We start from the raw sequence: 72,089 nt of genomic DNA on the forward strand, positions 1-72,089 counted from the left end.
AAACCAAATTCATTCTTGGTTTTTTTATTTATAATGATTACGTTAGTTAATTTACATAATATACATGTTTTAAATTATACAAGAAATATTTTTAAAAAAAATTGCATACCAAACACCAGAAAACATTCTTAAGCTCATTTTTAAGGTCGTTACCAAACACTGGAAAATGAGACAGTTTTCTAAAAAATGCTCTTTGGAAAATGAACCATTTTCTAGAAAACGTTAATGCTAAAATAAACAGAGCGGTAGTTTGGTCATGGAAATTGATGAGCTGGACTTTTTGTGTTGCAGAGTCTCAAGTGTCGAGGCAGTCTCCAAATGTTAAAAAGTGCGTGGGCAGCATTGTCTCCTAGCATCAAAAACATCATCAATGAAGCAGGCTTTGGCACTTTCTTCAAAACTTTGTTAAATCATGAGACACATGAATACAAAGATCTCCAGTTACTTCTTGCCTTGGTAGAGCGCTTCTAGGACACTATATGTACCTTCCACTTTCCAGGCATTGGGGAGGTAATGTTGACACCTTATGACTGGGGTGGCATGGCTTATTCTACTCTGATGCATTTCATGACCTAACTCTCTAAGCGGAGTCTTTCAAGCTTGGGTGGGGCTCCATTTGTATGGCAAGTGAGGTTTGGGATTTTGGCTATGTGTGGGCTTTGGAAAATTATTTTGGCTATGTGTAATGGTGTTGTGGCAATTTTCAGGTGTGGATGTATGAATGCTTTGGGGTTGGTCTTGAAATCCGAAAGGAAGTTGCTGGCATTTTCCCTAGATTTCTCTGTTGGTTGCCCAAGTATCATTCGTCAGTGACCTCCAGGCGTTTTTTGAAAATTTGGCATTTGGTAATTGTTAATTTGACTGTTGATGATGTAAGTCCTTCTTCTTCCCCTCTTTCTTTTTTGTGCGGGATCTTTGGTGCTTGATTATGGTTTGGTCTTTTCTCATTCTGGGTTCCTTTGTAATTTTTTAGATGTCTTTAGATCTTTGGGCTGGTTGTGAGGTGTATGCAGAGTGTGAACGAGCTTTGGGGTTGAATGGTTGTCAGGCATTGTTTGAATGTGGGCATGGAAGGTATTGGTATCTTGGTGATCGGGTGTTACCCCAAGTTCATCATGTGTATCCTCCTACAACAATTCTAGTTCCTCCTTGTCCCTCTGTCCGGTTAGCTGACTTTCTGATTGATGAAGAGTTTGCTTAGGCCCGTGCAAGCTTCGTTGTTCCAGGAATAGCAAGAACTTATTCTGAATTTATTCAAACTTGTATGCAAGGTTGATTGGTTGGCCGAATGGTACTTCTCTTCCTTTCTAAAGTCAAATCTTCATCTTGCAAATTCTTTTTCCACATTTTTGCTTGGTGACAAAACTTGCATGTTGGATTTTCAGCCTCCACCTTCTGAAGGAGAGGAAGAGGGAGATAAAGAGGAAGAAATTCCTTCTCCTCAACATGCTGGTAGTTCCTCTAGTTATTTCATGGAGACTTATCCTCATTTTCCGGCATGTCAATACGATGTGATGAATCCTGATGGAACGTATAGTTCTATGCCTTTGACTAGGCCAGAGCATACTCCAAATGTTCCTTGACCCAATCTAGTGTGTTCTTGAATTTTTAGTTCTTTGTCTTTATTTCCTCTTAGCTTATTGAATGGCTCTTAATTTGGCCAATTTGTGCTTCAGGTTGATGTGGATCTTGTGGAGGAAAGTATGCGGATGATTGGAGGCTTGCAATCGTTGGCCCGCACTCAATCCTCCCAATATGTGCTCAATGATTCAAGTTGGGTATGCCATGTTGCTTTCTGAATATCTCTTGCTCGAACTATGCTTGATGGTGGAATTAACGCCTAATTTTGATAACTTTTTAGGCACATAGAATGGAAGCTACTGATGCTACCAAAAGAACTTTAGAGGAAATGACCAGGAGCCTTAAATTGAAAATCGTCAATACGATCTTCACTTCTTCTCAAGTCAAGAAGCAAATACTAAAGGTGGCTCATCTAGAGGTGGATCAAGGAGATCCTTGTGTGGGCAGACTCGGAGTCCCAATGATGTATGACTTGTATTTTTATTTTTCCTGCAAAAAAAAGGAAGTGTTCCTTAGAAAATCTTGTATTAATTTCCATGTTTAGTGCTTTGTCCTCGGAGTTGCCTTGGATCATGTAGAAACTTTAACTAAGATAAGTTTAGAATTCACCTGATGAGGTCTTGTAGTATCAATTTAAACTTATCTTGATTAGCCCTATTGGAATCTGCACTTGCTTGAATGAGGCAGAGCCAAATGCCCATAGTTTAAAATGAATGCATGATTTTTGGAAATCTTGGTGATGAAAATTTCCTTTTTATTTAGAAAAATGATGATGGTATGTTTTATTTATTTAAGAAAAATGATGATGGTGCTTTTTTTTTTTTTTTTTTGAAGATAAATGAGCCATGGGTGAATGCCCTTAGTTTAAAAAGGAATGCATGAATTTCGGATATCTCAATGATGATTTTTTGAAAAAAATGATGATGATTTTTTTGATTCTTTGAAAATGAATGAAACATGGGCGGACACCCCTTGTTTGGAACATAAATCCATGAGTCTTTAAAAAACTTGATTTGATCAATTTTTAAAAGCAATGATGCAAGTGATGATTTTTAAAAACAAGTGAGTTAGACACGTCAAAGTGCCCTAATTTGACTAAAAAAATATCTTTTTGAGTGTCAAACGATCTAAAAAAAAGTCCGAGAACACGAATTTTCATGGGTGTACGATGGAGGGGCTGAGTGCCACTTGGCATGTAAGGAGTGCCATTCGACACTTTTGGAGTGTCGTTCGACACTTTTAGAGTGCCGAATGGCACTGGGCCACATTATGACATTCATGCCATGGTGGGCCGACTCCTTACTCTTTTCCAACACAAGTATCGCGTTTTCAGGGTTTTTGAAAAATATTTACTTCATTTGTGATCATGAAACACTCTCTTAGTCAGCTACAAACTCTCTAAATCCTATTTCAAACATGATTAGGAATTGATGTAGCCTATATAAATGAATTCTCCTACGACAATTCTCTACATAAAGTGATAGGCCAAAAATGTATTGACCCCTTGTGATGGATTAATTGATTAATTAGCCAAGTTTAATTAATTAATTAAATTAACATGCAAACGCGTGGTAGCACAAACAAATCACCAATAAACTAAATGCAAAAGAAAATAAATTTGACATGGTGATTTGTTTACGAATGGGGAAAACCTCCAAGGCAAAAATCCCACCAGGTGATTTTAAGGTCACCACTCTCGAGAATCCACTATTATTAAAACAAACGGTTAAAAGTAAAGGAATCCCAGTACATTATACCAACCTACAGTTGAACCCTTACCCCAATACCAAATTGGACTTGTTTTGTAGTGATAATCTCTCCTTTTGATGCACGACTCCCAGTACGTGACTAACCAATTGCGCGGATCCCAGTACGTGACTTCAATCACCAACTTGAGGAAGATGTTGGCTACAAAGTTTTTCTTCTCTTCGACAGATGAAGATCTTGAAGTTGCCTTGTCACAAAACCCTACGGTGTACAAACACAGCAGCTTCTTCAAGAACTAGGGCAAAACTAGGTTTCTGGTCACACCTGTGGAATTATGCTCTTGTGCAATTGTGCTTTCAGCTGTGTAACCAGATATGGCCCTTAAAATAGTCCTTATATATGTTTAGGGTTGTGAGAAAAGAAGACCCAAACACATAATCATGGATTGGAGTAAAAAAAGATCTGAAATTTTGGTTTTCATAAACCTCGATAGATGGCTATCTGTCGAGCTGCTGTCGAGCCACGGGCTTCAACAGCTCTATAGGTCTCGATAGATGCTAGTTGTTGAGCTAGATGTCAAGCTTTAATGAACAGCACTTTCTCAGCTTGAATCTTGGACAAACTTGCATGGCTTCAATACTTGGACTTGAGCTCTCGTTCCTTGAAGTATTAAATACATCCTAGATCTATCCAATTACAAGTAAAGTGCGTTTTGTCAAAGGATTAGCCAATTACATAAAATGTTGACATATGTTTCTAACAAGCAATCACATATGTCCTAACATAAAGGTTAGCAAAACACAATAATCACAAGCAAAAGTCATCCATGGCTAGCAATCAAAATTTCTCTCATTCAACAATTCATGATATCAATAGATGGGTTCATAGCTTTGATTTCAGCACCAAGACCAATTTTACAACCTTCAAACTAGAGGGAATTAAGGCTTTGAGGAATGTCAAAATCAAGTGGGACTTCCTTTGTGCTGTCGTGAAATACTGGGATCCCGAAGATTATGTGTTTTGGTTTAACACTACTGAACTTTGTCCGACAATTGAAGAGTTTTCCGCTATCCTAGGCTATGATCCAAGTGGAAAATCTATAGTGGTTACTTGTGATCCCAAGCATAGGGAATCTTCTAATGCTCTCAGTCTTCTTACTTCCATTATTGATAGTATGATTGAAGGACATATGGTGAATATTCGTGCAATTATCTCTCGACTGATTGACAAACGCACCTATGGAGTGACTGACTATATGCAGAAAACTTCGGTTTGGCCTTATGTATCGTGGGAAAACATTTGATTTGCTTTGGGAGACGCGTTTTAGTGGATGCTCGAGCCATAAGTGTTGTGAATCAAATTAAGGATGGTGACAATCATGTTTCTCTGATCTTGGCAAAAACTCTTCTAGGACTGGATGTTGTATTTCATTATGAGAAACTCAGAACTTCTTAGGGAGTCCTTTGACTTTGTAGATATGGCTGATGGAGCAACTAGACACGATTGCCAAGCCTACAACTGGTAATTATGGTCCTTGCAGTTTTCTTAGTAGGGTTGTAATCAAAACTGATTGCCAAACTGAGAGTGATTGGGTGAAGTTCTTGGACAAGAAATCCAGTACCTCAATTCCTCTACTGTGGTCTCCAGGATCAGATCACATCTTTCTTATTGGGTTGCGGAGGGCAACTTTCTACAAGGGGGATAGACTCTTAAGGCAATTCAAATATGAGCAAGGAATGCCTGGTGGAAATAGAAGAAAACCTTTCTCTTCTGTGGACACAAATTCTACTTCTTTAAAGAACATTCTATTGGGTTTAGAGATGGCTGATCGAGTGGACCAATCTTCTATCAATGTTCACTTTCACAGGATGACTATAGAATACTCTAGCTAGTTGATAGAGAAGATTGTTGACAAGGAAGCTGAGAGGGTTATTATGAGAGAGCAGATTCCTAAAGACAATCGGTAATGACTTGATGAAGACAACTATGAATTCAAAAGAAGGGACATGGATGATGAAGCACCTAACACGGAAGAAATTAATGATCAATAAAAAAAAGAAAAGACTAAAGACAAAGTGACCTTCTTATTTTTATTTTTATTTTTATTTTGGCTTTGAACATGTTTATTTAGAAGTTGATGTAGAAACTCTTATGTTTAGGAATTATTTAGGGTTTGCAGGTTAGGGGTTCTATTTATGGTGTAGGCTTTGGGGTTTGATTTTTTATGATTTGGCTTAGGGTTTCGGTTCTTGTGGATTTCTTTTTTCTTTTATGGTCAAGGTATGGGTTTCTACATTTTGTGTAATGACATGGTTTAATGGAATTGTTGAATTTTTGGTTAAATTTGGTTAATGGACAAATGGTGGGTTTTAGGAAATTGTGATCGGACCAATGCATGGTTGCCTATGTACCCCCTTGGTAGAAGGATTAGGTCATCATGTAGTTCATTGATTTTTTTATTTGCCTTAATTTTTGCCTAGGCCGCCCTTTCAGGTTTTCAAACTAGCAGGTTCTCTCACTTTTTTTTTTTTTACTCTCCTTTGCATAGCTCCCCCTTTCGGGTTTTCAACCTACCCTTTTTTTGTGTTGCTCTAATTTTTGCCTAGACCGCCCTTTCGAGTTTTCAGCCTAGCGAGCTTCTTTTTTTTTGTTTTTTTTTTTAAGCCTAGGAAGGGAAATAATATAATTTACAATCACTTCAGACGTGATTCTTTTAGACTACCACCACAGACGTGGTATTTCTTCAGTTGATCCATGTTGGTTGGCTCAGTGAAAGAGTTTGCATCTAAGTCCATCAACCTTACTGCTCCCCCAAAGTATATTTGCTTGACAATGTATGGGCCTGCCCAATTTTGCTTGAACTTCCTGTTTGCATCTTGAACCGGGGCTCAGATTTCTTTCAACACTAGATCTCCCAACTTCAAATCTCCGATTCTTACTTTCTTATCAATAGCTTTCCTGAGTCTCCTTTGGTATCCCTAAATGTGATATAGGGTTTTGAGTCTTTTCTCATCCAACATGCATAACTGGTCATATTTGCTTTGCAACCAATCTGTCTTAGGGATTTTACTTTCCAATACTATCCTTAGTGAACAGACACCCATTTCAATGGGAAGGACCGCTTCCATCCCATACACCAATGAATAATGAGTGGCTCCTTTGGAAGATCGAATTGATGTTCTTTACCCCCAAAGTGCATAGGGCAACTGCAGGTGCCAGTCTTTGTAGTTCTTTACACTTTTCTTCAAAATTTGCCCTATGTTTTTATTAGTAGCCTCAACTGCCCCATTGGTTTGAAGACGGTAAGGTGAAGTCTTGTGGTGCTGAATGTTGAATAGTCGTAGTAGCTTTTCTGTTTCTCCCTTGAAGTGCAACCCATTGTCTAAGATAATCTCATATGGTACCCCATATCTACAGATGATGTTGGTCTGGATGAATTGAGCAGCTTTCTTTAAATTTAGAACTTTGTATGAGGCAACTTCTATCCATTTGGTGAAGTAATCAACGGCTATAAGTATGAATTCATGGCCATTGGATGCAGTTGGGTGAATCTTTCCAATAATGTCTATTCCCCAAGTAGAAAAGGGCCAAGGTGATGTCATGGTATGTAATAGCATGGGTGGCATGTGCTTCAGGTCTTCATGGACTTGGTATTGATGACATTTTCGAACATAAGCCTCACAGTCGGCTTCCATAGTGGTCCAATAATAGCCTTGCCTCATTACCTTCCTTGATAGCATGTGTGCATTCATAAGTGGCCCATAACTTGATTCATGAACCTCTTCAATTATTTACTGTGCTTCCTTGGCGATTACACAAAGGAGATGAATTCCATCATATGATCTTCTGTAAAGCCTTTCACCTTAAACAATGTAATTAGTAGATAACCTCCGGATGGTCAGCTGATTATTCTTGTTTGCAGATGGTGGGTATGTCCCATCCTTGAGGTACTGTAGGATGTCTGAATACCATTCACCTTCCCCATCCTTTCCCTCGTCTTCTTCTATTGTCATGCAGTAGGCTGGTTTTTCTTTCTATTCCAACACTATCGGTCTGGCTTCATCTTCTTTTGGCACATTCATCATGGATGCCATGGTTGCTAAAGCATTTGCAATTTGATTATGCATCCTTGGCACATACTGATATTGGATCTTGCTAAATTTTGATGCCCATTTCTGAAGACATTTATGATAAGGCATAAGCCTTTCTTCTTTAATCTTCCATTTATTCTGAACCTAAGAGATTATTAGAGTTGAGTCTCCATATACCTCCAACTCCTTCACTCCTAGGCCTAAGGTTGCTTGTAGACCCATAATGTAAGCTTCATATTCTATGGCATTGTTGGTGGCAGGAAAGTTAAGACTACCAGAAAATGGAATGCCTGTCCCTTTTAGTGAAATTAAGAGAACTCCAGATCCACTTTCGTTTTGATTTGTTGCTCTGTCAAAATACATCTTCCACGATTCTACCTAATCCCTATGATATCTTCATTCGGAAAATCTCCTTGGATCTCTTTAGTTTCTTTTGGTGAACAATGGGCTAAATGATCAGCAATTGCTCTCCCTTTCACAGATTTCTGAGTCACATATTTTATATCAAATTCTGACAAAAGTAAGATCCATTTAGCAATCTTGCCATCTTGCACGGGTTTTTCCATTAAGTACTTCAAAGGATCCATTCTCGCAATCAATAAAACCTTGTAAGCAAGCATATAATGCCTGAGTTTACTGGTTGCCCATACAAGTGCTACACATGTCTTCTCTAAGGGTGAATACTTTTCTTCATAAAGCAATATCTTCTTGCTGATGTAGTATATTGCATTCTCCTTCCTAGCTTCCTCTAGGTGCAAGTAGAGCCCTCATTGCTGTATTTGTAGAGGTGAGATACAACAACAATGGCTTTTCGAGTACTGGTGGGACAAGTATTGGCGGTTTCATCAGATAATTCTTGATCTTCTTAAAGGCTACTTGACATTGTTCATTCCACACTATAGGGACTTCCTTCTTAAGCAGTCTGAAGATTGGTTCACATGTCATGGTGAGTTAAACTATGAACCTGCTGATGTACTGTATCCTCCCTAAAAACCCTTGGATCTCCTTCTCAGTTCTTGGAGGTTTCATCTCTACAATTGCCTTGATTTTGTCAGGATCAACTTCTATTCCTCTTTGGCTTACCATAAACCCTAACAATTTTTTGGACGTGACTCTGAAAGTGCATTTATTGGGATTCAATCATAACTTGTGAAATCAGATTCTTTCAAAGAACTTCCTCAAAGCTGGTATGTGCCCTTCACTGTCCATGGACTTCACTATCATGTCATCAACATAAACTTCTACTTCTTTGTGGATCAAATCATGCAACAAAGTAGTGGCTGCACGTTGGTAAGTAGCGGCTGCACGTTGGTAAGTAGCACCAGCATTTATAAGGCCAAATAGCATGACCTTGTAGCAATATGTCCCCCATGGTGTAATGAAGGAGGTTTTCTCCATATCTTCTAGAGCCATCTTGATCTGGTTGTATCCTGAAAATCTGTCCACAAATGATAGCAAAGCATGACCTGCTGTGTTGTCAACCAAGATGTCAATGTGAGGCAAAGGAAAATCATCTTTTGGGTTGGCCTTATTCAAATCTCGAAAATATACACACATTCTAACCTTCCCATCCTTCTTTGGTACTGGAACCACATTAGCTAACCACTCTGGATAGTTAACCACTCTTAGGAATCCAGCATTGTACTGTTTCTCCACTTCTTCCTTGATCTTGAGAGTCCACTCTGGCTTCATTCTTCTCAACTTCTGCTTGACTAGCTTCATGGTTGGATATGTTGGAATGCAGTGTTGTATTATATCTGTATCAATCCCAGACATGTCTTTATATGACTTGGCAAATACCTCTTTGAACTTTGTCAATAGTGCCACTAAGACATCTTTCTCTGAAGTGGTTAGGGTATTGCCCACTTGGATTATTTTGGGCTCATCCTCAATTCCCAGGTCAATGAATTTGGTTTCTTCTGTTATAGGTTCTAGGTATCCATGTTTTATTTCCTTATTATTAAGAGCTTCTTTACCAATTTCAAAAATAAAAACATTCAAAGTTAGCAAATAATCATAATCAGAAATCATATCAAAAGGGAAAAAGTTTTCAACAGACTCTATAGACTCAACTGGAAAACTATCACAAACAGACTTAACAGGAACAAAAATATAAGCAGAACTAGACTCAATAGAAACTGAAACAATGTTCTTGGCAGGGGTGACTGGCTCGGCAGTCTTGATCCTCATCATAGAGTCCTCCACGGGGTGGGTGGCTCCCTCCCATGCCCAGTTCATCAACTCGGTCGTGGCTTCCACAATGGCAGGTGGCTCCTAGTAAGCTCCTTCTTCCCTCAACATCAGTACTGCGAGATCTATATCCACATAATCAGTGGCTTCATCATCAATCTCCATGTTTGTAGGCTTGTCAGTCACAAAATACGGGGGTTTGAAGTGTCTCCCCCCTTGTGATGTGGACAATTTTTATTGGGTCATTTGGATTAGGAACTTGGGGTTCGAAGTGTCTCCCCCCATTCGTGGGTATTGGGTTGTTTGATTAGGGTTTGAAGTCCCCCCCCCCCCCACTTGTGGGTGTTGGGCAGTTTGATTGGGGTTTGAAATGTCTCCCCCCGTTTGTGGGTGTCGGGTAGTTTGGTTAGGGTTTGAAGTGTCTCCCCCTGTTCATGGTCATTGGGTTGTTTGATTGGGGTTTGAAGTGTCTCCCCCTATTTGTGGGTGTTGGGTGATTTGGTTGGGGTTTGAAGTATCTTGTAGGTCGGATATGGGATTGTGATGTTACAGTAGCGGAGTTTCTTTTATGCCCATAAGCTTTAGTACCTTGATTGGGGTGACGGGCTTGGAATTGGAGCTACTAGCTTGAGTGTCGGGCTTAGGTTCTCTTTGTAGCATTCCTTCAGATCTTGACCAAATTCTCCCCTAATGACAGGCTTGGTCAGGTTAATCAAAGCTAAGACCCTATCCACATCCATCAATCAACCAAAACAAACACACACAACATGCAATGCAATTTTAACCGGGACCGACCTAAGGATTGGCTCTAAGTCATTATGTTGTAGGGTGGGTTTGTTGTTTCATTGTTTTCCATAGCTAGGGCGTTACACCTCCCAACTTGTAATGTAATGAACATTGCGTTGGTTCGAATGACATGGTTTGTCCTTTACAGTCAACATGAAATGATTTAGTGACTTTAGGCTATGAGTTGGTAAGTTCGCCACTGGGTACCCGAATCTAATGAAGACTGGTGATCCATGGTTACTAGCACCACAAAATTGTTGAAAAGGGGTGTGTACATTGTTGTTTGGATGACACACACTATGCCAATTAGGGAAAGATTTTAACAAGCAATACAAACAACAAATACCATACACCAAAATATCACACAACATCCCATCAAACATAAATAATTAAACAAGCTATATCATGCAAGACCATGCAAAACAAGGGTACACATTTGGTCACTTAAGTCTAATACGAAGCTTAGCCCTCGACATCCCTAACGGAGTCGCCATTGTGAGAGACCGCAAAATTAGGCGCTCTAAAAAAGAGAGAGAGTTTTGGAGTGCTTTTTAGGGCACCTTTCTTTTTGGATAAGTGGTGTGGAGTCACCACTTATTTTTTATACAAAAAAAAAAAGAAAAAAAATATAAAATACATGACTGAATAGTATCCTTCTCATTTATTGAATAAAAATACATGTTTGAAAATTGAAAATTACATGGCTTTGGGTCTTAGTTACAAACTACCAAATAATTACATGGCTTTTTGTCCTAGTTACATTCTACCGAAGATAAAAAAAATAAAGACAAGGCATGAACAAATTGATGCATGTAATGCGAGAACAAATTGATGCATGTAATGTAAGAACAAATTGTTGCATGTAATGAAATCATGATTTTTGGGGTACATGGATGGTCATTCCAGTCATCTTCCTTGATTAAATCATGGGTATAAAATTGAGTGTCTACAAGCCCTCTTCCAATAGAAGCGGCTTGGGATATATCAGTGAAAGTAGCTCAAGCGCTAATGTGTCTAAAGAGATGAAATTTGTTAAAGCCAAGGAACCAATGGTACCAACTCCACCTCTTGAGATTGTGAAGGTTGAGAAGAAACAAAATGTAATTAGGAAGCCAAATGTGATTGCTCAAAAGGTGTTGAAAAAGCCACCAAATCCATTTGTGGCCAAACCCAAGCCTAAAGGGAAGTCTCTTCCGAAGGCACAAAGAGGTCCTCAAACTCAACATTTTTGCTACCATTGTGAAATTCGAGGACATACTAGGCCAAATTGCCACAAACTTCAAGCCTTGAAGAATGTTGGTCCTCATAGGCAAAGAAGGCAAGGAAAGGGCAATTGGAACCCCAAGCAATCGAAAGGGTGAGAAGTGGATCCCGGTGTTGGTGGGGTGATGAAGATGATAGACACCATCACTTCATGTTTGGAAAACTTCACCCTTAGGTTTGAGAATCGCAACTCAAGTACCCAATCCTCTAAGGATATCACCCCAAACACACGTGCCACGTGGGTGAAGAAGGGTCTTCATGCATGAGTATTAGAACATGTCCATGCATCAATTCTTTCAATATGTTGTGACATTGTTGGTTGTGTGCTTATGTGTTTCATTCTAGCATGTTTTTACTATTACTGTTGTTTTAAAGCTTTGAATGTTTGTTTTTCTTTTTTATCAATCTTTTCTTGCTTTGCTTCAAATATTCAAAAACACATAAAAAGTAGAAAATCTAAAATGTTTGATTGGCATTTTTGTGTATTGTCACACGCATGTTTTGCCTTGTACCTTTGTACAAATGGCTTTGTGCATTTATAAGCTTAGCTTACTCTTTATGTACTCATATCATTGTGGGAAAAATCTTGACATCTATGTGACTGTTGTAAATAGATTTTCAACCTTTTCATGAATGATAAGTCAATAGTTTTGTTGATCTTGAAACATGCATAGACTTGAGCCTATATATCTTCCCATTTTTTTAAATGTTTTTTTGCTCTATAGCTCAACAAATGTCAAATTTCGAAAAGAGATAATGAGCTGCAAAAGCCGTCGCACATACTAGTATTTGACTAGGAGAAAGGGAAAGCGACTTGTATTGAAATGTATGGTGCCTAAAGAGCCAAAGGCTTGTCCATCAATTTGAAATATTAAAAATTTCAGGCATCAATCTCAAAATGAGATGTAATGAATTGGAAGAAGTCAAATGAAAAGCTTCAAAGTTATGTAATCAAGTTTGTGTGGGAAGTCATATATGTTCATTTCTATAACTGAGATTTGTCACTTTACTTAGTGTTAATTGTGTATGTCTTGGTTGAATTGATCATTGAACCTTCATATTACACTAAGGACTATCTCATATTTTGTTTCCATACATATCACACATGTATATGCTCAATGAATGCTTTATTCATTTGTGTGATTGTACTTGATTAAATGTGTTGTACATACTCAATCATATGTTGATCAAACACAAAAATATTTTTGAGTATTTTAGTTGTTTTTGGAAAGTGTTTTTTTTTTTGAAAAATTTTAGAAAATCCAAAATTTTTACAACTTTGTTTTTGGCAACTCACTCGCGGGTCATGCCAGTTGCGAGGCCCTAGTTGCAAGCTTACTCAAAAGCTTTCACGACTCCCTGGCGAGTGAGTCCCCCAATTGCGAAAAACACTTAGAATATTTTTCAAAATTTTTGGGTTTTGGTCTCTTTCGCGACTCATTTTCACAACTATGTCACAAGTGGAAGCTCCACTTGCGAGCTTACACAGAAACTTTCATGACTCACTCGCGGGTAGGTCTCCCAGTTGCGAAAAAGGCTTAGACAAAATTTTCAAAATTTTGTTCAAGGGATTTTGGCGACTTGTTTTCGCGACTTGCTCGCGGGTCATATGAGTCACGAAAATTGTGTGTTTTGCACAAATAGGTTTAAATCTTAGATAGTTTTAAAAAACTTTTCAATTTCCCTCGCATCACGTGCATAACACTTTGTCTTCTCTGCCTCTCCCTCTCCCAAAATTGTCATTTTCACTCACAAAACCACCATTTTCTTCTTCAATCCTTCATCAATCTTCAAGAAAAGGTAGGGGTTTTCTCTTTTTTTCATCATATTTCAAGTTTCTAGCCCTAATTTTCTTGGATTTTGTGTATATGTTGAGATGATGAGATATGGTTGTTGAATATGGTTTTGTTGATGTTTTGTTGAGTATGATATATGGGTTTTGTTGGTTTTGTTAGTATAATGCCTTTTATACATGTCTTTTTTTTTTTTTTTTTTTTTTTTGTGTTTGTGCATTGTACTATGTTTTTGTGTTGTGTTGTGCATACCATGCTCATGATAAAATGTCTCTTAGATGTTTTTGTGTGTTTATTTGGACTCCATTGAGTACAAAGTTTGTGGGGATAATCATGTTTCTTTAATTTTGAAACATCAAAAGATTATGTGTTTTTACACTTTGTCCTATTTTGCACACTTTTGCATATGATGCACACACACACACACACCCTTTGACATGTTGAGTGAATAATGCTAATGATTCTATCATGATGTGATGTTTAGCATCTTCACATGTCTTTTTTCTTTTGAATTGCTCTTTAAATTTTAGTTTTTAGGGTTTTAATTAAAAAATTATGTTTTGGTACTAACTTGTTGCTAATCAAGTGTGTTGCCATTTGTTTTTCATCTTGCTCTTTGTGATTACATTATCTTTGCTTGAAGATGTCTCCCTTCAAAAAGTTAGTTGTTAAAGGAGGTAGTAGCAAGGGAAAAGAACTGGTAATTGATCTCAGTAGCTTCTCACCTAAGTCGAAGAAGACTCGATCTTTGATTGGAGTTTATGAAGACACTTGTTTCAGATCATATGCCGCATATCAAGTATATCTGAATCACTTCAAGGATGCCCCCATGTTGATTGAAAGGGTCGTTGAGCAAGCGTCTCTTCTTGACACAAATAGTCCAAGATGGTTCGCCTCTAAAGATTGGAATTACCTTTTGTCCAATCATGAAGATCCTTATGAAGAGTTGGTGAAGGAATTTTATGCAAATGCCATCTTCGATGGGGATGAGCTAAGATGTTGGGTAAGGGGAAAGGACTTCACGGTGACACCTTCCTATCTAGCTATCATTCTGAACATCAATCGACTAGTGTTTGTCACGCCACTGGTGTATGATGATTTGGATTTGGAACTTGACATGCTTCGGGATGCTCTTGGAAAAAACTTGGAGGTCTCTCCTAATGGGAAGTCAATCAATGTGTCATCATTATCACCTGAATTGAGGTTGCTCACTACTATAATGTTTCATAATCTCTATCCTCTCTCAAGCATCGGGTACATGAATCTTGGATGAGCTTTATTTCTTCATGACTTAATCACTGATGAAGAAATCGATATTTGTTCACATATCTTCCACATTTTGTGCAAGAATGCTGAGAAAACGGCCTTAAGGAACTGCCTTCCTTTTTGTTGCCTCATTTCGAAGATTTTGAAACTCAAAGGAGTACACACATTGGGAGATGAGTACCCTCATCCTATGCAAAGTCTGATCAACATTCGTACTCTCAATACTATCGTAGGCCATAGCCGAAAGAATGTCAAGCAAGAGAGTAATGCTCATCATGGTAGTTCAAGCTCTAGCTCACACCCCTACAATGAGAATTTGGACAACTCAATAGTATCCGTGAAAGAAATCAGCACCAAGTTTTCTGGCCTTGCATCTATCATTAACATACTTGATTTGACACAAAGTTCACATCTCTCCAAACTTAATTAGATCAAATCCAAAGGAAGCTAGAAGAGAAAGGTGACTAGCTATTCCATGACAAAAAAGGGGAGATGGTTCATGTTAGGGGGAGAGCAAGGATAGGGGGAGAAAGAGCTAAATCAAAGGGGAAGCAATGCAAGAACAAGAGAAGCAACCTACAACAAGCCTTTACATTTTCTAGTCTATTTACTTTTTGATGCTACTTCTAGTTTATGTTCTTACTTTATGGCCTATGTTGTGTACTTGACAATATTTTATTTTGTACCTTTGCTTACGTAGCTTAGTACTTTTAGTTAATGTTATGCATTTTCTTTAGTATTCCACTCTTGTGCCCTTATTGGATCTTGTGTCCTTAATGCAATTGCCTTAGTGTTCTTGCATCGGTTGGGTGTTGGACATACAAATGATACTTTGCATTGAGCTTATTAACTTGCATGTCCGGATGTTCATTCATCGTGTCAATGTTCATTGTGATCACTATTGATAGTGATTGTTCTTGTTTGGTCAAGCCATGTTTAATTGTCATATTCATACTTGCTTGATCGCATTGTGCTTGCTTTATATGCATTTCAAGATTTCTGCTTACAATGAACTTCTTGTGATATTGTTTTTGGGAAAACTTGTCCTTATAGTTCAAGAGCTTCACAGAATCTAGAATTAGGTGTGAGTGAGTTTTGACAACTGTTCCCAACTCACATTGTAAGTCTAGAGTCTATTTTAGGGTTTTATCATGGAATAGCCTAAGGGGGAGATTATAAGGTTGAATTTATTCAACCATTTGTTGGCTTTATTTCGTGCCAAATTTTCTTGTAATTCAGCAATTAAATACACTGTATTTAGGTGTTAATCATGTAAGGTTGTGTGTGAGAGAGTGTAAAGAATTCAAGTGTGTGTGCAATCAAGAAGTTTCTCGTGACTGGATCTCGCGAGTGGCTCGTGAATGGTGACTCGCTAGAAATGCCACACATGTGAAGCATGTAGGAAGCTGAAGGGTCATGACAGCTGGAGCACTACAGGACAAAAAGTACAGTCTGGCTAGTTAGTTATTTTGCGACTGACCTTCCAAATATAGGGCTCAGATACATCTTAACTGATTATATAAAGCTAAGAAGAACTTAGAGGAAGGGAGGAACTTTTGGAGACTTGAAAATCATTTGTAATTGCTATCTCGGACTAAACCCGAGTGTAAGGTTGAATTTATTGAACCATTTGTTGGCTTTATTCCGTGCCAAATTTGCTTGTAATTCAACAATTAGATACCCTGTATTTAGGTGGGAATCATGTAAGGGTTGTGTGTGAGAGAGTGTAAGGAATTCAAGTGTGTGTGCAATTAAGAGGTTTCTTGCGACTAGATCTCGTGAGTGGCTCGTGAGTGGTGACTCGCCAGAAATGCCACACATGTGAAGCATGCAGGAAGCTGAAGGGTCATGATAGCTGGAGCACTACAGGAAAAAAAATACAGTCTGGCTAGTTAGTTATTTTGCAACTGGAACTCGCTACTAGTCCCAGTCGCGAGTCAAGTCGTCAGAACTCCCTGTTATGCAAAAAAATGACTTTTCACATTCCTTCCCATACCCTTCTATAAATACCCTTATACCCACAAAATGTAGAGAGCTTCTAGAGAGAATTTTGAGAGAAACTCTAGAGAAAAATAAGATTGACTCATCCATAATCTTAGACATTTGATTCTCCAAATTCCTCTACTCTCACCCTCTCCATTGACATACCCTTGAGAGGTTCATTAGGCAAATCCTTATCTCACCATACCCATATTTGTGAGGGGGTTATTTGGTTCTTGGGAAGCAGTTCAGAGAGGACCAATTCATTTGATTGATGCAATGGGCTTATTGTGGGATCTAGAAAGCTAAAGAAGACACAGTTAGGCTTAACCTTGTTGGAGCAAGAAGCTTCGAGGGCTTATGTGCATTGGGTAGATTAGGCTTGGAGGGTCTATTGTTATTCGTGTATCCTAACTTTATTTTTTAGTGGATCATTTCACCGCTTGGAGGGCGGTAGAGAGATTTTTTGCCGAGTTCTTCTATTTCCTCTTCGATAACACGTGCCGGTGTTATCTTTGTGTTTGCATCTCTCTAACCCTTACTCTTGCCTTTTAATTGCTGTTGTCTTGTGATTAATTATGGTTTAAAGTTGTTTATTTATTGGGATATTGCTTGTACTTATCATTTTGCACATCTATTGTTTGAGTATAAGCTTGTATTGGTTATTTTGAAAAGGGGGGGGGGGATCTAAACATTCACTAGTGTTTTACACACCAAGTGAACTTTCATCGAGGAACTCAATATATGCTTTTCAAGGTTGTTTCTTATCTGAGATCATTAACTTACACTTAAAATAAATTCAAACACATCCACTTTAATCTTTTCATCTTGTTAAAGGTATTTAAGGTTGATTAAGCATCCCACCTCTTAAAAAATTAATTGTGTGAGTAAAAGTAGTAAGTTTATACTTGATATAATCCTGACTTACTTTTTGCTCGCCACAATATATATGCCCACAGTCCTTTATGTCATCCCATCTCAAATACACTCAGAAAAAAAAATGTTATTTATCTTCAACCTTTCAACGATGCCTACATAATTCCAAGATTGTGGTACCATTTGATTCCAACTAGTATGAGTAGGTTATGACCAAGGAAGGGGGCTTGCGTTTTATATTCAGTGACAGTAGCTTACGATTTTGATGTTGAAGTCGGACGTTGTGGATTTTGTGAAGGTTGTGATTTACTTTGAGTCTTTAGGTGTTTGGAATTTTGGTTTGGGAAAGTCATAAATGTATTTTGTTTTGAAACTAAAAAAAAAAAAACATTCTAATTAATTGATTATTTATGAAATTAGCTTTTTTTAAAAAAATTTGTGTTAGAACTCATAATTTGTAGGTTTTTTTACTGCTATTTTGTGTGGTATGAACCATAGTAATGAAAATAAAAATTGATGACAATTTCAAAGTTTTTCTAGGTTTTTTTAAGGATACAGAGCCTAACTAAAAACAATTAAATTTTGATAAACGGATGTGTTTTTAGCCAATTTCTCTTTGTTTAATCACGTTCTCTTTATTTTGATACTTACAAATAATTTCCATAATTTCATTGAGATAATGAACTAAGTGTTTGTGATTGAGGTTTCCATATTTGGTTGTGAGAAAAGAGTGGTCGAGGAAGTTTTTCGGAGCTTGCTTAAATTTATGTAAGTTTAGGATATAAAAGTATTTTATGCTTTAAATTCTTATTTATAGATTTCAAAATCATTTAATTAGTTAAAAATAAAATAAAATCTACTTTTAATTGTATATATTATAATACGTTATAGTCTTATAGTGTTATACAATTTAAAAAAAAAATGAATTAAGATAATCAAGTTTTATAGTATTCAACAATACTCTAGGCAAACATAAATATATACAACAAAATAAGTATTATATGTAGATCTTAATATACATAAAAATGATTTCAAGTGAAATTGTAAAGTTATCTGCACATCTCACGAGACATAATCTAATCAGTCTATAATTACCAGTGATTACGACATCAGTGAGATTTGTGCCAAAAATGAGAGAACTTAACCGTCCACCAGGTGCATCCCTTTCTTTCCAATAGGAAGGTAGCACAGGAATAGGAGGCCATCATGACTAATCTTGCCCATTTGATTACTCATGTGTACAACAAATGATGGTAAGAGAAACATAGAACACAAAAGGAATGAATTATTTTTTTACTTGTTGTGGACGTAACATTACTCAATTACTAATTATAACTAATATTAGTGTCTTTCCTTGTTTTTAGCTTCAGATAAGATCGAAGACTAAGAACAGGTTTATTTTGGCAATTTCTTGCTTATCATGCTATAATTTCTTTGGTTTAATTTCTTGGCAAAAATATTAGAGCATTTTCACGTTTCATATAAAAGGAAAAAATGTAAATAGGGCGAAGTAATCAAGTAAAATCAATCTTCTCATCATGTAGTTTTTGGTCTATCAATATATTTTTTTATTTTTTTTTGTCTGATGAGGGTCTATTAATATAATTAGGGTAAACTACATTTTTTTCCCTATCTTATACACCATATTTTAATTTGATCCTTAACCTTTTTAGTACTGTGTCCATTTAGTCCCTACCATTATTTGTTTGGATGAAAATTGATGACATGTTTAGTGGCCAGAATAAAAAGTAGCTTTTGTTGATGTGAGAATAAACTAAAATTTTATTTTGGCAGATTGCCATGTTAGTAATTTTCATCTAAAATATAACGGCAGGGACTAAATTGACATGACACTAAAAGATTAGGGACTAAATTGACACAAATAAAAGGTTAGAGACTAGTTTGAAATATGGTGTAAAGATGGAGACCAAATATGTAGTTTACTCATATAATTATTAGGATTACTAATGTAGTAGCTCATAGTTTTTTTTTTTTTTTTTTGAGAATCTAGTAGCTCATAGTTTGTTGTTAAGAGATTTGATGTTTTTGTGCCAGCTTTGGGCCCTCAACTATTAGTATGTTTGAAATAGCTTATTTTCTTTACATTATTTTACTCATATATATCTCCTACTACAAGATATGTAATTCTTTAGTTAGAGCCTACGTTTTTTAGCGAAAGTAAGGTAGTTTTTAATTTTTTTAATTTTTTTATTTTTTTTTATTATTATTTTTTTTAAAGAACACCCTGTAAGAGAAGGAAGGGAGGAATCCTGTCATGGAAGTGAATAATTTCTCTAATTCAAATTAGATTTACTCTTTCTTTAAAGAATATTATGATGGAGGATGACATCCTAAGTTCAAAGCAAAAAATGAAACCAAATTATAAAAATGATCTCCTCCATTTCTTCTTATTATTTTTTTTGAGTGAATGATCTCCACCATTATTTTTGAGTTAGAAAGAGTATATTTTATAGTAGAGCTTTAAAATAAGTTACCATATCATATGATAGTAGAGATTAAAATTAGTACTTTTTTTTAGAAAGATTTAAAGTAGTACTTGACTAAAGGTATTTATATGTTTTCATATCATTTAAAAAATTAATCATTTTTCTCCACCAAAAAAAAAAAAAAAAATTATCATTCTTTGTTTGACGAGATTAATTTTAGTTACCTGTTATTCCATATAATCCTTACCAGAAAAGGAATGCTTTCCATTTCAAACCAAGAAACTAAACCAAATCCAGATAAAAAAAAGAAGATTAAACCACAAATAAAAAAGGAAAAATAAAAATAGAAAGTATACCTGTGTTCCAAGAATAACAGCATCCCTTATGAGGAAAAAGGGTGAAATGGCTGATGAGATTAAAGCTTCCAGTTAACTATTACCAGGTGATACAATAAACTGTGCCCCACCATCCGATAAATATGTGCTTAGCTTCTGAATTGCAGCATTAAAAGCCTTTGTGTTTGATGTTTTTCCATCACCAACTGGTCCAAAATCAGTCATAACTTCACTGTGCTTTCGACAGTTTATTGCTGGATACTCACCATTAACTCTATGAAGATGATGATGATGATGTTTGTCTTGGCATTCTGCGACTCTTAAACTTAGTGATCCCAAGATAACAATCTCTGAGAGTACCTGCAAACCTTAACGAAAGGAATCAAAGTATCAATTTAAATGTCAACTTTTAATTCCCTTTAATAAGGAGTAAATGCTTATAAACAAAAGTACAAAACGAAGAAAGTATTATATTAAAACCGAAACACAAAGCAGCAAAACTGTCTGTTTTGTGAGATTTAGGGTCCGCCCATTTGGGTGGAAAATAAGGAGGATGGAAAATAGAGAAAGGAAAATAGGGTGGAAAATATTGTTTTTTACTGTTTGTTTGAGAAAAGAAAATAGGAAGGAGAGAAAACCAGGGAGAAAGTTTTCTCTCCAGGCCCACATTTTTTTTTCCTTCCAAATCGGAAGGAAAATCTGGAGAGAAAAGTGTTATGGTAGCACTTTTACAAAAATACCCTCTTCCCACCTATTGTTTTGCAACGTTCTCTTCTCTCTCTCTCTCTCTCTTTTTTTTTTCAACGTGACTTGATCTTCAATGTTCTTTTTTTTTTTTTCAACGTTACCTGAACGTTCTCTTCTCTCTCTCTCTCATTTTTTTTTTTAGCGTGACCTGAACATTCTTTTTTTTTTTCAACGTGACCAAATCTAATTTTTACATTATAATAATAAAAAAAAAAAATATATATATATATATATATATATATGATGTGATAAATTTTATATTATATAATGAGTACAGATAAATCTATTTCTTACATATTATGTAACAAGGGTATAATAGTTAATTTATATAGATTACATTTTCCATCCTTCCATTTTTCTCTCCAACCGAACAAAGGAGTTTTTTGCCCTCTCACTTTTCCACCCCTCCAACCGAAGACACAAGAGGGAAAACTAAATATTTTCCATCCTCCCATAATTTTCCATTCTCCCACTGTTCCACTCCCCCAACCGAACAGACCCTTAACTTAGAACCTAGCCCTCAGGGAACAAAAAAAAGACATAGTGGAAAACATAGAAAACGGAGCAATAATAATAATAATAATAATAATAATAATAATAATAATAATAATAATAATAATAATAATAACTAGCCTCATCACAAGCGCAAAGTGCGTGCGATGAGGTTTTTTTTTATTGGTCTTATTTTGTACGAAAAAAATTGTATTTTATTTTATTTTATATATATAATTTTTATTTTGAAAATCTAATTTATAAGTGGATAAAGTAATTTGAAAATTAACAGGAGAGTGGTCCTATTTTTTAGGCAATATTTTAGTGGGAGTTTGGGTTGCATTTTTACCGGATTGTCCTTTAGTTTTGTCTTTACTTAAATATAAGACTATAGAGACATTTTTTAACCAAAAAATGAGGAATCCAAACAGGGGAAGCCCCTTAAATAGTAGTATAGATAATAATAACAATAACTAGCCTTTGAGCATGCGCGTGAGAGGCTCTTCTATTTTTTGGGTAAAAATTAATAATTTGCATTTATTATAATTTGGGATTTCTACTTTTCCAATCACAAAAAAAAAAAAAAAAAAAAAAATTTTAAGGGTGTGATGAATACATGGGGTGAGTTTTGTAGATTGGAGGAGTTTTAAAACTAACTAAAGAGTAGTCCTATTTTGTAGGGAGTTAGTGAGTAGAAATAAGAATTTAAATCAACATAAAAGTAGGAGTTTATTAGAAGCAGGAAGCCATTTCAACGTAGAAGTAAGAATTTATTATTTTTGTCAATTTACCATTTTATTCCCATTTTTAAGTCTTAGGTAGGGGTATTTTTGACATTAAAAAAAGCAATAACTAACTTTTTTTTGCCAATTTACTATTTTAACCCCATATTTAAGTTGTTGGTTAATTAATTTTGGCGTATTTTTGACAGGAAAAAAAGTAATAACTAACTCTTTGAATCCTCTTAATATATAATAATAATAATAATAATAATAATAATAATAATAATAATAATAATAATAATAATAATAATAATAATAGTGCTGGGAAAACGCGCGTACATGGGATGTTCTGAGTTTTAGACAGCCCCGTGTTCTGAGAATAGAATGTTTAAAATTGATTTTAGTTGTAGAAGAAAGATTGAATTTATAAAAAAGGTTGGGAATGAATATTTGGAAGGACATCTATCTGACATCCTTTATGAGAATGTCTTGAATAGAAAAGTGAAACAGATGATTTGCATTTTTAGTTATAGAAAAGTGACGCTATATATATTTTTTATTGAATTTGATTTATCTATTTATATTTTTTGGTGTGAAATAATTCACCTTTTTTGATAGAGAGGATTTTTTTTTCTAGAGGATAAAATTTGATAGAGAGAATTAATTAACTTGCTATGTTGTATCTTTCAAGATAGAGTAGCATACACAAAAAATTTGACAACATTTTTTTATACCTTTTTGGTAACTTGCACTCGCCATTGACGTTACTTTTTTTTTTTTTTTTCCTACTACTAATAATCTGCCACATTAGCAAGTGTTAAACTCATCCCCCTCCCCGCCCCAACGCTTGTGCCCTCGGATCTTAATAGAAGTTTGTATAATTTATTTTAAACTTTTTTTTAGAGAGTTTCAACCTTTATTATCCACTCCTAATGATAGTAGCTCTTTATTATTAGACTAAGATACCAATCAGTTTTTAGTGTAAGTGGAGATTGAACCCCAGATCTCTTATTCAACCATCAGAGACTTTACTGGTTGAGCTAACTAGAACTCACATTTTAAACTAATCACAAATGTTCCAAAAAAAAAAAACTTTGAAATCTCTCTCTCTCTTTCTCTCTCTCTCTTTCTCTTTTTAAAAGCTGAATCATAGTATTTATTGTTGTTATGCTCATGTTGAGTTATATTAACGGCCACATCATCCACTCATTTTCAACATTCTCTCTCTTGTCTTAAACTATTTTTTTTTTTTAAATTTCCCAACTTATTGTTATACTTTCTCTAACTTTTCCCCTCCCTTTTACATTTTCAACTTCTCACTACTATCTACCTTATTATCACTTTTCATCCATCCCTTTATATTCTTTTATTTTTGGCTTTTCTTATTCCCCTCCTCTTAATATAAATTTACAATTCTCTTTTCCATTCTATACATAGTTTTTCCCACTCACATAAGGTTATTTCTCTCTCTCAAATTTGTTTGTTTGTTTGTTTGTTTTTTTTTTTTTTTTTCATTTTTGGTGGATTTTTTATTTATTTTTCTTGCATCTTTACTTTAGGTTGATGAATTCTTCTATTATTTAGAACTCTACTTTGGGTTGATGTGATCAAATTTTGTGTTTTTATGTTGTTATCTTTTTTTATTCTCTTTGATTTCATAAATGTTATCATATTGCATTATAAAGGTAGTATATAAAAATATAATGTTATTTTATTACATAATAGGACTGAGATAATTTTGTGTCTATTACTATATATTTTTATTTTTACTTTTTTCAGTTCTCATATTATTTTCTATAAATTTTTTATTATTCTCCCTCATATTGGTTATTCTCTCCCTCTCTCTCTCTCTCTCTCTCTCTCTCTCTCTCTCTCTCTCTCTCTCTCTCTCTCTCTCTCTATTGATTTTTTATTCTTTCTTTCAACTCTACTTTATATTGATGTATTATTGTGATTTTTAAAAGTCTATTTTGTGTTCATACGTTTTGGTGTTGCATTTTTTAGTTCCCCATAAAAAGTACTCTCTCTCTCTCTCTCTCTCTCTCTCTCTCTCTCTACAATAAAATTTAGAGAATAAATTATACATATTCAGTATAAGTTGGATATGAGTTTTAATTATAAAGATAATCTCTTTTAAGAGAATAAATAATTTGAATAATTTACTTAAATAAAAATTGTACATACATACATACATACATACATGCATGCATATATATATATATATATATATTTATATTGCTTAAATGTATAATCAACATCATTTAATTCATTTAAAAGTAATGAAATTAAGGTTCCATTTGGTTCAGGCCGGAGCCAGGGGGGGCGAAAGGAGGCATATGCCCCCCCTGGTACTTTTGTTCTTAAGTAGTTTGCCTACCTAATACGGTTAAAAAACTATACTCCCTTTAAAGGAATAGACCCTGACACCAACCTGACAAAGGAAAAACAATCTCCCTCACGTATCAAAGGACTCAAAGCATGTGGCTTTCAACTACTTCACTATTCTTTTAAAGTAGCTTACATTTTGTGACAAGATTCTTGTCTCATGTTTTCACCAATTTCACTAGTCTATTGTTTTGTTTTGCTTTTTTTTTTTTTTTTTCCTTTTTTTAAATTCATTGTAAATATAATTTTTCTTGTTAAGTAATGCTAGAGAGATATTAAATTTTTTTACTACATTAATCTTATAAGATGATGTATTACCATCACAAAAGATCAATTATATTTATTTATTATTTTGTCTAGTGGTACTAATCATGTTCTTACCACATCAATTTGTAAGCTTTTTGAAAAAAAATTTGTAGCAACTTTAGTATTTTTTTTGTCTCAATTTTTTTTTTTTAAATTTCTATTCTATATCTTGACTTTTTCAATGTTTTAAACTCTGTTTTTATTATAAACCCAAATTTTTTCACAATTTTTTAATTATTTGTTTATTATCAATTAATATTTTTTAAATTAATTTCATTTTTAATATCAACTTTTAATCTTGCCCACCCCCCTCCAGATTGAAATCTTGACTTTGCCATTGCGTTTGGTTGGAGGAGTAGAAAAGTAGAAAGATAGAAAATGGGGAGGAGATAGAAAAGTGAGAAAATAGAAGAGATATAGTGTTCTCCCATTTGTGTTTGGTTAGGAGGATGAAAAAGTGGAGAGAAAGAATACTTATTTGTTTAGTTGAGAAGAAAAATGAGAAGATGAAAAATGAAATTCGTATAAATTTATAATTATGTCCTCGTTAGGAGGATGGTAACACTTTTTTTTTATTAAAAAAATTGTGTATGGACACTTCAAATTTTTTTTTTTTAAAATAGCACAAGCCAAAGCAAGATGAGCACCAAAAAAAATAAAAATAAAAATCCACTACTGAGAAATACAAGAATAGCCAGGAAAAAAAAACAAACAAAGAAGTAGAAAAAAAAAAAAAGAATAAAGGAGCAAAAAAAGAAAAGAAAAAGGAAATGCAACTAGACGAAACAAAGAAACTGGACAGAAAGAAAAAAGAAAAAAGAAAAAGGAAGAAGCAATTGAACGTGGATGAAACCCAACAAGTTCAGCTTCTCCTTTTCCCCCCTTCCCTAGTTTTCTCTCCATTTTAGTGAGAAAAAACCCTAGCCCCGCCACATTTTTTTCCTCTCCGGCCCTCCCAACCAAGCACCCACTAAAAATAATTTCTCTCCACTTTTCTCCCCTCAATTTTCCATCCTCCCTAAAATCCCTCTAAAGAAACATACCCTAAAATAAATGAATAACTTCCTTAAAGATTACATTTGTATTTTCATAGCATTTATGTTTGGAAAGACTTTAACTTAAATTTAGTCATACCAAAGTGTACTAAAATGCTATGTTAATGTCGCTCAACAAAATTATAGCAATAATAAATACTATGCTCAAGATTTTAGATATTATGAGTTTAATATTATATATTTTTTTTATAATAAATTTAGATTTTGAATAGATGCTTTTAACCTAAACATGTATTTCCCCTTTTATATAAGTGTACAAAAATCGATTAAAGCGGACCAAAATGGATTGAAGTAATTCGAATGGACTGAATTGAATCAAATGAAATAAAATGGACTAAATGGACATTATAGGACCAAAAAGAAACGAGGTGGACCAAATGGACCAAATATGACCAAAGTGGATCGAATAAGAACAAATGAATAGATTAGGACCAAAGTAGACCGAAATGGACCTAATAGGACCAATGTTGGCTGGATAGGATTGAAGTGGACAGAATGAACCAAATAAACCAATGTGGACTGAATAGAACTAAAGTGGACAAAATGGACTGAATAGGACCAGAGTGGATTTTTTTTTTTTTTTTTTTTTGATTAGAAATCTGGAAAGAACTTCATTAGACCGAAACATGATACAAATTTGTTACATCTTTGAGTACTTGGTCAGCAATAATGGGAGGAGTATCTTCTACCCATATTTTACAATCCTTAATAGATTTGGCCATCCTAGCCATCACATGAGCTGCTACATTTCCTTTTCTGCTAACATGGGATGCAGTCCACGCCTTGAAGCAGCTAAGGCTTTGCAAACAGCCCTCAATTATTTTCTGGATAGACCACGGGCAAGCCTCAGGATTAAGCAAAGCATTGATAACTACTTGGGCATCTCCTTCAACTATGATCTCCCTCAACCCCAGCTCCCATGCTAGCTGAACTCCTTCCTGCATTGCCCTTGCCTCTGTTTCCAAGGCCTTTAGAGGTAGCCCCACCCGCGGACCAGAGTGGATTGAATAGACTAAATAGAACCAAAGTGGACTAAATAGAATTATAGGACCGAAGTGGACAAAATAGGACCAATGTGTAAGAAATAGAAGCGAAGTGGACTGAATAGAACTTTAGTGGACAGAATGGACCGAATAGGACTGTATAGACTGAATGGACCGAATAGAACCAATGGGATTGAATAAGACTTTTGAATATTTATTATTTTTATTGTATTTTAGGGCGCATATTTCTAATTTTTAATGTCTATTTTCTTTATATTTTTTTACCCAAAACTAAAGAGTTTAGCCTAAATATAATAAAATTTCACACTTTTCAATCCAAAAAATTAAATAAAAAAAAATTTGAGTTAAACTTGAAAAGGCAACCTACAAAAAGAATCAATTTAAAGCCCAATTAGTTTTCAATGGACTGAAACGAATTGAAATTGACCAATTGAACCAAATTGGATCACATTGGGCAGAAATGAATTGAATAGAAACTGTTTAATTTTTAAGGAGAACAAATTATCTTCAACAAATTTTAGAGAAAAAAGTATACATTATATTACAATACAAAATAGTTATTTATTCCCAAGTATCGCGTGGGTCTACGACTAGTTTTTCATAAACTATTGTTGTTGGCTTTAGTTCAATATGTTCTGAATTTATCTTTTTTTTTTTTATAAATAAAGTTACCGTCTTCTCATCTAAAAAAAAAAAAAGTCTATTGTTTTTCCTTCTATTAATTTCTAGTTGTGTCACGCATATCTACATGTTAATATATTGTTGTATTTATGATGTGTTGATGTAGGTTCATCAATGATCAATCAACTGCATTGTGTTGGCAAATTTCATATGGAGCTTTGCCATTTTGCCGTCCAGAGCTTTAAGCTTTGTTGTCATGTTGTACATAGCTTTGTCAATAAGTCGTATTTGGTACCAGAGGTCGAAAATCTAATAGATGACTTAGGTGCATCATTGTTTAATAATTTCCATAAATTTAAAGAGTAACATTAGAGATACAAATTTTTTTACAAAATTTTTTACAAACTAATGATGTGGTGAGTGGTTATTGGTAAATGAAAGTGATGTTAATGGTGGGCCTAAATAAAAAATCAATAAGAAGTTGACAACATTACCAGTTTATAAAAATGTTGTAAAATAGTTTGTGGCTGTAGTACTACTCCAATTTAAAATATGATTCACCAACACCAAGTCCAATAATCCCATTAAATTCCTTGTGATGCTACTTTCGTTTCATTCATTTTATCTTTGAGCTAACATGTTTGAAACATAAAAATTTTCAAGTATATTTCACTCTCTTCTCAAAAAGGAAAAGTACAATTTCACTCGAACAAGATGGCATTGGTAGCAAAACAAGTCTTCATCTGAACATCATCAATAGGCCGCAGAACAAGTCTTCAACTGAACATCATCAATGGGCAGCCTATCGGTGGGGAAGGCACAATCCACACCTTGCTTCTCAGGCAACAAAGCACACGGTGTAGGAGTCACATTGCTTGTCACTCCAGCAAAATCAGTACAATTCCATTGTAATTTTTTTGGCTTCTCAGTCAAAGTAATGGTCACATTAGAAATGCATATTCCAGTGAAGGGATCACCCTGAATTCCATCCAGTTTTGCTCAATAATTAATTCCTTTAATCTCTGGAATTGCTTTTGGATCGTATTTCGGGTCTGGATGTATATTATAATTGCCTGCCATCCAGCAAACATACTTCATAGTCTTCAAAGTCATTCTTCTTACATAGATGTCCTTGACATAACCTCCTCTTCCAACAGCAGTCTTAATTCTAACACCGGATTCAGTATCAATGGCAGTGATGTCTTCAGCTCTAACATCTTGGATTCCACCCGACATTTCGCTGCCTAGAGCAATGGTGGCACTGTCAGGGGAAATGCAGGTAAGCCTTCTAATGATTAGGTGCTTTGTAGGCATTCCAACTTTGATTCCATATTCATCCCAACCACTTTTCACAGCAATGCAGTCATCACCTGAAACTATGAAGCAGTCCTCGATGCGGGTGTTTGTGCATGAATCTGGACACAAAAAAGGGAACATTAACTCGGCAATTGTAAATTGCGTCAATGATGTCAAGTGACAATGATGAAATATCAATTGTAACTTGTTAACTTAGCAACTTGTGAAAAAATATGGTGAAAAAATAGGTGAATGGCAGGGGAATAAGTAATTAACCTTAAAATACATATTAATCAAAGCAATTAGGACAAGTGCAAAACATACCTGGGTCTACCCCATCAGTATTAGGATAATCAACTGGTGCAAGGATTGTGAGCCCTTTGACTAGTACATTACTGCAATCACAACCACAGGATTCTAATAAAAAGTGCTATGATCATATGATAAGGATAAACTTAGTCAGAGGAGCATGGCCAAACCTGCTGTAAATGGGATGGACAAACCATGATGGAGAGTTAATTAGAGTGAGATTAGATATCTGGATTTGATCAGAGTAAATAATCTCAATTATGTATGGTCGTGTCACGTTCAATTCTCTGGCTTGGAACTTCTTCCACCAAGTAGAACCCTGTCTGTCAATTGTGCCATTGTTACCTAATACAATGCCAAAACAAATGGAATCCATTAGAAATTGTTTAAAGCCAAAAATATTTATCCCCCCCCCCCCCAAAAAAAAATGATTGTTCTAATCTATAATTACCGGTGATTACGACATCAGTGAGATTTGAACAAAAAATGAGAGCACTTAACCATCCACCAGGTGCATCCCTTCCTCTGCCATCGGAAGGCAGCATAGGAATAGCAGGCCATTCTGAGTTTCTGACTCATCCATTGTATAGCAAATTATGGTAAGAAAAACATAGAATAAAAATAAAATGAGTATTATTTTGTTTATTTGTTGTGGACGTAGCATTACTCAATTACTAATTATAACTTAGGGTGTGTTTGTTTGAAGGTGAAGTAGGGTGGATGGAAAACTTTGGAAAGAAAATGAGGAGCGAAATTTTTTTAGAAAGTCTTGGTTGGGAGAGGAAGAGGAAAAAAATGTGGTGGGGCCTAGGTGTTTTTTTCTTGGGCCCATTAAAATGTTTTCTTCCAAAAATAGAGAAAAAACTGGGAAAGAAAGTGTGATTTGTTATATGGATAAAAATGCCCCCAGTTGCTTCCCAGGGCAATGATGGCTCTTTTTTTTAAAAAAATTTCATGGGCAATGTTGGCTCTCTTTTTTGGGCAAACATTGGCTCTTTTTTTTTTTTTTTGGGCAAACATTGGTGTTTTTTTCTTTTTTTCCTAGGGTGTGAAGTGACAGTGATTTGTTTTGTTTTTGTTTTTGTTTTTTTTTTTTGTTTAACTAGACGTGATTTTTTTTTTCTTGACATGATTTTAAAAAAATAAATTTGGGTGATTTTTTTTGGGCTGATTTGTCACTTTTTTGTTTTAATTGGGCATTATTTTTTAATAAAGGTATGTGAGTAAATTTATATAAACTCATTTTTTCCATCCATCTACTTTTCCACTCCCAACCAAATAAAAAGAAGGGAAATTAAAATATTTTATATCCTCCCACATTTCCATTTTCCCATCATTTTCTATCCTCCAACTATTCCACCCTCCAACCAAATAGACCCTTAGGCTAGTGTCTTCCCTTGTTTTTAGCTTTAGATAATATCAAAGACTATGAACAAGTAATGGCCAATTCCTTTTATGGCAAGTTGGTTTGGGCAGTTTCTTGCTTATCATGCTATAATTGCTTTGGTCTAAATTCTTGGTATGAGAGTATCATTTTGTTTATTTGTCGTGGACGTAACATTACTCAATTACTAATTACAACTTAGGTTAGCATTTTCTCTAGTTTTTAGTTTTGGATAATATCAAAGACTATGAACAAGTGATGGCCAATTCCTTTATGGCAAGTTGATTTGGGCAGTTTCTTGCTTTTCATACTATAATTGCTTTGGTCTAAATTCTTGGTATGAGAGTATCATTTTGTTTATTTGTCGTGGACGTAACATTACTCAATTACTAATTACAACTTAGGCTAGTATCTTCTCTTGTTTTTAGTTTTGGATAATATCAAAGACTATGAACAATTAACGGCTAATTCCTTTTATGGCAAGTTGATTTGGGTAGATTCTTGCCTATCATGTTATAATTGCTTTGGTCTAATTTCTTGGTATGAGAGCAATTTCACGTTTCATGTAAAAGGAAAGATGTAAATAGGACGAAGTGGCATCATAAAGTAAAATCAGTTGTGTCATCAATCCAATCATTTTTGGTCTATGAATATAATTATTAGGATTATTCCTCTCATAAAAGTGAATAATTTCTCTAATTTAAATTAGATTTTCTCTTCTTAAAATATTATGATGGAGGATAAGATCCTAGATTCAAAGCAAGAAACTAAACCAAAATAAGAAAATGTTCTCCTCCATTTTAATTTTTTGGCAGTGAATGATCTCCATCATTTGCTTTTGAAAATGATTAAACCACTACTAAAAGGGGGGGAAAATCATACCTGTGATCCAAGAATAACCGCATCCTTATGAAGAAAAAGGGTGAAATGGCTGGTGAGATTAAAGCTTCCAGTTAACCATTTACCAGGTGGTGCAATAAGCTGTGCCCCACCATCTGATGCATATGTGCTTAGTTTCTGAATCGCAGCATTAAAAGCCTTTGTGTTTGATGTTTTTCCATCACCAACTGCTCCAAAATCCGTCAAAACTGCACTGTGCTTTCGACAATATATTGCTGGATACTCTATTTGTCCACCATTATCTCCATGATGATGATGTTTGTTTCGGCATTCTGCGACCCTTAAAGTTAGTATTCCCAAGATAACAATCGCTGAGATAACCTGTAAACCTTAACAAAAGAAAATCAAAACATCAGTTTATATGTCGACCTTTAATTCCCTTTAATAAGAAGGAAGAAATGCGTATAAACAAAGGTACAAAACGAGGAAAACATTATATTAAACACAAAGCAGCAAAACCGTCTTTTTTGTGAGATTCAGCTCAGAATCTAGCCCTCAGGAAAAACAAAAATGACATACACGATGATAAACATAGCAAACAGAACCATGTTCATTCATTTTTCAAAATAAAAATAAAAATAAGAGTACGTGCTAGGAAAACGTACATGGGATGTTCTAAGTTTTAGACACAGCCCCATGTTCTGAGAATAGAAAATGTTTAAGACTGATTTTCGTTGTAGAAGAAAGAATGAACTTATAGAAAAGAGTGGGAGTGAATATATGGAAGGATATCTAACTTACATATCTATCTATGGGATTGTCGGGAATAGAAAAATAAAAGGGTAATGCTTCAAACACAAAACTATTTTACAATATTTTTACAAACTACTAATGAGGCAAATTCTTATTAGTTTTAATATGAGGCTATTACTAACATCACATTTTTACTTACAATAACTATTTGAAAAATACTAAAGTCATATCAGCAATTTGTAAAAATGTTGTAAAATAGTTTGTGTCTATAACATTATTCTAATAAATAGCATAATTTTTTCTTTTCTTTTTTTGTCGCTGTTAATTAATTCACTTTTGGGGATAAAATTTGTTATCTATGCTACTATTTAAGAGGCTTTTCCTAGATCCTCAATTTTATTACTCAAACTACTCTCAAATTTACCAGTTTGTAAAACTTAAATAATCTATATTGTACTATTTAAGAGGCTTTTCCTGTTAGAGATCCTTAATTTTGATGCCCAAAACACCCTTAAATATACCAGTTTCTAAAGCTTAAATAATCTATACTACTATTTAAGAGGATTTCCCTGTTTGGTATCCTTAATTTTGATGCTCAAAATATCATCAAGTTTATCATTTTATAAAAATGCACTTCCCATGTCCAGCGTTTGCCTTTTCTTTTTCTTTTTTTTGGAGTTGTGATTGTTGACTTTTCTCTGTGAACAGTGCACACCAGTGGGTCTCATGCATTGCTCACGGGACTCGCAAATCTCACTCTTGGGACTCGCAAATCTCACTCTTAAAAAAATCAAGTCTTCAACTGATCATTAAAAAATAATCTTCCAAAAAGGAATAGATTTTGTAATTATTCGTGTCATCAACATGCATGTACACAGTTCATATATGGTGTTGTTACTTATTAGGAAGCTTTTCCTCCAAAAAAATGACTTATTAGGAAGCTATTACTAACGGACGAGGGAAGTACAAGTCTTCAACTGAACATCTTCAATGGGCAGCCTATCAGTGGGGAAGGCACAATTCACACCTTGCTTCTCAGGCAACGAAGCACATGGCTTAGGAGTCACTTTGCTTGTCACTCCAGCAATATCAGTACAATTCCATGGCAGTTTATTTTGCTCCAGATTCAGTCATGGTCACATTAGAAATGCATATTCCAGTGAAGGGATCACCCGTAATTCCGTCAAGTCTTCCGGCAAAGGTAACGTTCGTCGCCACCACATCTCGATAATTAATTCCATTAATCTGGAATTGCTTTTAGGTCGAAGTTAGGGTCGGGATGTTGATTATAATTGCCTGCCATCCAGAAAGCATACTTCATGTTCTTCAAGGTCATTCTTCTTACATAGATGTCTTTGACATAACCTCCTCTTCCAAGAGCAGTCTTAACTCTGACAGCTGATTCGGTATCAATGGCTGTGATGTCTTCAGCTCTAACATCTTGGATTCCGCCAGACATTTCGCTGCCTAGAGCAATAAGAGCACTGAAAGGAGAAATGCAGGTAACCCTTCTAATGATTAGGTGCTGTGTAGGAATTCCATATTTGTATCCATATTGATCCCAACCACTTTTCACGGCAATGCAATCATCCCCTGAGACTATATAGCAGTCCTCGATACGAACGTTTGAGCATGAATCTGGAAACAAAACGGGAACATAGACTCAGTAATAGTAAATTGTGTCAACGATCGATGTCATGTGAAAATGATGATATATCAATCGTAAATTGTTACCTTAGGTGAAAAATATGGAGAAACAAATGTTGTGTTTCTATCATTACTCCTTAAAATAGGTGAATGGCAAGGGAATAAGTAATTAACCTTTCAACCTCACATTAATCAAAGCAATTAGGACAAGTGCCAAACATACCTGGGTCTATACCATCGGTATTAGCTGAATAAATTGATGCAATGATTGTGAGCCCTTTGACTATTATATCACTGCTGTAGATAGGATGGACAAACCATGATGGAGAGTCAAGTAGAGTGAGATTAGATATCTGGATTTGATTGGAGTACATGAGCTCAATCAAGTATGGTCGCGTCACGTTGTATTCCTTGGCACGGTACTTCGTCCACCAAGTAGCACCCTGGCCATCAATCGTGCCATTGTTACCTAATATAGTGCCATTACAAATGGTATCCATTAGACATTGTTAAAGCCAAAAATAATTCTTAAAAAAATATAAGAGTTCTAATTAATATATAATTACCCGTGATTACAACATCAGTGAGATTTGTACCAAAAATGAGAGCACTTAACCGTCCACCAGGTGCATCCCTTCCTCTTCCATAAGAAGGCAACACAGGAAGAGGAGGCCATTGTGTCTCATCCTGACCATTTGATCACGCACGAGTATAGCAAACGATGGTTAGAGAAACAAATAATCAAAGAATATAGTTTTACTCTTTTATAATTAGTGTATTCCTAAATTCTGTTTGTGGTAATTAATTACAAACTATATATATGGATAATTGGCTAGTTATAACAGAAATGAAGATTTGAAATCTAGATATATTTTCTAAAAACACAAAAAACTGGCTAACAGTTGAGCTACAAGGATCTTGTCAACTACAAATAATAACTTAAGTTAGTGTTTTCCCTTGTTTTCAGCTTCGGATCAAGTAAAAGGCCAATACATTCTATGACAAGTTGATTTTAGCAGTTCCTTGCTTTTCAATTATCATGCTATAATGGTTCTGGTTTAATTTCATGGCCAAAACGTGAGGGTGTTTTCAAATTTCATGTAAAAGGAAAAATGTAAATTGGCCCCCCTCAACTATTAGTGTGTTTGAATTTGCTTATTTTCTTTTAATTATTTTGCTCAAAACAAGTTTGCAACCAAACTTTTTTCATCTAACAAAACGATTAAACTTTAAATAAATAAAACAAACAAACAAACTTTATACCTGTGTTCCAAGAATAACTGCATCTTTTTCAATAAAAAGGGTGAAATGGCTAGTGAGATTAAAGCTTCCAGTTAACCATCTTCCAGGTGGTACAATAAGTTGTGCCCCACCATCCAATGCATATCTGCTTAGATTACGAATTGCAGCATTAAAAACCTTTGTGTTTAATGTTATTCCATCACCAACTGCTCCAAAATCAGTCAAAACTGCAGTGTGCTTTCTACAATTTAGTGCCTGATACACTAAATTTTTGCTATGTAAACTACATTCTGCGACTCTTAAATTTAGCATTCCCAAGATAACAATCGCTGAGAGAACCTGTACAATTGTTATCAGTTATCGTGTCAACTTTTATTTCCCTCTAATAAGAAGGAAGAAATGCTAAGTTCCATATCACTTTCACAACAAATTTTAAGTGGTAAATTGTTACTGGTTTTAATCTGAACCCCATCACTAAAATTATTTTTTTTACCTATTAGTAATAGTAAGCAACAATCTGATTTCTGATATTTTTTTTGTAAAAATGTTGTTAATTACCATTTCTCTTTTAACAAAAATCATAGAATAACAACTTTATAAATAAAAATATAGAGAGAAGTATTACGTCCACAACATTTTCATAATACTTTCACAACAAATCATATGTCGTAAGTTGTTGTTGTTTCTAATTTAAACTCATTACTGAAATTAATTTCTTTCCTACTCTGTGACAACCAATAACAAGTTGTCACCTATGATTTATTATAAAAGTGTTGTGAAAATATTGAGTACGTAACATTGCTCAATTACATTACCAAGAAAATATTGTATTAAAACCGTGACACAAAGCAAGAAAACCTAGGAGTTCAGGAAAAACGTACATTGGTTTTGAACTTTAGAGATAGCCCCATGTTGTGAGAAGACTGAAGGGCAAGAGAATGTTTAAGATTGATTTTCATTGTAGAAGAAATTATGAGGGAATTTATATAGTTGTGGGAGTGAATTTTGGAAGGATATCTGCGTCACATCTATTTTTGGGATGGTCATATAGAGAAAATCACGTATTCTGTTTCCATTTTTTTCGCATTGAATTAACTTAATTTATATATATATATATATATATATATATATATATATATATATATATATATATATATATATATATAAATTAATTCACTTTTTTTTTTTTTTTTTTATGGAGAGATTGTTTTAAAGGAAATTTTTAATAGAGTCAGGTTAATAGTTAGGTACCACTTTTCAGGTGTTATATATTAGATGTTTGATGTTATATTTTGTAAAAAAATTAAATTAAAAAAATCAGTAAAATTCAGTTATGTAAGTTCCATTGTTTCAGTTATATGGTTGGTCAATGTTGTTATATAATTAAATCAAATTTACATGAGCAATTTAAGGAATTGTATATATTTTGTCCTATCATTAGTAGGATATATGAGAAATATGTGTAAAAAGATGAGAATTGTTCTGTTAATCTTGACTTAGTTGAGTTTTTTGGGTAGGGGTAGTTAGTTTGCAAATTGTTGCTTGTCTATTTTGGGTAGGGGCGTATTGTGGGCGGGAATTTGGTGTTGTTGTCCCTTTTTGGCAGTTCAGTTGAACTGTTTTCTTACTTTTTTTTAGTTGATAAGATTTGCTTATTCAAAAACTAAAAAAGATTTACGTTTTTTTATTATTTGACCCTTTCTTTTGGAAAGTTTAAAAATTTGACCTAAAATTTTATTTTCTTCACCACATGATTAATCTTGAACAAGGAGGGTTGATTATTTTCAATGACAAGTGCATCAAAGATTTTCTTTAGATTGTTGAGAAATGATCAATTTTTCATATTATTTTTCTATAAATTTTTTATTATTCTCTCTCATATTATCTCCTTAAAAATTGGTTATTCTCTCTCTCTCTCTCTCTCTCTCTTTACAATAAAATTTAGAGAATAAATTATACATATTCAGTACAAGTTGGATATGAGTTTTGATTATCAAGATAATCTCTTTTAAGAGAATAAATCATTTGAATAATTTATTTAAATAAAAATTATACATACATACATACATACAGGCATGCATGCATATATATATATATATATATATATATATATATATATATATATATATATATATATAGCTTAAATGTATAATCAACCTCATTTAATTCATTTAAAAGTAATGACATTAGGGGGCCGTTTGGTTAGAGAAGTAGAAAAGTGGAAAGATAGAAAATGGGGAGGGGATAGAAAAGTGAGAGGATATAAGAGATTTAGTGTTCTCCCATTTGTATTTGGTTAGGAGGATGGAAAAGTTGAGAGAATGAAAACTTATTTGTTTGGTTGAGAAGAAAAATAAGAAGATGGAAAATGAAATTGGTATAAATTTACAATTATGTCCTCTTAGGAGGATGGTAACACTTTTCTTTATTAAAAAAATTGTGTATGGAAACTTCAAAAAAAAAAAAGAAAAAAAGAAGAAGAAGAAGCAACTGGATGAAAAGAAGAAGAAGAAGAAGAAGAAGAAGAAGAAGCAACTGAATGTGGACGAAACCCAACAATTTCAGCTTCTTCCCCCTAGTTTTCTCTCCATTTTGGTGAGAAAAAACCCTAGCCCCACCACATTGTTTTCATCTCCGGCCCTCCCAACCAAGTACCCACTAAAAATCCTCTATCTACTTTTCTTTCCTCAATTTTCTATCCTCTCTAAAATCACTCTAAAGAAACATACCCTAAAATAAATTAATAACTTCCTTAAAGATTACATTGTCATAGCATTTATGTTTAGAAAGAATTTAACTTAAATTTAGTAATACCCAAGTGTACTAAAATGCTATGTTAATGTGGCCTAATAAAAGCATAGCAATAATAAATACTATGCTCAAATTTTCAATATTATGAATTTGAGATTGTATTTTTTATAATAAATTTGGATTTAGAATAAGTGTTTTTAACCTAAACATGTTTTTCCCCAATTATATAAGTGTACAAAAATCAATCAAAGTGGACCAAAATGGATTAAAGTGATTCGAATGGACCGAATTGGATCAAATGGAAAAAGTGGACTAAATGGACATAATAAGACCGAATGGACCAAATATGACCAAAGTGGACCGAATAAGAACAAATGAACAGATTAGGACCAAAGTGGACAAAATGAACTGAAAGAGACCAAATTAGACCGAATAGGACGAAAAAGACAAACTGGACCGAAGTTGACCTAATAGGACCAATGTTGACTGAATAGGATCGAAGTGGATAGAATGAACCAAATAGAACCAATGTGGATCAAATAGAACCAAAGTGGACAAAATGGACCGAATAGGACTAGAGTGGATTGAATGGACTAAATAGGAGTACAGGACAGAAGTGGACAGAATAGGACCAATGTGGACCGAATATGAGCGAAGTGGACAGAATGGACTGAATAAGATTTTTGAATATTTATCATTTTTATTGCATTTTAGGGCGCATATTTCTAATTTCTAATGTTTATTTTCTTTATATTTATTTACTCAAAACTAAAGAGTTTAGCCTAAATATAATAAAATTTCACACTTTTCAGTCCAAAAAATTAAGATTTTTTTTTTTTTTGGAGCTAAACTTGAAAATGCAACCTACAAAAAGAATCAATTTAAAGCCCAATTAGTTTTCAATGGACTAAAACGAATTGAAATTGACCAATTGAACCAAATTGGACCAAAGTAGACCTAATTGGATCACATTGGGCAGAAATGAATTGAATAGAAACGGTTTAATTTTTAAGGAGAACAGATTATCTTCAATAAATTTTTGAGAAAAATGTATATATTATATTACAATACAAAATAGTTATTTATTCCCAAGTATTGCATGAGTCTATGACTAGTTTTTCATAAACCAAGTCAATTGTTGTTGGCTTTAGCTCAAGATGTACTGAATTTATCTTGTCTTTCAATAAAGTTACAACCTTCTCATCTAAAAAAAAAGTCTATTAATTTTTAGTTGTGTCACGCATATCTACATGTTCATATATTGTTGTATTTGTGATGTGTTGATGTAGCTTCATCAATGATAAATCAACCGCATTCTGTTGGCAAATTTCATATGGAGCATTGTCATTTTGCCGTTCAGAGCTTTTTTGTATTTGGTACCAGAGGTCCAAATAAGTCGTATTTGGTACTAGAGGTCCAAAGTCTAATGGATGACTTAGGTGCGTCATTGTTTAATCATTTCCATCAATTGAAAGAGTAATACTAGAGATACTAATTTTTTTTTACAAAAATTTTTACAAACTGTTAATGTGGCAAGTGGTTATTGGTAAATGAAAAAGTAATGTTAATGGTAAGCTTAGATAAAAACAAATAAGAAGTTGGTCACATCACCGGTTTGTAAAAATATTATAAAATAGTTTGCAACAGTAATACTACAATTTAAAATGCGATTCACCAACACCAAGTCCAATAATCCCATTAAATTGCAAGTTGCTGACCATAAGATAAACATAAATAACCACAAATTAGAAAGATATAGAAGAATTCACATAAAGTGTGATTATAATAAGGAAAATGATAATTATAAATATTGTTAAGAGTTAAATAAGGCCAAGAATTGGGGGTGTTTTTTTTTTTCTTTCTTTTTTTGGTAACAAAAGGGATCAAAGATAAAATAACAAAAAATGCCTTGTCATGCTACTTTCGTTTCATTCATTTTATCTTTGAGCTAACATGTTTGAAACATAAAATTTTCAAGTACATTTTCACTCGAACTAGATGGCATTGGTAGCAAAACAAGTCTTCATCTGAACATCATCAATAGGCCGCAGAACAAGTCTTCAACTGAACATCATCAATGGGCAGCCTATCGGTGGGGAAGGCACAATCCACACCTTGCTTCTCAGGCAACAACGCACACGGTGTAGGAGTCACATTGCTTGTCAGTACAGCAATATCAGTACAATTCCATTGTAATTTTTTTGGCTTCTCAGTCAAAGTAATGGTCACATTATAAATGCATATTCCAGTGAAGGGATCACCCTGAATTCCATCAAGTTTTGCTGAATAAGTAACATTCTCTGCCACTACATCTCTATAATTAATTCCTTAAATCTCTGGAATTGCTTTTGGATCGTATTTCGGGTCTGGATGTTGATTATAATTGCCTGCCATCCAGAAAACGTACTTCATAGTCTTCAAAGTCATTCTTCTTACATAGATGTCCTTGACATAACCTCCTCTTCCAACAGCAGTCTTAATTCTAACGCCTGATTCAGTATCATTGGCAGTGATGTCTTCAGCTCTAACATCTTGGATTCCGCCAGACATTTCGCTGCCTAGAGCAATGGTGGCACTGTCAGGAAAATTGCAGGTAAGCCTTCTAATGATTAGGTGCTGTGTTGGCATTCCAACTTTGATTCCATATTCATCCCAGCCACTTTTCACAGCAATGCAGTCATCCCCTAAAAATACGAGTGTTTGTGCATGAATCTGGACACACAAAAAGGAACATAAACTCAGCAATTGTAAATTGTGTCAATGATGTCAAGTGACAATGATGAAATATCAATTGTAACTTGTTAACTTAGCAACTTGGGAAAAAATATGGTGAAAAAATAGGTGAATGGCAGGGGAATAAGTAATTAACCTTAAACTACATATTAACCAAAGCAATTAGGTCAAGTGCCAAACATACCTAGGTCTACCCCATCAGTATTAGGAGAATCAACTGGTGCAAGGATTGTGAGTCCTTTGACTAGCACATTACTGCAATCACAACCACTGGATTCTAATAAAAAGTGCTATGATCATATGATCAGGATAAACTTAGTCAGAGGAGCATGGTCAAACCTGCTGTAAATGGGATGGACAAACCATGATGGAGAATTAATTAGAGTGAGATTAGATATCTGAATTTGATCAGAGTACATAATCTCAATCATGTATGGTCGTGTCACGTTCAATTCTCCGGCACAGAACTTCTTCCACCAAGTAGAACCCTGTCCATCAATTGTGCCATTGTTACATATACAATGCCAAAACAAATGGAATCCATTAGAAATTGTTTAAAGCCAAAAATATTTATCCCCAAAAAAAAAAAAAATGATTGTTCTAATCTATAATTACCAGTGATTACGATGTCAATGAGATTTGAACAAAAAATGAGAGTGCTTAACCGTCCACCAGGTGCATCCCTTCCTTTGCCGTAGGAAGGCAGCACAAGAATAGTAGGCCATTCTGACTCATCCTGTCCATATGATCATGTATGTGTATAGTAAATTATGGTATGAACAACATAAAATAAAAATAAAATGAGTATTATTTTGTTTATTTGTTGTGGGTGTAGCATTACTCAATTATTAATTATAACTTAGGGTTTGTTTGTTTGGAAGTGAAATAGGGTGGATGTAAAGCTTTGGAAAGAAAATGAGGAGGTGAAACTTTTTAGAGGGTCTTTAGTTGGGAGAGGGAGAAGAAAAAAAAAAAATGTGGTTGGATCCAAGTGTTTTCTCTTTAGGCCCACCAAAATGTTTTCTCCTCAAAATAAGGAGAAAACTGGGAAAAAGAGTGTGATTTATTATATGGATAAAAATGCTTCTAGTTGCTATCCTGGGCAATGTTGGCTCTCTCTTTTTGGGCAACCATTGACCCTCTTTTATTCTGGGCCAACGTTGGCTCTTTTTTTTTTTTTTTTTCCTTTTTTTTTTTCTTCTTTTGCTTTCCTGGGACATTTGCTCCTTTTTATTTTCTTTTGATTTCTTGGGGAATAAGGGTGACAGTGATTTTTTTTTTTTTTTTCTTGTTAAACTAGACGTGATTTTTTTTCTTAACATGATTTTTATTTTTTAATAAATTTGGGTGGTTTTTTATTTTGGGGGCCTTGTTTGTCACTTTTTTGTTTTAATTGGGTATTAATTATTTTTTAATAAGGGTATGTGAGTAAATTTATATAAACTCATTTTTTCCATTCATCTACTTTTTCACTCGCAACCAAACAATAAGGAGAGAAATTAAAATATTTTCTATCCTCCCACTTTTCCATCCCTCCAACCAAATAGACCCTTGTTTTTAGCTTTAGATAATATCAAAGACTATGAACATGTAATAGCCAATTCCTTTTATGGCAAGATGATTTGGGCAGTTTCTTGCTTATCATGCTATAATTGCTTTGGTCTAAATTCTTGGTATGAGAGTATCATTTTGTTTATTTGTTGTAGGCGTAACATTACTCAATTACTAATTATAACTTAGGTTAGTATCTTCTCTTGTTTTTATTTTTGGATAATATCAAAGACTATGAACAAGTAACGGCTAATTTCTTTTATGGCAAGTTGATTTGGGCGGATTCTTGCTTATCATGCTATAATTGCTTTGGTCTAATTTCTTGGTATGATAGCAATTTCATGTTTCATGTAAAAGGAAAAATGTAAATAGGGTGAAGTAGTATCATGAAGTAAAATCAATCTTGTCATTAATCCTATCGTTTTTGGTCTGTCAATATGATTATTAGGATTATTCCTCTCATAAAACTGAATAATTTCTCTAATTCAAATTAGATTTTCTCTTCTTAAAATAATATGACGAAGGATAAGGTCCTAGATTTTAAGCAAGAAACTAAACCAAAATAAGAACATGTTCTCCCCTCCATTTTACTTTTTTGGCAGTGAATGATCTCCTCCACTTGCTTTTGAAAATGATTGAACCACTACTAAAAAGGGGGTAAAGATCATACCTGTGATCCAAGAATAACCGCATCCTTATGAAGAAAAAGGGTGAAATGGCTGGTGAGGTTAAAGCTTCCAGTTAACCATTTACCAGGTGGTACAATAAGCTGTGCCCCACCATCTGATGCATATGTGCTTAGTTTCTGAATCGCAGCATTAAAAGCCTTTGTGTTTGATGTTTTTTCCATCACCAACTGCTCCAAAATCCGTCAAAACTGCACTGTGCTTTCGACAATTTATTGCTGGATACTCCATTTTTCCACCATTATCTCCATGATGATGATGTTTGCTTCGGCATTCTGCGACCCTTAAAGTTATTATTCCCAAGATAGCAATCGCTGAGATAACCTGTAAATATTAACAAAAGAAAATCAAAATATCAGTTTATATGTGAACCTTTAATTCCCTTTAATAAGAAGGAAGAAATGCTTATAAATTAACAAAGGTACAAAACGAAGAAAACATTACATTAAAACTGATACACAAAGCAGCAAAACCGTCTTTTTGTGAGATTCAACTCAGAACCTAGCCCTCAGGAAAAAAAAAATGACATACACAATGAAAAAATAGAAAACAGAACCATTTTCATTCATTTTTCAAAATAAAAATAAAAATAAGAGTGCTAGGAAAACGTACATGGGATGTTCTGAGTTTTAGACACAGCCCCATGTTCTGAGAATAGAAAATGTTAAGACTAATTTTCATTGTAGAAGAAAGAATGAATTTATAGAAAAGAGTGGGAGTGAATATTTGGAAGGATATCTAACTTACATCTATCTATGGGATTGTCCGGTATAGAAAAATAAGATAGCACTAGCCTCTGAGCATGTGCTCATGTGCGTGCTCAGAGGCTCTTCTATTTTTTGAGTAAGGATTAATTTGGAGTATTTATTATAATTTGAAATTAATACATTTTTCAATCACAAAAAAAACCTAGGGGTGTGATGAAAAATTATTTCACCACACATAATACTCATCACACCCCCTAGGTTTTTTTGTGATTAAAAAATGTAGTAATCCCAAATTATAATAAATACTCCAAATTAACCCTTACTCAAAAAATAGAAGAGCCTCACGCGCGTGCTCAGAGGCTAGTATATATATATATATATATATATATATATATATATATATATTATTGGGTAAACTACGTATTTAGTCCCTATCATTTACACCATATTTCAATTTAGTTTCCAACCTTTTAATTATGCCAATTTGATCCCTAACATTGAAACAACTGAAAGTTTAAGGACCAAATTATAATACAATGTAAAGAATAGAGACCTAGTATACAATTTATCCTATATTCTATTACCGCAAAATTTTACCATTATCCTATGTAAGACATAGGATCCAATCACAAAAAACCTAGGGGTGTGATGAGTATTATGTATTTCTAAGTGATAATGTTTACCTCGATGATTTTTTTTTTTTTTTTTTTTTGTGATTGGAAAATTTAGTAATTCTAATTTATAATAGATGCAAATTATTATCCTTTATCACAAAAAATTGAAGAGAAAGAATAAATTTATAGAAAAGAGTGGGAGTGAATATTTGGAAGGATATCTAACCTACATCTATCTATGGGATTGTCCGGTATAGCAAAATAAGATAGCACTAGCCTCTGAGCATGTGCTCATGTGCGTGCTCAGAGGCTCTTCTATTTTTTGAGTAAGGGTTAATTTGGAGTATTTATTATAATTTGAAATTAATACATTTTTCAATCACAAAAAAAACCTAGGGGTGTGATGAAAAATTATTTCACCACACATAATACTCATCACACCCCCTAGGTTTTTTTGTGATTAAAAAATGTAGTAATCCCAAATTATAATAAATACTCCAAATTAACCCTTACTCAAAAAATAGAAGAGCCTCACGCGCGTGCTCAGAGGCTAGTGTATCTATATATATATATATATATATATATATATATATATATATATATATATATATATTATTGGGTAAACTACGTATTTAGTCCCTATCATTTACACCATATTTCAATTTAGTTCCTAACCTTTTAATTATGCCAATTTGATCCCTAACATTGAAACAACTGAAAGTTTAAGGACCAAATTATAATACAATGTAAAGAATAGAGACCTAGTATACAATTTATCCTATATTCTATTACCGCAAAATTTTACCATTATCTTATGTAAGACATAGGATCCAATCACAAAAAACCTAGGGGTGTGATGAGTATTATGTATTTCTAAGTGATAATGTTTAACTCGATTATTTTTTTTTTTTTTTTGTGATTGGAAAATTTAGTAATTCTAATTTATAATAGATGCAAATTATTATCCTTTATCACAAAAAATTGAAGAGTCTTCAAGTACACGCATAATAATTTCAATCCATTATAACTTGGGATTACTACATTTTTCAATTAGAAAATACCCAGAGGTGTGATGAAAAAAATATTTCATCCACAAATGCAAAACACTCATCACACCCCTAAGTATTTTGTGATTAGAATTTAATATATTTAATCCAATTTGAGACTTATAAGTTTGTCCACTAATATTATGCATTTGCAAATTATTGACACAACCAAAAGTTTCTAAGGCTAACTCCAAAAAAGAACACCAAAATAGTGTTGAAATATTATGGGTGAAATAATTTTTAAGTATATAAAACTCATCACAAAAAATGAAAATCAAAATAACATTCATTTTTTGTAGCTAACCTTACGACACTTTTAGCCATTTTAGTAGTTTTAAATATGCAATTTTTGTGAAAAAAAACATATGAACCTCATATTAGAATGAGTGAAAAATTGTGACACTAAAAAAAAAAAAAAAAAAAGCCTTTTTGTGCATTTGTTCAATAAAATTTATGTAACCGTTAACAACCAAAATAGTTAAAAAGTGTAATGAAACCTAGCACCAAAAAAAAAAAAAAAAAACTAACTAATGGTATATTTGATTAAAATCCATCTATTCATAATAAGATAATGAAGACACACATCCACATACAATAAATAAAAACAAAAAACAAAAAAAAGAAGGAAGAAAAAACCCTCCAAATTCCAGACCAACAATGAATCTCTTGGCTTCTGGATAAATGTATTTGATGATAAATGGTGCTAGACCAAATGATCTAAAGATCTAACTATTTCCCAATGGCGCATGATCTCCATAAATTTTGAAGTCCAACCTGTTGATTGAGGACCGTGAATTGCAGATTCGAAGTCCTATCGAAGATTGAAGTGCAGGGGTGAGGGGATAAAGCTCACATCATAGGTATCTGATGAACTTGCTCATTAACCACCTTCAGCAAAAACCAAAAATAGTTAGCACTAACAGCCAAATAAAATATTTCCGCCCAAAAGAACAAAAAAAAAAAACTTGTCAATTAAAAATACTACTTTTAACATTATTTATTTATTTATTATATAAATCATGTGTTCTGGACCTTTTGGTTTGTCTGGGTGCAGAGACCAAGATTATTATATAAAAAAAAATTGATGCATTCTCTAGAATCTCTTCCACTACATGAGTGAAGGAAGTAATTCTGAAACAAACATTGTCTCAGTAGAGAAGGATCTCAACCTCACCATCTGACTTTCTCTAACCATTCATCTGTTCCTTCACAATCCTACTGGACTTCCTCAACTCACGGTGTTTGTGTAAGGAACCTTTATTTCACCCATTGTAAACAACACCTTATGCACACTTCTATCTATGTCTCTGCAAATCCAAAAAGATATGATAATAAAAGATTTTATTTATTATTTTATAAGAAAAATAAAAGCCAGGCAAAGAACAAATTATCACTTTAAACATGACAAAGGCACATAACCTATAGCGCTATAATAAGGAAAATGTTAATAAAAGGCATTAAAAAAAAATTAATTGCAAGAGTAGATGAGGATTGTGGATGAGTATTTCATGCCTAGGATGAGGACAGAAAATAATCAAAATATTATAGTCAATGGATAGGAAAGAGAAATTGAATAGATGAGGTAGTAACAGTTTGCAAGTTCCGTAGCTTCCTTAAAATAATGGTAGTGGGTAGTTTCTAAAGTTGCAAAAGATGTGAAGAGGGAGTTGTTCAAAAGCAGTTTTTGGATACTATTTTGTAGACAATGATTGTGGGTACTATTTTTTTTTTTTAACAAAGTAATTTGAAAATTAATAGCAGAGTTACTCTATTTTTTAGGAAATGTTTTAGTGGGAGTTAAAAAAATTGTATTTTTACCGGATTGTCATTTAGTTTTGTTTTTACTTAAACATAGGAATGTAGGGATATTTTTGAAAAAAAAAAAAAAGAATCCAAACAGGAGAAACTCCTTAAATAATAGTATAGATACTTTTTTTTTTTTTTTTGCCGCTTTGTTATCTATGCTACTATTTAATAGATTTTTCCTAGATTCTCAATTTTGATATTCAAAATACCCTCAAATTGACCAGTGTGTAAAGCTTATATAATGTATACTAATTTATCTATACTATTATTTAAGGGGCTTCCCTTGTTTGGATTCCTTATTTTTTAGTTCAAAAATGCTCATATACCCCTATGTTTAAATAGAGATAAAACTAAAGGACAATCTGGTAAAAATGAAATTCTAACTCCCGCTAAAACATTCCCTAAAAAATAGGACTATTTTCCTGTTAATTTTCAAATTACTTTATCTATGCTACTATTTAAGGGGCTTTCCCTGTTTTGATTCCTCATTTTTTAGTTCAAAAATTCCCCTACAGTCCTATGTTTAAGTAGAGACAAAACTAAAGGACAATCTGATAAAAATGCAACTCTAACTCCCACTAAAACATTGCCTAAAAAATAGGACCACTTTCCTATTAATTTTCAAATTGATTTATTCACTTATAAATTAGATTTTTAAAATAAAAATTATAAATTAATAAAATAATTAAATACAGTTTTTTTTTCTAAAAAATAGGACCACTAAAATTAAATTGATTTATTCACTTATAAATTAAATTTTCAAAATAAAATTATATATATAAAAGAAAAACACGTTTTTTTTTTTGTTACAAAAGAGGACCTCTAAAAAAACCTCACTTATAAATTAAGATACATAAAATACCCTCATTATACTCACTTACAAGTTTTCAACTAACGGGGATAAATATGTAAATTAAAACTGCTATACTTTAAGATCTACAAACTCATGTACATTTTGCCCGTTTCTCTCTTTGCCAGTTTCTCTCATTCTTCTTTAAATTGAAGACATTCAGTTTAACTCTACATGCTCTTCTTTCTTCTTCTACTTTTAGATTTGAGACTCCAACAGCTTTTCAGGTTCTATCTTTTGTAAGTTTCTCTTTCTTTTCTTTATCATTGACTTTTTTTGAGTTCTTACCTGCCATGGCTGCCAAGTACTTACCTATGGACTGTGGGTGAATGTGATTAGGGATTCAAAGGTGTTTGACGGTTGCTTATTACCTATGTTTCAAACAAGAGGGTTTGTGCTTGAACTGGTGGCTTGAGAAAGGATATTGGTTAGGGCTATTTCTTTTTCATTTTGCAAATTCTCTTCTTTTTTTCTTTTTTTTTTTTCTTTTTTAATAATAACAGTTTGCGCTTTCTTTTAGGGGTAGGAATTTACTCTTCTTTTTTAGGGTATTATGCTACTTGGTTTCCCAATTTTAATCAAACACAAACTCTTTGATAACAAACCACTATTATCTTTACGCTCCTTCTTCTTTTAGAGGTAGGAATTTATGCTTTTTTTTTAAGGGGATAAGGAGAGAATTAGTGAGGTTTACGATAGAGAAATCGTATTGGCAGCAATATATTTACTTATTGTAGGTATTGCTGTTTGAGAATTTGGATTGAAATTCGCTTAATTGGATTTCATATGCTTAAACTTTGTTGCTGATTGTTTACCTTTTGCCTTTTGTTTTATAGGATTAATTATGCCATGTGCGAAGAGCTTGACGCCCCCAAGACATGGAGCACCCAAGAGAGGTGTATAGGTAAGTTTGTGATTCTTCAAAACTTCTTTTTGTGTTTGGTAAAGTTGATGTACTGCATAAAATTTTATGTTTAGACTTAAAAATGTGGAGAATTGCTTTAATGGATTGCGTTGTTTCTTTTTTGAACGAAGATTGTGTTGCTTGGTTTCCCAATTTAAATCAAACACAAACTATTTGACCACTATTATCTTTAATAACATGCATGCCTACTACTTGGTTTGGTGTTTGTTTTTTAGGAATTTACGTTACACTATTTAATTTGTTTCTCAATTTAAAACTAACACAAACTCTTTTTTTTTTAATAGGAATTTACGCTACTTTTTTATTTTAGAGGGTATTACATGCTTTTTTGAGAAGGAACAACTTGAAACATTCTTACTACACATTATACGCTACTTTTTTTCCCAATATCCTTAAAAAAAAAAAATTAACTTCTCATTCAAAATGTATCAGTTGCTCAAAAATCAAATCAGTACAAAAGAAAAAAGAAAACCCTTCACGCATAAAAGAAAAAAAAATTGTTATTCTTACCACTCATTTATATTCAAATGATTGGTTCTTATATGTATTTGTTATTGTAGGGTCAATGGGCCCAGGAACACATATTGGGTTGGCCCAAGAGTATTTGTTGGGCTAAAAGCCCAATTCGAGGACATTGAATAGTCCGAGGATATGAGAATGTCAACCCACGAAGCAATACTAATAGGTAAAGAAGTGATATCTGATCAAGGATATCAAAGAAGGTGGTCTGAGGAAGAATATGTCCTCGGCTTTACATAGCCGAGGTAGGAGAAGGGCTGGTTAATGTCCACAGACAATATTCTAGAAGATCCTATAGGTAATGGTATGCATGGTATATGTGGAAGATAAGAAGAGGGGCGGTGGAATATTTAAGATAAAGCTGTTACCACCACCCCCGCATTAAATGCTCTGCAACTGCTTCTCTGATCGCATTAATGGGGAAGTGATGCCTGAGCATCAGAGTTGAGCCTTACAGCTGCCTTCAAAGATTTCAGGGGAGGTGGATGGGACAAGTATCTAAATAAGTAATTTGATCCATGGGTGGGAAAGGATATAAAAGGAAGAGGAAGACGCTCAGAAAAGGGGGGAGAAATAGAGAGAAAACATTGTATACATCACCATCCTTAGTTGTAATCTATCTTTGAAAGAGTTAATACAAATCATCCTCGGCTTGTGTCCGAGGATAAAATTCTTTCATATAAACAGTTCCTTGTGTGTAATGTTATGATCGAGCCCATCATCTTAGTTATCTAACATTACTAAAACCTAGATTTCAAGCCCACTCTTTATAAATTTCGTTGTATTGGGCTTATCCCCTTCTCACTATGGGTTTGGGCGCAAATTGCGACCTTACAATTGGCACCGTCTGTGGGAAATCTTGTGTTTTAGGAGGTTTAACATTATGGTAGGCTCAGGTCCACACCGTGCGGAGTCACTGGGGTCCCAGCATGACGATCACTCCTTGCATCTTGAGCAGGATAGGGACCGAGAAGGTAGTGTGCATACAACGTACACTAGTAGAAGTCATTCACGAGGTGGAAGTAGAATTCCTCACGAGGAAAATGCTAAAGTCATGCAGAAGGAAATTGACCACCTGAAGAAGAAGTTATGCCGAGAAAGGCGAAGGCGAACTCTTTCCTTTTCTAATCCTTCTTCTGAAGGCCCTGGGGATGACAGTTACAGGCCTAGGTCAAGAACTCCCTTGGATGAGTCTTTCTCCTATAAGGAAGACAATCTGCATGAACGTAAGGGTAATAATTTTTTTTCCAGGGGCTTGGAAAATGATGCTATGAGTAGGGCATTACATCAAATCTCCAAGTCACCCTTCACACGCAGAGTGGAAGAAGGGAAGCTCCCTCAGTGCTTCACACAACCAGCATTCACCATTTATAATAGCTGAACAGATCCTGTGGAGCATGTAAGTCATTTTAATCAGAGGATGGCTATGCATTCTAAGAATGAGACTTTAGTGTGCAAAGTCTTCCCCTCCAGCCTAGGACCTGTAGCGATAAGGTGGTTTGATGGCTTGAGGGCAAGATCTATCGATTCTTTCATGGACCTTACTAGGGCATTTGGGTCTTGCTTCATTACATGCAGCAAAGTTCCTCAACCCCTGGATTCATTATTATCCATGGCCATGAGAAGAGGGGAAACCCTGAAAACATACTCAGACAGATACTGGGAGATGTTCAATGAGATCGATGGGGACTTTGATGATGTAGCGATAAGGACCTTCAAGGTCGGCCTACCTACCGAGCATGACATAAGGAAATCTTTGACCAAAAAGCCTGTAAGGAGTGTACGTCGGCTCATGGATCACATTGATGAATATAAAAGAGTTGAGGAAGATCAATAGCAAGGTAAGGGAAAGGCGATAGTTATCCCTCAAAAGATGAGGGATTTCAGGTCGGACAGATACAACAACAACAGGTCCAGAAGAGATTTTTCCAGGCAAACTGGTCTTACCATTCCTCAGGTGGCTAATACTATATTTCGGGAACCGATGCACCAGCTGTTGGAAAAATCCAAAATGAACCATATTTCAAATGGCCTAACAAGATGGTAGGGGACCCATGAGGCGCAACCAAAACCTTCTTTGCCAGTATCATCGGAAAAGGGGTCATACCACTGAGGATTGTCGGACTCTGTGGAATCATTTGGAGCAGTTGGTTAAGGAATGAAGGTTGAAGCAATTCTTGTATCAGCCTAATGGGCAGGGAAACTATTCAAGGGCGGTGAACCAGGGCAGCACTTCATCAAGGCCTCTTCTAGGTACAATCAATGTTATTTTTACTGCTCTTGGGAGGACTGGTTCTCGTCCTTCTAGGGTGATGTCTGTAGTACGAACCCTGGTTGAGGATTCTAGGTATGAGCCAAAGAGGATTAAAGGGAATATCCTACCAATTTTAGGTTTCTCAGAAGAGGACAAGATTAGGACTGTCCGATCGCATGATGATGCTTTGGTGGTTACGCTTAGGATAGGGGGATACGACGTGAAAAGGGTGATGGTTGATCAAGGTAGTGGTACAAATATCATGTACCCTAACTTGTTCAAAGGGCTAAACTTAAAACTTGAGGATCTTACGTCTTATGATTCAACATTAATAAGTTTTAAGGGGAAGGCTATCATACCAAAAGGGCAAATTAGGTTGCCCGTGCAATTAGGACCAGAAGTGGTAAACGTGGATTTCATTGTGGTAGATGCGTATTCTCCCTACACGGCCATTGTGGCAAGACCTTGGTTGCATGCTTTGGGTGTTGTATCCTCAACTTTACATGTCAAAATCAAGTTTCCATTTGGGGATCAGATCGAGGAGCTAATTGGGAGTCAATTTGTGGCTAGACAGTGCATGGCGGCTGCAATTCTGCATTAACCTGGGCCAAAATCCTCGGCCTCAACTGAGGGGGGTCCATAGCAATCAATGTCTTTGACCACACCCAGGATATTAGCGGTAAAAGAACCTGCATGTGAAGAATTAGAGAAGGTTCTTATAGGTGACGACCTTAAGAAATTCTTTATGGTGAGAGTTCAGTTGCCACTTCAGGAGAAAGCGGAGCTAGTTATGTTTTTGAAAAAGAATGTGGATGTATTTGCATGGAATGCTTATGCGGCCCCCGGGGTTGATCCGAGTTTCATTTGTCACCATTTGAATATCAATCCGACTGTGGTGCTGAGGAGGCAACCACCTCGGCGTTCATCTAAAGAGCATTTCGAGGCCGTCAAAGAAGAGGTACTCAAGCTCAAAAAGGCTGGTGCTATCAAAGAGGTGTTCTATCCTGAATGGTTGGCTCACACAGTGGTAGTGAAGAAGAAGAATGGAAAGTGGAGAAGAAGAATGGAAAGTGGAGAGTATGTGTAGACTTCACAGACTTGAACAAGGCTTGTCCTAAAGATTCTTTCCCAATGCCTCGTATAGATCAGCTGGTGGATGCTACTGTTAGGCATCCTCGAATGAGTTTTTTGGATGCTTTCTAAGGTTATCACCTAATACCTTTAGCTTTGGATGATTAGGAGAAGACAGCCTTTGTCACACCTACAGGAAATTATCATTATAAGGTGATGCCTTTTGGTTTGAAGAACGAAGGAGCTATCTATCAGAGGATGATGACCAGAATGTTTGAGCCACAACTGGGAAAGACTGTTGAATTGTATGTGGATGACATGGTGGTGAAAAGTAAAACGGTTTCTGTGCATGTGAAAGACCTAAATGATACTTTTTAGACACTAAGGAGGAACAAGTTGCGCCTTATCGCTTCCAAGTGCTCCTTTGGCGTGGAATCTGGTAAATTTATGGGTTATATGGTAACTCATCGGGGAATTGAAGTTAACCCTGCGCAAGTCAAGGTGATTAATGGCTTACAGCCACCTCAAAATCCTAAAGAAGTTCAGAGGTTGACAGGGATGACTGCTGCCCTCAACCGGTTTATTTCTCGGTCCGCAGATAGGTGCAGCCCTTTCTTCCAGTTGCTGAATAAATGGAAGGGATTTGAATGGACCGAAGAGTGTGCTTTAGCTTTTCAACAGCTTAAGGAGTATCTTTCGCAGCCACCCATTATGTCTCGGCCAGAGGTTGATGAGGTTTTGTTTGCATATATTGTTGTGGCTAGTCATGCCGTTAGCTTGGTTCTAGTATGGGTTGATAACGGGGTGCAGAGGCCAGTTTATTACGTGAGCAAATCTTTATATGAAGCCGAGGTGCATTATTTACCGTTGGAAAAAGCGATTCTAGCAGTGGTGCATGCTACACGTAAGCTTCCCCATTACTTCCAATTTCATACAGTTGTTGTTTTTACTCAACTTCCCCTTAAGTCTATACTTCGGAGTGTTGACTATATAGGAAGAATTGCCAAATGAGGTACCATCTTGGGGGCTTTTGATGTCAAATACATGCCTCACACCTCCATAAAGGGCCAGGTCCTTGCTGATCTAGTGGTGGAGTTTGCTGAGCCTTCACTAGAAGAGAACACAAAGAGGTTGGACATGGATGAAAAATCAGTTGGTATGGTTTCATGCAAGGAACCTTTGATATGGAAAGTGTATGTTGTTGGGGCAGCGAATCAAAGAGGATCTGGTATGGGGCTAGTTTTGGTGTCCCCTGAGGGAATTACTTTTGAGAAATCCTTGAGACTGGGGTTCACGGCCACCAACAATAAGGCAGAATATGAAGCTTTATTGGTCGGAATGGATATGATTCAGAAAATGGGTGGAAAAATAGTGCAAATATTCTTAGATTCACAATTAGTGGTGGGTCAAGTGGAAGGAAAGTTAGAGGCTAGAGATCTGAGAATGCAAGGGTATCTAACCCGGCTCAGGTATTTACAATCAAAATTTGAATCTTTTACCTTGTTACATATCTCCAAGAGTATGAATACTCATGCTAATTCCCTTGCCACCCTTGCGACGTCCTCAGCACAAGGCCTACCTCGGGTCATCCTTATTGAAGATCTGTGTAAACCCGTTGGGACGAATAGTGACACCATTCAGATTCATCAAATTAGGGTGGGACCTAGTTGGATGGATCCTATAGTGTCATTCCTTAAAAATGATATTTTGCCTAAGGAGAAATCTGAAGCAGATAAAATACGCAGAAAGGCACCTTGGTTCTGGCTGTCTGAGGACTAGAAGTTGTACAAAAGCTCTTTTTAAGGACCATATTTATTGTGTATACACCCTGAAGCAACGGAATTACTTTTGGAAGAGTTACATGAAGGGATTTGTGGAAGTCACACAGGAGGAAGGTCTTTATCTCATAGAGCTCTTACACAAGGGTATTGGTGGCCCAATATGCAGAGAGAGGCACATGATTATGCAAAGAAGTGTGACCAATGTTAGAGATTTGCTCCTAACATCCATCAACCAGGGGGTGTCCTTAATTCTTTGTCTAGTCCTTGGCTTTTTGCTCAATGGGGCTTGGACATTGTAAGGCATTTTCCAAAGGCAGCAGGGAATAAGAGATGGTTGCTCGTTGGAACAGATTATTTCACTAAATGGGTTGAAGCTAAGCCATTGTCAAACATTAGGGATGTGGATGCAAAGAAGTTTTTCTAGAAAAACATTATCACCAGGTTTGGAATCCCTCATACTCTCATTTCAGATAATGGCCTACAATTTGATAGTAAGGCGTTCAGCAGATATTGTTGTGATCTAGGTATCACGAATAGATATTCCACTCCATCATATCTGCAAGGGAATGGGCAAGCCGAGGTGGTCAATAAAGTTATAGTTAATGGGCTTAAGAAGAGATTAGATGATGCTAAGGGAAGGTGGGTGGAGGAATTGCCACATGTTTTGTGGGCGTATTGAACTACGCCTCAAAGATCCACTAGGAAAACACCCTTCTCTATGACCTATGGAGCAGAGGCTGTGATTCCTCTAGAAACTGGGTTTCCAACATTGAGGACGAGCTCTTTCATCCTAAGCAGTAACGAAAATTTATTGGAAAAAAGCTTAGACCTAGTTGAGAAACGGCGAGAAAATGTCATGGTACAACTAGCTTATTATCAGCATAAACTCAAGCAGGGATATGATTCCCATGTGAAACTAAGGCCAGTAGCACCTGGAGACTTGGTATTGAGAAAAGTTTTGGGTACTGCTAAAAACCCAGCATGGGGAAAATTGGGACCTAACTAGGAAGGACCTCATTGTATCACTTCAGTAGCTGGTATAAGGGCATATTATCTTGAAGATTTAGATGAAAGGGTTGTACCACGTCCCTAGAATGTAAACAACCTACAAAGGTATTATTATTAATGAAAGGCATTTCTGTCATTTTATTTCAGTTGACATTCTATTGCGTTGGTTATAGTGCTTCTAAATATCAAACTGAAACTTGGTCATGCCTGGCTCCTCGGACCACATGCCTTGTATAAATTGATATTTTATTAAGTGTTGAACAGAACCTTAGTTATGTCTGGTCCTCGGATCATCTACTTTGGGGAAATTAACACTTCAATTCATTTTTCTAAGTATCAAACTGAAACTTGGTCATGCCTGGCTCCTCAGACCACATGCCTTGTATAAATTGATATTTTATTAAGTGTTGAGCAGAACCTTAGTTATGTCTAGTACTCGGATCATCTACTTTGGAAAAATTAACACTTCAGTTCATTTTTCTAAGTATCAAACTGAAACTTGGTCATATCTGGCTCCTCGGACCAATGGGCCCAGGAACATGTATTTGGTTGGCCCAAGAGTATTTGTTGAGCTAAAAACCCAATTCGAGGACACTGAATGGTCCGAGGATATAAGAATGTCAACTCACGAAGCAACACTAATAGGTAAAGAAGTGATATCCGATCAAGGATATCCAAGAAGGTGGTCTGAGGAAGAATATGTCCTCGGCTATGTAAAGCCAAGGTAGGAGAAGGGTTGGTTAACGTCCACAAACAATATTCTAGAAGATCCTATAGGTAAGGGTAAGCATGGTATACGTGGAAGATAAGAAGAGGGGCGGTGGAGTATTTAAAATAAAACTGTTACCACCGCCCCCGCATTGAATGCTCTGCAACTACTTCTCTGACCGCATTAATGGGGAAGTGATGCCTGAGCATCAGAGTTGAGCCTTACAGCTGCCTCCAAAGACTTCAGGGGAGGTGGATGGGACAAGTGTCTAAATCAGTAACCTGATCCTTGGGTGAGAAAGGATATAAAAGGAAGAGGAAGATGCTCAGAAAAGGGGGGGAGAAAGAGAGAGAAAACACTGTATACATCACCATCCTTAGTTGTAACATATCTTTGAAAGAGTTAATACAAATCATCCTCAGCTTGTGTCCGAGGATAAAATTCTTTCATTTAAACAGTTCCTTGTGTGTAATGTTGTGATCGAACTCATCATCTTAGTTATCTAACATCACTAAAACCTAGATTTCAAGTACACTCTCTATAAATTTCATTGTATTGGGCTTTTTGGGCCTATCCCCTTCTCACTGTGGGTTTGGGTGCAAATTGCGACCTTAGAGTTATCTATTAAAATTCAAATACTTCAATTATTTTTATAAAAAATAAATAAAAGTAAATGTTACCGCAATTCTTATCTCAATTCATACAATTATCAAAACAATTATCTTTTGAACAATAAAAAAACACTCTACTGAAAATTCATCCACTCTCTTCTTAAAAAAACAAAAAACAAAAAACAAAAAACAAATTAAAAAAACAAAGAAAGAAAAAAGAAAATTCATCCACTCTTTCACCCATGTACAAGTTTAGGAGTCTAGCAGTTACAATTTAACTCTCCATTATCATCAAATAGTTAGGAGTCTAGCAGTTACAATTTTATTTGACTGTCCATTCTTATCCTCACGTCCCATTTTTTAAGAAAATTCAAATTCAAAATGAAAAAAAAAAAAAAAAAAAATCTTTGATACGTTAAGAGCGCTAGAGGTCTAGTATCAAACCAAAAAAATAAAAGATTGATATCTTTCCTTATGTATTCTATTATTGACATTTTAGTTTTTATGTGTTGTGATTTTCGTAGGTTGTGATTTATTTATTTGTTTCAATTTGGTGGTGTGTAGGTGGGAATTTTTCGGCAAAAATTTGATACAATTGTTGGTGTATCTCATTTATATGCTAGGCATCTCTCTCTCTCTCTCTCTCTCTCTCTCTCTCCCTCTCTCTCATGTTATTTTTAAATTTTTAGTTTTTTGTTTACTTCCTTATTCTCTCTCTCTCTCTCTCTCTCTCTCTCTCTCTCTCTCTCATGTTCTTTTTAAATTTTTCATTTTTTTTCTTTTTAGATTTTACAATTTCTTTTATAATTCTATTAGCAAATTATGGCATGTTGATTTTGTATGTTGGTTTTGTGTATATTGTAGAAGATTTTCACGGATAAGGTCTTTTAGTAATGGATCAATGTCTTTGCACTTAGTTAAGTAAGGATGAACAATTCAGGTTGATTGATATTCATGTCTATATCTATACCTTATTCATCTCAAATTTACTAGTTTATAAAGGTTAAATAATTTGTACTACTATTTAAGGGGTTTTCCCTGTTTAGTAGACTTAATTTTGATGCTCAAAATACCATCAAGTTTACCATTTTATAAAGCTTAAATAATAGATTTATATATGTAAAATTGCTAATTTAAAAACTAATAAATTTTAGCCAAATTAAAAATTAAAAAAAAAAAAAACAAAAAAAACAAACAAGCAAACAGTTTGCACTTTGCACGTTACTCCCTCACGTCTATTTGCTTCTTCTTTTTTCCCCACATCCTCTTTTTTCTGACGTGAAGGAATAAAGCTGCTCCTAAATTTCTCCCTCAGGTCTTTTTTTTCTAAAGTGAATGGACAAAACTGCTTTTTTTTCCCTCCAAAATTTCTCCCTCACCTCTTTTCTTTTTTCTTTTCTTCTTTTTCTAACGTGAATGGATAAAACTGCTTTTTTTTTTTTTTTTCTTTCAAATAGCTTTTTTTTTTTGATTTGGTCCAAAATACCCCTACATCCTAGGGTTAAGTAGGGGAAAATTTTGGTAAAAATGCTTTTTTAACTATCTTGTAAAAACTATCTATAGAATATGACCACACTCATTGGTTTTCAAACTCATCTTCTTTCCACCATTATCATCATCTTTTCTATTTGCTCTTATTTAATGGTATATGTATGTCAATGTATATTGCTCTTTTCTATTTTGGTTTTTTATTTAAAAAAAAAAAAATTGAAAGCATTCTAAAACTTTTTAATCACAGCCACAGCAACTTGTCTATTGTTGAGATTTTCGTAATTGGTTTATGTTGAATTTGGTACGTTACTACTTTGCCTCTTCTTCATTACCTTTCTTCATTTTTTCTAAAAGTTTAGTATTACGTTTGTTTTTCTTTGCTACAAGGAGGGAACCTATGGACGTTTGCTTTTATTTTTATGAGTTGCTCTTCCGTATTTGCTTTCCAGTATTTGGTTTATAATTGGATTCCTTACTTTGTTATTATTATCATTTCCATATCATTAACTTATCTTATCTTCTTTAAATTTTGACCAGTAATTAATTAAAGTAGTGAATATTCTAAATAATGAATTGTGAAAGCAAGTTAAAGGGCATGTAGTGGTAGACAGGAGACACTGATGGAGAGATAGAAATATAATTCATTATGGTCGGTTTGATGAGTAATAAATTGTGAAATAATATAAATAAGTAATTATTTCTTTTTCTCCATTATCACTTTAATTAATTACTCCAAGTATTACATAATCTGAAAAATCCATGAATAAACCATTAATTCAACCTCATTTTATGTATGTTTTGGATTCAGTATTCTTTGTGATTAGAATTGCGTTTAAGAATTTTACAATCTTTGAATGTATTCTAAGAGGTGCTCTCTCTTCCTTCTATTCTTTTTCTTTTTGATGTTTGTTGTTTTTCTTATATTTAAGCCTTACTATTATTTTTTTGTCTTTTTAAAGGGTGACATATCAACAATTTTGTTAGATTGCACAGTAGGCACATGGGATGAATTCAGGTTAGAGACTTTACAAAAATTATTGTATGACTCAAGGCTCATATGAAGTGGTAGTCAATCTATCAAGTAGTTGTTAAAGACCATTTTCTTTGTAACTCTCCTACCAATGCCTATATTTATCAGTGTAACGCTATGTTTTCAATTAATTGAAACTGTTAAAGTTTGGCTTCATTTTTCTCAATCTCATCTCTTTTATATGATATTTAATATTGTCCTTTGTTGTGCATTTTACAGCAATTTTTTTAAAAGAAAATACATTTTTTAAATTAAAAGATTTATTGGTGATTTAATAATAGATGCTAATGTTGAGAGCCTTTCTTCGTATTTTATTTGGGGGGGGGGAGGGGATTTAAAGCATCCTAAACTTTAGTTGTGGATGCATACTATGTACCTATCTTTTAGGATTAAATATAACTACCATTTAAAAAATTAAAAAAAAAATGACAACGTAAGTTTTTAGCATTTTAAACTTTAGTTTTGGTTGTGCACTAAGTGGTTACCATTAAATATAACCTCATAACTACCATTTTAAAAAAAAAAAAAAAACAGTTGACAATGTGACAACCTTTAGCATTTGAAATTTTGTTCCCAAATTATAATAAATGCAAATTATTAACTTTTATTCTAAAAAATTGAAAAGCTTTCGAGCGCGTGCTACCCAAAAAATAATAGAAAAGCCTCTAAGCATGTGCTACTCAATTTTTTTTTTTTTTTTTTTTTTTGAGGATTCTCTTACTTCCCTAGAATTTTTTGTGATTAAAAAAATGCAAAAACTTCGAATTATGATGAATAAAAATTAATCTTTACAAAAAAAAATTTAAGAGCCTTTGGGATGCACTTATAAGCTAGTTTATTGCTTATTTTTCGTACTATTAGCGGGTCTTATGTGAATTACCTACTTATTTTATTTAATTTTTACCTTTTATTTATAGTACTTTCAGTACATTTTATTTAATTGCACAACATGATTGCAACAAAGATTTTCTTCATTTTTGGCACTAGGTTTAGCAATCAAACACTTGGCATGCATCTTAAGATATTCATTTTCACGTTTAAGATTATCAACAAGCTTGATAGATAAAACAAGTTTAGCATCCAAGTCTATATTCAAACATTCAAACTCTTTCAACTTTTCACAAGAATTTTCAGCAAGTTTCTTATACTTTTCAACCAATTTATTGAATTCATTGAGCTTAGCAATCAAATCATCCTTTTCACTACTGAACTTCCTCAAATTCACATGAAACTTCTTAAACTTTTTCTTCAAGAGTTTGACATTTGGAATATTAACGACACTCATAGATTCATGTAACATGTTATTACAATTATGAGGATTAACACTCATAAAGGTATTTTCACAAACACATGACATGTTACAATCAATATCATCTATAGAAGCATACAAAATACTATCCATGACAATACACATAAGAGGTCAAAGATCACACTTAGGTAATGAAACCAAAACAAGTGTACCCGCTCTAATATCAACTGAAAGCTCGGATTTGTGTGAAAACACAAGAGCTTGTTCAGACCCCCAAATAAAAATTACGGCTAGATTGCTTTTATTTTAACTTAAGCTAAGTGTGTAATAAGAGTAATGAGCGCATACAACCAATACAACTACCCTAAGCCATATTCATGCAATATCAACAATAAATGATAAGCTTAAAAAGTAGGGGAGGAGAGATGCAAACATAAGCTAACACCAAGATGTGTTATCGAAGAAAAAACCGAAAAACTCAGCGAAAAACCTCTCTACGACCCTCCAAGTAGAAATTGATCCACTAGAGAATAAAGTTAGAGTACACGAATAACAAAAGACCCTCCAAGCCTAGTTTACCCAATGTACTTGAGCCCTCCAAGCTCCTGGTACCAACAGACTTCTCGAAGTCATGTCTTATCTAACTTTCTAGATGCCGCAATACACCTAATTGCATCTGCCAAGTCTCAGCGGCTTCTTTTGGCAAATCCCCAAAACATTCTATGCTCCAAAACACTCTCTACACTCTGAATAGGTGTGAGTTGTATTTGGGTACAAATTTCCTCTCAAGATATGATAATGGGAGAGGGAAAGAGAAGAGGCTACAAAGATTTTTCACTAAGGATGAGTAACTCTCTCTCTAAAATATGGGTGTGTTGTGTTGTGTTGTGTTGTAGAAAACCTATCTAGGGTTTTTCTCTCTGAATAGCCTCTCATGCATTTGTGGGTAATGAGGGTATATATAGTATGGATGAAGGGTAAGAAAGTCGCATTTAAAAATCCTTCAAATTGAGAGTTTCGAGAGTATCTCACGGGTAGGCCCTTCTCGCGAGACACTAGCGAAATTGACAGCTTAGCATGACTCTTCAACTTCCAGCATGTGCTTCTTACGTGCCCTTTTCGTGGGTAAGCCTCTCATGAGACACTCGTGAAATTGCACTGATTCGTCATTTCATGCTGGATTATTTACCAACTTAATACTAAACCCAATATAATAAAATTTCACAAAATTCAAGGAAATAAATTAATGCAATTACAACACTCTTTGTCATGGAATAAAGTTAACATAAAACATAGTTGTAAATCACAACTTTAGCATCTACTTTCCATTTTGCACATCTAAAACCTACTTTTTCTATTTTACACACCTATTTTTACAAAACATCTACATCGTTTTGTCCATTATACACATTTATTCAAGTAAAATATTCATTTCTTTAACATTGTAAACAGTAACCGTGAGAGTGAGATGAGAAAGGAAATGAGAAAAAGAGAATGAGAGAAAAAAAGAATAAAAAAATTAAAAAAAATTATTTACACAGTGAACAATAACCATGTATATATGCACGGTTACTGTTCATTTGCAAGACTATTGTGTATATTTAGACATTTTTACTAAGACTGATGTGGGGAGGGGGTGTTGAGTTAAAATGTGCAAAATTGAGCACTTTTTGTATTTTAAAAGACTATTCACGAGCTGGTGTGACTGCTTTCAAGACTATAAATAATAAAATAAAAAAATGGTGCAAGAGAGAAAGAAAAACAAAAGTAAACATAATTTGACATGGGCCAAATGGCTGTTTATTTGACATTTCCTCACAAGAGCCTTTAATCTTTCAGCAGCATGTCATATATGTTGTCATAAGCACACCGCTCACGACAAGATTTCTGTTAGAGATATATTAGCCCATTAGCATAAGCCCAAGCCTAATTCTACTTTGTGTGCAAGCCAAGTTTCCTACTTGTACTAGAAGTCTATTAGTTTAGGGTTTAGTCTACTATATATACACATGTTATGGTTTATTGTAACACAGGATTTGTTCTACACTCTAATATATTATTGATGTAGCCCTTTAAGGTTTCCTCCGTGGACATAGGCCGTTAGGCTGAACGACGTAATCCTCTTGTGTTATTGTGTTCTATACTTTATGTTTTCGCTTCCGCATCTATAATAATATATTCAATATGGTATATCAATGCTAATATTTACAATTTCAAAAGGAAACTAGCACCGTGCTGAAGAAAATCAAAGAGAATTAGATATGGGACAGAATCACACTCACATAGTCATTATTTTTCTTTGACTAAACTTCTTTGAAATGACTTAAATGTGGAAAAAAAATTTAGGAACTTTTAGAGTATGGAGAAATTGTGATTTCCCTCTCACATTCGTAATGGACCTTACCATGAATTTAATAAAAAGCCCCCATTATAAATGTGAGAAGAATGAGCACCATACTCCATTAAATGCCATAGCAACTTTCTCAAGCAAGCTTGAGTTTTTACTCCTTCGCCAAGTTTATTCAATAAAGTAAAGCTTGAGTTATTAATATCTTTCGCTAATATTTTTCAATATACAAGTTTTTCCTGAGGCCTACCCAGTTTACTTTCGTACAGGTAAAGAAATTTAAGTTCCCTCCATATACGGCAGAACATTTATATGAATTGACCCATGCTTTTCACAAGCTTCATGTGACTGCTCTAATCTTTTCACTTCCTGCCTAACACGTTTTCTAAACTTGCACGTATATATATTATGTAGTGTTTAATTGACTAGAATGGAAATAAGGATGTGCAGAGAGTTATGGAGAGTTTGCTCCCATACCTGCCATCAAAAGAATGATAATGATTACGATCTGATAGCACTGATGATTGATGAATAACTCGTCCAAAAAGAGAGTAAGAAAAAACAAAAACAAAAAAACCCTATGACTACTAGCTCTTTCTAGCCATAATTACACAACCCCAATTACAAAATTACATGATTAAATATTATAAGGCAACTCGTTTTTAGTGCTTAGATAAGCTTTCAAAAACGGAAACCTTGTTATGCCTAGGTATCATTGAATGAGTAGATTTGGTACCAACCTAAAGGGAAAAAGATTTAGGTCTAAAGGGTCCAATATAATGAATTTGTAGAGAATGAACTAGAAAACTAGGCTTTAATGAATCAGAAGATAACTATAGTGAACCGAGATGAAAATAAAACAAGAATACTATTGTTTTGCACGAAGTAAATCGTCTTCGACACAGTCCGAAGAGACTGAATCTTATATATATGCTTCTTTAGATTTTGGTTACAAGTCCTATTTTTAATGCTACAATATTTTTCTCTTCTTCTTTTTTTTCTCAATCCCCCTGTCCCTAGAGAGCTCCTTACATTATATGGCCTTCCTTAGATGATTTTGATCCTCCATTTGTTGACCATCTAAGCAACTATTTGAGTGTCTGTCCCATCAAATACCTTCCCAATTCCCTAGTGAGTTGCGGCAGCTAAGTCAGCACTGTTCAGGAGTCTTCTCCACATAAATGCAGTCAAGATGTTTGGTGAAATGCATTAAATGTGGTGGCAGCCACCAACTTTTCAGTCATGTCAATGCTAACCCCCTCTCCGAAACTCTTTCTGTACAGTACTACCTCCTTAGATGACGTGTTGCTGACGTGACCTTACAGTCTGAGGACGTGGCCTCCTCGGCAGGATAATAGTCATTCTTGGCCATGAGTATAACACGTGACGAAATTACCTTACTGGAATTCTTGTACCCCATAAGTGTAATCATTTTCGTTTTATACATACCCTATAATTATATGTGGAAAAAAAATCACAAATCGAATAAGACTTAGAAATGACATCAATCTAACAGTTATAAAGTCAATATATTCTATTGAATTATTTAATTCAAATCATAAAAATTAAATGATTTCAAATGGAGAAAATCTTTTTTCCTATCCTAATATGCCTTAAAATATGAACATAGTTATTAAATCCAAATATGGTAAGAAATAAAAGTTTAAGAGATTGTAATATAAATATATAAATTAAATAGAGGCATACCTAAATGACTAATTAAAATAAAGCCTAAAAACCTAGACTCATAATAAGAAAACATAAAATAAAAAGATGATGTCATAAAATGTAGTCAAGTCTTTACTAAATATTTTACTAGGTCTTAAAATTACAAAAGCATACCTCAAACTCCAAAATCACATTTTATGGATATTGCATATATATATATATGTGTGTGTGTGTGTACAAATATATTAATCTCCCTAACTACTCTAATCCCATGAATTATAATCTACTTGAAACCTTATCTTCATCGAAAAATCCAGCATCAAATTCATTATAAACTCCTCTATTTTCATTTATTAAAAAAACAGTACTACCATGGACTTATAGAGGTGATTTTGTGCAGAATTATAAAACCAATGGACTACTTGTCTGAGCTGCACGGGTTTCAGAAAAACCCATTGGGTCTTACTGGATTTTATCAGTTTAATTGTATAAGTAATCTAATTAAACAACCAAACTAACTTAAGTACCGATTCACTGGATCATTGATCTGACCGTACTCGCTAATCCAAGTTTAACAACCATGAAAATTAAACCAAATCACTGGGGATTGATTATGCCGTTATTATATGCGTTGGCAGATGAGTATGTTATATCAAAAGCAAAGAACTTAATATAGTCTTGTTGTTTAATTAGATTACTTATATATGGAGGGAACTTAAATTCCTTTACCTGGCTGAACTTGTATATTGAATAATATTAGCGAAAGATAATAACTCAAGCTTTACTTTATTGAATAAACTTTGGCAAAGGATTAAATAACAACTAAAGCTTGCTTGAGAAAATTGCTACTATATTTAGAGTAATTCTTAAGCATTTTCAGATAATGGAAAATTGTGTTTTTCTCACTCATATTTATAATGAGTTTTACTCGTTATATTCATGATAGGCTTCATTATGAATGTGAGAGGAAATAGCATAATTTCTCAAAATTTCAAGATTACTTATGAATTTTTTCTGCATTGAAGTCATTTTAGAGAAGTTTCCTCAAAGATCTAGATAATGACTCTGTGAGTGTGACTCTGTCCCATATCTATTTCTCTTTGATTTTCTTCAGCACAGTGCTAGTTTCCTTTTGAAATCTTGTTGTGTTCGGTGTGCTCATGACAATATGACATGCTCCTGAAAGATAAAAGGCTCTTAGAGCATCCACAGCAGTGGAGCTAAAATTTTAGCAATTTAGCTCCACAAAAAGTTACTTTATTTATTTTACCTATTCACTTTACAAAACATTCTACAGCAGTGGATCTATTTTAGCTTTCAACACAATAAAATAATATAAACATCACAATAAAATAATATTTCTACTACAATAAAATAATACATCTCCCCAAACAAAAAAAACACCACAACCGATCCACCACCACTGCCAACCAACCAAGATCAACCGCACACAACCGTCCAACAAAAACTAACAAGCCAACAACCACTCACAACCACTGCCAAAAATCCAAATTAGCCAAAAATCACTACACAAATTACAAAGAAACCCACACCAACAAACCCACACAAATCACAGAGAAAAACCACCGCACCAACACAGCCTCAGAGAAACCCACGAACAGGTCGGCGGTGAGACGGACTGGGCGAGATGGGTCGGCGGCGTGGGACAGTAACGTGGGCGATGAGAATGAGGATCAGCGGCGAAATGGAGGACTGGGCGAGATGGGTCGGCGATGAAGGTCGACGATCCAGAACTTATCGGCGGCGAGGCTCAACGATCCAGAACTTATCGGCGGCGAGGCTCGACGATCCAAACCTTATCGGCGGCGAAGCTCGCCGATTTAGACCTTATCAGTGGCGAAGCTCGACGATTCAGCAAGAATTGGCGGCGAAGCTCGACGATTCAGCAAGAATCGGCGGCGAAGCAGAGAGTAGATGAGGGAGAGAAAAAAAAAAAAAAAAAAAAAAAAAAAAGGAAAAACGATGAAAGAAGAGAAGCCAGAGAACGAAAAAGAAAGAAGAAAAAATATTTTTTAAAGGATAGAAGAGAGAGAAATTTAATAAAATAATATATTTATTTTTACCTTAGAGCTACAGTACACATCTATCTTTAGATGTGTACTGTAGCTGGAAGCAAAAAAAATTTTGCTATAGCTCCACTGCTGGAGCACACTTTTTATGGTTGAGAAGCTAAAATATAGCAATATGGCAATATGCCACCACTGCTGTGAATGCTCTTACGAGGAAATGTCAAATAAACAACCGTTTGGCCCATGTCAAATTATGTTTACTAGTTTTATTCTTTCTTTCTCTCACACCTTTTTTTTTTTTCTTGTTTGGGTTTGGTAAATGAGATTATTGAAATACAAACACACAAACAAGCAAATTGTCTTAGTTTAGAAACAACTTATCTAGCTTTTATTAAAAGTACTATAAATAAAAGATATAAATTAAATAAAATAACTATGTGACTCACATAAAACTCACAAATAATAGAAAAAATAAACAATAAGCTAACTTATAAGTGTATTTGAAACAGGCATTGACCTACCAACAACTATGTCATACATAAGAGCAGCCCAAGCTACACAAACAAGATATCCAAGGCAGAAACTGTTGGGTGCACTGCACCATAGGTCCAGCGCACATGTCTTTTCAAGAGCTCATTTAATGAGCATGTCACTCTTGTCTTCCATGACTTGTGGGAAGTTTGACTTCTCTTAACGAGAAGTGAGCCGAAGTGAGTTAGACACGCTGAAGGAAAAAGAAAAGAAACAAGCAAAGGCCATTCGGCCAAGAGAGCTGAAGAAAGAGATTTTTGAATGGTTTTAAAAATCGGTACGGTGAAAGAACTGAAAAATGAGTTAATTATTGGTTTTATAGTCGGATTGGGGTCCGATCGATAGTCGAACCGATGACATCATAAATAATTTAATTATTTATTTAAATTATATAAATAATTAATAATTTTTTAATATACTAAAACTAACAAACTAATAGTAATAAATATGTTTCCTTTAAAAAAAAATACAAGTAAATAAGTATGTAACATCTTTTTAATGAATTTAACATAATAACATTACAAAACAATAATCTTTAACATAATAAACTTTCAACAATTTCAAATTGGCCGGGAATTGAACTCCAAATTTCTTATTTAACCATCAGAGACTTTACCAGTTGAACTAACTAAAACCTATAAAATCTTTATTTTTTAGTTCATTTAAATAATTATTTTTTCTCCCTTGTCTCTCCTCTCAACATACACAGCCACTACCGCACCATAGCCAGCCACCATCCACCACAGCCGCCAAAGACCACCACCATTTACAACCCAAATTTAAATAAATTAATAATTATGTATTGCACGTTAAATATATTCAAAATACAAATAAATTGAGAGAATAAATTAAAATGATAAGGAGGTGCTACGTGGAGAAACGTGGGCAAGAAATCAGATAAATCATAAATGCCTCCAGCTCCATGATCCAAGTTCCAACACCTTCATTTGCTTTCTCTTCAATTTTTGTACCTCCACATCCTTATCTTTACTTTTTGACTTCTCCACTTCTCTTTTTTTGTTTTTTCCTATCTTTCTTTTCATCATTTCGTTTTCCCCCTCTCTCTGCTTTGTCTTCCTCATGAGAAATAAGGAAGTTTCCGCCTGAAACTTCAGCATTTAATGAGCAATATTCATGAGTTTTTTTTCTCTTGGACAATTTTTGGCCTCCATTCGCTTGGTTTTTTAGGTGTACCTGTACAGGTTTGTGCGTGCATTTCCTTTATATTAGTAGTATTTTAAGTGAACTTGTACTAGTTTTTCTTTGAGAGAGTGAGAAATACATTCCGGCTGATTTCGGCTGGTATTGACCGAAACTGTAACGTGAGAGAGAGGACAGACCACCACAGCAAAACCGGTTTGACTGTGCCGGTTTCTGGTTCTCAGGTTGAACCGGCTGATTTTTACTATTTACTGGTTTTTAAGTCATTTCCGGTTTTATACCATAATCGGACCGAATTGAAAGCCAGTTTCCGGTTGAACCGGTCAGACCGGCCTGTCCGGTCCGATTTTTAAAATTACAGATTTTTTGTTGAAGCAAAGTCAAGGTAAGTAGCTTGCATTTATTGTAATTTGATGTGAAGAGTGTGGAAGGAAGAAAAGAAGAAAAGGTGAAAAAAATAAAAGGTAAAGGCCATTCAGCCATATGGTGTAGAGAAAAGAGGAGAAGTCCCAGCAAGTGAGACGGAGGATAGTGCAGTCTTGAAGAACTACAAGAGTGAGGGCAAATAAAAGAAAAAAGAAAAATATAAAGATTAAGAGAAAATTGTGAGAGATATACAGTAAGGAAGAGAGCAGTGAGTGAAAAGAAAAAGAGAGTTTTTTGCTCAAGTTGTATTGTAATCTTTATTTAATATAGTGAAATTATTTGGAGTTTGTCCTGTAGTTTTTTCCTTAAAGAAGAAAGGGTTTTTATGTAAATTTTTGTGTTCTTGTGTGGTTGTACTTCTGCTGTTCTTGCTGAAATTTATTCACAGTTATATAGAATTTTTTCCATAAAAAACAAGGGGATCATGGCTTAAAATGGATGCAGGAACTCCCCACAGAGAGCATAAAATCATGTTATGAAGGTGTGTAATATGTAACTATTGGAAATAATATACAAAGTAATCAAGAAAGAACAAAGTGAATACAAAAGACAAACAGAAAATTAAATAATTTGGAGGCATAAAATTGTTATTATTAGACAATATTTGCCATCACACTATTCTTGTTAAAGGGTTACTACAAACTTGTTCTAATAATACAACCAAATTTTTGGATTCAACAGATAGTAATTCTGGAGAATACCCACAAGATTTCTTATGTTTATTTTTTTAACTGACTTTTGGGAGAAAAAAGATAGATTTCTTGTGTTTCTTTTTTTCCTATCTACAATACTTTCAGCAAAAAAATTTCAATTTCAGCAAAATAAGCAGATTCTAAATAGACTCCAAGTAAACATAAACCACTATTTATACCCACAGGATTATATTCCTTCAAAAGGCATGTATGGAGAGTTAAAATGTTTCATAAAACTATTAACAAAGTTTGAAACATTTTCAAACATTCATAATAGTTATTAGAAAATTCTGTAAAAACTTAGTTTTCACAAGTCTCGATCAATTGAGAGGAATCAAGCATCAATCGAAGGCTCTTTTCGATCGATGGAAGGGGAATTGAACACCAATCGAGTCAGGTAGAAACTTCAGGATTATTTTCCTCATCATTTCGATTGATTGAGCAAATCTTCGACCGATGGAAAATCTTGAATTTCAAATTTTCACTTACAAAATTGTAGAATTAGAATTTTCATTTTATCATCTTTATAAAACAATACTCTTCAAACTCAAATATTACTATTACAACCTATCCATGTATATACCTATATATACAACAGTAACATCATGCTAGTCTAAGATTTAGCCTATTATGAATATCTTTCAATAGATTCATTGCGCAACATAAATCTTAAAAGTAATAGTACTGCTATCCTAGACTTTTCATCATAGATCTTGGCTAGGCCAAAGAAGCGAAACCACATTAATGCAATGTATTCTCTCTCGTTCTCTTCACTTTCCTTTAATTTCTTCTTCATGTTTGCTCACACACTACATGTGATGTCAAATTTCTTGCATTTATCACTCTCTCTTGTAGGTAAAATAGGGTGGATAAAAAATTTTGGAGAGAAAATATAAGAAAACATTTTTGGAGTGTGTTTAGTTAGGTAAGGAGGAAGGAAAATAAATAGTGAGGCTCAGGTGTTTTCTCTCAGGGCCCTCCAAAATGGGGAGAAAACTAAGTGGGGATGAATTTTTTCTTGATTGACAAAAATGCCCCATGTGCACATATGCTTCTTCAAGTTGTTTTTTTTTTTTTCCTTGAAGTAATGTTGCCCTCTTTTTTTGGGCAATAACGTTGCTAGTTGCCTTTTTTTTTTTTTTGAGAAGTAATGTGCCCCCCCCCCCCCTTTTTTCTTTTTCAGGGCAATAACGTTGCCAGTCGCCTCTCTTTTTTTTCTTTTTTTTTTGGGCATTAATTTTGTCTCCTTTTTTTTTTTCTTTTGATTTTCTAAGGCTTGGGCGTGATAGTTTTTTTTTTTTTTTTTTTTAACTAGACATGATTTTTATTTTTATAATAAATTTGGGTGATTGCTCTTTTTTTGTGTGGTTATTTGTCATTTTTTTATTTTAATTGGGCATCATTTTTTAACAAGGGCATATGCGTAAATTTATTCAAACTCATTTTTTCATCCCTTCACTTTTCCACTTTCAACCAAATTAGAAAGTTAACATTGACACCCAAACCAATAGATATGAAAATTTGAAGAAAAATGACACCAAAATCAAAAGGAATTGAAAAACAAATTATTAAAATAAAAACTAAATACAATTCAGAGAATGAAATTGAAATAAGAAGAAAAGAACATTACATAGGATGACAACCAAACCACATTTAAGCAAAGAAAATTCCTTGTTTCTCAGCAATACCTTCAATGGCTGTCAACCCTAAGCTAAATGGGTTTCAAACGTCTTTGATCATGCCCTTTCTTTCTTCGTCATTTAACCTTAATCAAAACCAATAATCCAAATACCTGAATTAATAAAAATCAACCCAAAATGGGAAAACCTAAATTATATTTGATGCCAATTTTTATTGTTTAAAGATACATGTATCAGTAGCGGAAAACATAGAAAACGGAGCAATATATAATAATAATAATAATAATAATAATAATAATAATAATAATAATAATAATAATAATAATAAGAGTGCTAGGAAAACGCGCGTACATGGGAATGAATATTTGGAAGGACATCTATCTGACATCCTATGTTATGATTATAGAATGTTTAAAATTGATTTCCGTTGTAGAAGAAAGATTGAATTTATAAAAAAGGTTGGGAATGAATATTTGGAAAGACATCTATCTGACATCCATCTATTTATGAGAATGTCAGGAATAGAAAAGTGAAACAGATGATTTGTATTTTTAGTTATTGAAAAGTGGCGCAATCTTTCTATTTATATTTTTTATTGACTTTGATTTATCTATTTATATTTTTTGGTGTGAAATAATTCACGTTTTTTGATAGAGAGGATTCTTTTTTTCTAGAGGATAAAATTTGATAGAGAGAATTAATTAACTTGCTAGGTTGTATCTTTCAAGATAGAGTAGCATACACAAAATTTGACAACATTTTTTTATATCTTTTTGGTTATTTGCACTCGCCATTGAAATTCCTTTTTTTTTGTTTTTCTACTACTAATAATCTACCACATTAGCAAGTGTTAAACTCATCCCCCCCCCCCCTCCCGCCCTCCCCAACACTAGTGCCCTCGAATCTAACGGAGGTTTGTATAATTTATTTTAAACTTTTTTTTAGAGAGTTTCAACCTTTAGTATCCACTCCTAATGATAGTAGCACTTTATTATTAGACCAAGATAGCAATTGGTTTTTTGTGTAAGCGGGGATTGAACTCCAGATATCTTATTCAACCATCAGAGACTTTACCAGTTGAGCT

The 72,089-nt window shown here is 34.3% G+C and overlaps 3 pseudogenes; all 3 read right to left on the reverse strand.

Annotated features, from left to right (window-relative positions):
• Positions 1-20,408: 20,408 nt before the first annotated feature.
• On the reverse strand, positions 20,409-32,094 carry LOC142620173 (putative polygalacturonase; annotated as a pseudogene).
• Positions 32,095-33,176: 1,082 nt separating this feature from the next.
• On the reverse strand, positions 33,177-36,029 carry LOC142620174 (putative polygalacturonase; annotated as a pseudogene).
• Positions 36,030-39,906: 3,877 nt separating this feature from the next.
• Positions 39,907-43,070, reverse strand: LOC142620175 (putative polygalacturonase; annotated as a pseudogene).
• Between the last annotated feature and the right edge of the window lie 29,019 nt (positions 43,071-72,089).

This window comes from Castanea sativa, chromosome 12 (genome assembly GCF_040712315.1).
Source record: "Castanea sativa cultivar Marrone di Chiusa Pesio chromosome 12, ASM4071231v1".
Taxonomy (NCBI): Eukaryota; Viridiplantae; Streptophyta; class Magnoliopsida; order Fagales; family Fagaceae; genus Castanea; species Castanea sativa.